The sequence below is a fragment of the Pinus tabuliformis genome, chromosome 7, assembly GCF_031772625.1.
Source record: "Pinus tabuliformis cultivar Carrire ecotype Pingquan chromosome 7, CPIR1, whole genome shotgun sequence".
Classification (NCBI taxonomy): Eukaryota; Viridiplantae; Streptophyta; class Pinopsida; order Pinales; family Pinaceae; genus Pinus; species Pinus tabuliformis.
Genome location: NC_142293.1, coordinates 1,444,770,317 through 1,444,842,405, shown reverse-complemented (window position 1 = coordinate 1,444,842,405; position 72,089 = coordinate 1,444,770,317). Strand labels below are relative to the sequence as shown.

The 72,089-nt window shown below is 37.6% G+C and overlaps 2 protein-coding genes and 1 pseudogene across 2 annotated transcripts; 1 reads left to right on the top strand and 2 right to left on the bottom strand.

The window, feature by feature from the left end:
• Window positions 1–32,779: 32,779 nt before the first annotated feature.
• Window positions 32,780–41,262, bottom strand: LOC149253126 (expansin-like A2; annotated as a pseudogene).
• An 8,436-nt stretch (window positions 41,263–49,698) lies between these two features.
• LOC149253125 (uncharacterized) lies at window positions 49,699–50,220 on the top strand. The gene has a single exon (XM_089454381.1). The coding sequence runs from the start codon at window positions 49,699–49,701 to the stop codon at window positions 50,218–50,220; it is 522 nt and encodes a 173-aa protein (XP_089310507.1).
• Window positions 50,221–68,100: 17,880 nt separating this feature from the next.
• LOC149253124 (expansin-like A1) lies at window positions 68,101–70,440 on the bottom strand. The gene is made up of 5 exons (XM_089454380.1): window positions 70,281–70,440; window positions 69,480–69,601; window positions 68,993–69,174; window positions 68,665–68,797; window positions 68,101–68,388 (listed from the first exon to the last, which is right to left on the bottom strand). Exons 1-5 carry the CDS (start codon window positions 70,438–70,440, stop codon window positions 68,101–68,103), a joined length of 885 nt encoding a protein of 294 aa, XP_089310506.1.
• Between the last annotated feature and the right edge of the window lie 1,649 nt (window positions 70,441–72,089).

The window sequence follows — 72,089 nt, the reverse complement described above, 5'->3', positions numbered from 1 at the left end:
TTTGTGTGTTTAACACATTTGTGTTCGTCAACTTTACGAAAATTGCATTTCCAACGACTTCTGGGATCTGGGTTTTTTAAAGAACGATGAAGTTTGACTGTTATTTGGTATCTGTATATTCTTTTATATATAACCCGTGGCCTGCTCTTGACTATAGTCTATATTTAACAGATTCTGGTTAATTAACTTTATAAGATTGTATCAAAGGAGATATCTAACTTATTAATCTAATTTATAATGTATGGATTACACTGAGATTCTCGATTCTTCAAATAAAATATATAATAGAATTTTGTATAGGTTAAAGAAATGAGCATTATGATGGTCAAATAAAATATATAATAGAATTTTGTATAAGTTAAAGAAATGAATATAAGGATTTTCAGTTTATGAAATTAATAATTAAATTAGTTTAAATTTTTATTAATTTCGTATTTATTGAGTTTCGAAAGGATTATATATGTAAACATATTTTTTTAGTGTAAAATTCGAAGAAAAATTTGAATCTTGAGAGATATAGATGTAGATTGATTTAATTATAAATTTTATTTTTTTGGTTTCATTTTTATTTTTATATAATTTTATTAAGTCAAATGTTGTAATTAATAATTTTTATTTTTATTTTCATTTTTATTAACAAGACATTACAACAGCTCTTCCATATTGGGCTAAAAAGTGTCTTTGGGTCAAAAAGTGTAACAAAATTAAATTAATATATATATATATATATATTGAAATGAGAGGTGGTTTTTGGGCATGTGGTATTGATAAGCCATAGTATTGGCCCAATGTATTGTATGGTTAATTTCAATCACTCCTCACAAAGACCGTTGTGAACATATTCTTCATCACAAAGAAGACATTAACACGTTGATCCTTCAACATAGCTAACATTTCTATATCCAACCTCCGAGCATCGAATTGGTTAACTCTTAATAATTCACTAGTATTAACCCTATGCCAAAATAAGGGGTAACACAAGCTCCAACTTAGAGATGTATATATGAGAATGGCCTCCACATCTAGTAAAAGCACCAAACGATTTTGTCTTTTACAAAGCAAAAGACAAGTCATCTATTTATGACAATATGAAATCAAATTTAGTGATTAAGGGAGCTTATTTATGCTACACTACTACTCAAAGGAGTTTATTCCTTTCCTACCCTATTGTAGCACGTGAAAAATGAGGGTGCTGCCCAAAATCAGTGAGCTAGTGCAGCTAGCTTAGAACTTCATCAATACAATGCTTTCTTCCCTTATGCCTAGTCATCATGCAAAATAAGGAAACATCAAAATTCCATTGTTCCTAGGCTCGGTTCTCTATCAATGTTGGGATGAACAAGAATTTAGATACCTGCGCGGTACCATCAATGTTCAAACACATGTAGGTGTTGACATAAGCTACTACATGATCTGTCCATCCAATCTTGCATAGGACTAGAATAATTATTGCCCATTAACTCTGAAAATTGTCCTTTACTACCACATGGGAGAACATAATGTTGTTATGTTCTGTCCCTCATGAAATATTCTCTCCACAGGATGATATCGCGATGTTGTTTTGGTAGGTTTGTACTAGGGAATGTGAGTGACAAACACATATCAACCAATGGGGGATTCGATCTTGCTTTCTTAGGCACATGATTTCTTTTGAAAATTTTCATCTGCACCTCTGTCAATCTAGGCTATGCCATTAGTTATTGCATTAATCATATAACATCCAGTGGAAAATTTCCAACCTAATGGTCGTTGACATTGTATTCGCTGTTTTTTCAAACTTAGAAGCTTCTTGAAATAATTTGTCATGAATAGCATCTTGCCCAAGTAACACCTACATACCAAGGCTATTGCTTCTCGTAGATAGTTTTGTCTTGTCTTCAAGAATTTAGAACCAATTTCCTTCATGTTGAAGACATTACTCCAATCTAAGTCTATCATAAGCACACATATTTCACTAGCCAATATCATGAGAAGGCATCTAATATATCAAAATTGGATATTTGAAACTTCCAAACTGTCATTTCACTAGGATACTGACATTGTTTCAGTTTGTATGAAAAATAAATTCCTTGAATGCCATAGAATTGGTAGCACCTACCTCTTGGAATCAAATATTATGATCTTTTCCATACATTCTCAAGATTAATGTTGAGAAAATACTTAAAAATTAGTGAATTTTCAATTGTTGATCCCACATATTAGGTTAAATGCTCAGAAGCACATGTTAGTATCACTTGTAGTGGTTTTATATTAAATGCAATTTCTTGGTCTATATTGTCACCATTTTTGTCCTTTATAGATGCAGAGACAAAACAACCATTTCAATGTTCTCTTCAAAGGTTGTTATGCCTCCAATAGATTGTTAGTTTCAATTGCGCAATGTCTCTTATGCATATGTGGAAGTCACATTGCTTGCAAAAGGAGGTGGACCAAAATGCATTAGTTACAAGCTTGGCATGAACCCTATATTGCTTCCTAGAGGCCAAGAGTAATATGGATAGAGTATATCTTAAAGGATGTATATAATCATTCTAAAACTTGGTTATGTCTAAATTGTTCTACTATACTGAATGTCATACAATTTCTTTATTTAACTATCAAGGCTAATTTTTTTTTATTTTTTATTTTAGAGTGGTTCATGGTCACCCTGGTCAGCAGGTGGTGATATGTCCATAGAAAAATATGGGCTGACTCCCCTTGCCCTATTGCAAGACCTGACCCCAGGGGCTTCAGGGAGAATTGACCCTATGACCTCCCGATGGCGAGGCACTAATTTTGACCAACTCAGCTCATCCTTGGGGCTGAAGGCTAATTATTATTGTTTACGTATGTGTGTCCTTTATTAATAAAATTTTGTTGAGAATGTGAGCTCCACTTTTTGTCATTGAATAATCGTTGAAAATGCGTACCATAATCCATGCATATTGTGGTAGAGGAATGCCATTGATGTGAAATATGAAAAATAGTTAACAAAATAACAAGAAATGAATGACTTCAATACAATGTTTTTTTTAGCTGTGAAGAGCAATCATTGACATATTTTTTTGAAATCATTTCTTTGGTATAATTTTACTGCAAATGGGAGTTTCTTATCGATATAATATGGTGGTTGGACAATCCCTACAAGCTCCCTTGTTAATGAGGATTATATTCTTTAGAAACTGGTAAAGAGGGTATGTGAGAAGAACTCTTCAACCACGACCATTGTCACACAACCCTGAGGTAAGCATGTTATCACTACACCCACTAGTCGTTTTCATTCTTCAAGTGGAATGCCTTTATAAAGAAAAAATTGCTTCCATATTATGAATGGAGAATACTATGATGGTTCCTTCCGTGAAGGGAAACTTATAGATCAAGGTGTTTTTAAATACAACTTGGCTCCATTCACCCTCCACTCTATTCCATGTGATGGTTTGGTGGTCCAATACACCAAGTTTTAATTAATGAGGGGCTCATCTGTTGTAACTCACTAATAACCTTGAATGAATGCTTCAAACAACACCCCAAGCTCTAGCACTTTACAATCCTATATTTTACTTTCCCAATCATACAAAATAGGAAAATATAGTCCCCTGGGTTAGATTTTATTAAGATTTTGTAAAGTCCCCGCATTTTGAGGAGCGAAGCCCGAGTAGTGTAGGTCAATAGGAGTCAAAGGGGCTTTAGGAAGGTCAAATCCCCTTAGTTTATTAAAGTCAAGTTGTTTTGAGACCTGCCCATGGTTCACATACCATGGTATTGTAATGAAGAAGAATATAAAAGGAAGTCAGAGAAGAGTCATAAGAAAAGGGGGCAAAAGAGAACTGCATGAGTGGAGTAGGATTTTATCTATTCTGTACTTGGGCGAAGAGGAAGGCTCATGTAGCTGTGTGCAAAAGGACCTTGGTAATTCCGCAGCTGAGTGCACGGGCCCCTACAGTTGTGTGCGGAGGGTTAGAAAGAGCTGTATTTGAAGATCTAAGTCATAATAAAGTCTTATTTTGAAGAAATATATGCGCATCCGCGTATGACTGTTTTATCTCCAAATTTACTATATTTATGATTTGTCGAATTCATTTAATCAAGAAAAGTACTTAAGAAATTCGTGAAGACGTAGATCTATTTATTTATATGATGTTATGCATGTTTAGCACAATCGGTGAAGGACATAAATATGTTAATTGTTGATTACTGTAAGTTTTGGGTTTCAAGGGTTAAAGTTCATGAAGGTCAAGATAAATCCCTAGATCTACATAAAACACATCACATAGACCTCTAGATGCAGAAACCTAGTTCTAGCATCCCCAAATACTACCTCGGTAGAGACTGTAGCCTGTCATACATGGATTATTGTCAAAAGTGTCGATAGTGTAGGCTTTGTTGGTTAGGACAGCTAACTCCGAACCTAGGTCCAAGCCCCTTTAAGCTAACAAATGGTTTCATTGTCAGGAACGAGATCTATTTGAGGGACGTGTGATGTGGCATAAGTGGATACTGACTAAGAAGGAAATCAAGAAGTGGATAGATCAGAAGCTGCATGAGTTTGCAGCTCAAGAAAACAGAAATTTGCGCCTATCAAAAGAAGAGTGGTGCAAAGATATCTGTATACAGGAGAACACAAAGTTTTCTTTTTCTCTTTTTCATGCGAATTATATGAATGGTTTGCTAAATTGGCAGACGTTCAACCTACCTAGAAGTTGGATAACCCTATTGTGTGGACTCCAGAGTTAGTGAAGGGCCTGGAAGGATCAAAGTACAAGGTTGCGAAGGCTCTCAATTATTGGATCGATAGTATTTTGGGTGGATTTATTACTGAGTTCGCGATTGATACGTCTGCCATTTATAGTAAAGCTCAACACCATTTTTTCAAAAGACCAAGAGGTAAGTAGTTGAAGTCTCTAAAAACCTGGATTAAAATGCTATTGTGCGAGAAATGGGTTATGCCACTAAATTGATGTTTAGAAGAGACTTGACAGGAGCCACGTGAAGTGGGAAACAGTTTAGAAAGGATCTAGATACACTTGCTGAGTACAATCCTCTATTGGGAGCGTCCAATAGCGAAGAATAAAGTAATAGTTCGAAGACACCGAGAGGAGCGTCTTATTCGATAGATCAAGGTACTACAGGAGTTCCACATCCATCCACTACGCGTCCACCTCCACCTCCACCTCCACCTCCGCTATTCAGTGTGGCGAACACTATGAAGATGCCTATATTCAGGGGTCAAGGGACATAAGACCCTGATCAATTTTCGTTTGTAGCAAATGTTGTGTGGAAGACACAGCATATAATGAATGAATATTTGAAGAAAGCGTAGTTGGTAACATCATTGCATGATAGGGCACTGAATTGGTATGTTAAGTACAATATGAATCATCCAACTGTGTCATTGAAAGACACAAAAGATGCACTGAATAATGAATTCAGAAAGGAAAAGTATCAAGCCCAAGATGTAACCAAGGTAAAAGAAACTAAGCATAAGGTGAATGAATTTGCATGGGATATTGATTAAAGGCTGAAATGTATACTACGACAGGCTAATCCACAGATCTCAGACGAGTAACATAAGGACTGGTGCATTGCTACGTTGTTTCCTCATTTGAGATTACAATTATCACAACAAAAGCTTGGATCACAGGCTGAAACACTAGAAATTGTTATGAAGTTGGAGGCTTCGCCTATTCAAGATACAAATCTGGGAGTGAAGCAAATTCATACGCAGTTAGCTACCCTACATGTGGAGTTACAAGATCTCAAAAAGGGAAAGGAGGTCAAAATTCAGACCCATTTTGAAGTATGGTGCCAAAAGTGAAAAGGAAATGGTCGTGACAAGGATCATTGCCCGATATATCATAACTATTTAATTAGGGGAGGTCCTAAACTCCCTGAAGCTAGAAACTTCCGCTGGACCAAGTAACAGTATCATGCCCTCGTGTGTTATGTGCCAAATAACAGGAAAACACTCAATTGACAATTTCCATTTGTTGCAGAAGTTTGTACAGACTCCCTAACAACTATTCTGTAATTTCTGTAAGTATGTAGGCCATGATGAGCACAATTTTCGAAGCTATGAGTTAATGATGGACAAAACTCCAACATATAGAGCACAAGACGAGACTCGTTCGCAGCAGGATCAAGCTGCACCTGCAGCACACGAAGGATTCTAGGGACGAGGAAGAGGATGAGGGGGAGGAGCTGGAAGAGGTCGAAGATATATTATTTGTTACAATTATGGGGAACTAGGCCACAATGCCCGAGATTGTCAAAACCTGACACACCCTCTTGTTAGTATTGTCGACAATTTGACCTTGTAATAGAATATTGTCCTATACTGATTGCAAAGATGCAAGAGAAGAAGAAACAACATCCCACTCAGAACATCCAGATGACGAGGTCAGAACCACACGAGGATGGCCCCAACGTTAATATAGTTACGTGAAGTGGTATAGAAACCAGGGAAGATAATGTAGTAGGGAAACAACCAGAAAAGAATCCGTGGTTGCATAGGGCTACTGACCAAGATATTGAATTTTATTTGCATTAGGCAAAAGAAACATTTATGGAGGCGAAGAAGAGAATTGTGGAGTCAAGGGCTTCCACATCAAAGAATCAAAATGCCTGAACATAGAAGCCTGAAGAGGTCAATACTGTGCATGAAACAGATCCCTCAATATTAAAATCCTTCTTGCAAACTATTGTGGCCACCAACAACCCCCCTCTTTGTTTAGTATCAGCAATGACGCTAAGCAAAGGGGGACCCTTAACAAAAAATTCAAAAAACGTTTTTATAAAGCTTTTTGTATTATACTCCTTAAAAATGCATCGCATCGCATACATTAAGAAGCGCTCTTGAAAAAAGATCTTAAGAAATCTTCGACGGCCGATATGCGACGTCGCATATCGCATATCGCAATATCACATAAGTAGCATACAACGATGCAATGACACATCTGCGATCTGCGATCCACGATAAATACAAAATATGCGATCTGCGATCTGCGATGACACATCTGCAATATCTGCGACGTTGCGATCTGCGACGTTGCGATCTGTAACACTGCGATATGCGATAAACTCGGTAATGCAATGATGCGACGCTGCGATCGCTCATCGCAAATTTTCCTCAGCTCAGCATTCAAGAAAAGCTGTATCTAAGCCAAAAATTGGGCGCGCACCTTAAATGAAATTAATGAACGTACGCCAAAGTAGTAATGAACAACAGATTTGTGTTTTCCGAAGAGTCAGTTCACAATGGGTGTCATGATTGTATGCATTCATAGAAGTTAGAGCTTTCATATCAAAATTTATTATCATTACTCCCCCCCTTTACGTGATCTGCAGGAATGAAGAACAGGAAACATCCAAGGAAAAAAGGAAAAGGCGCTAAAGACGGAAAACACACCAGAAATTTGCTTAATCATCTACGAGTCCGGAAACCGAAATAGCAAAAGCAGAAGCAATTTGAAGGAAATCTGGGTTATTAGCAAGTATACACTCAGTAAATCCACCCAGTCAGAGGAAGATTCTCAGAAATATCTTCCAGTTTGCTAAAAAATGGTGCCAGCGCTTGTCATTTCTGTTTACATGACTCAAACAAAAGCAGAAGGCGACCAGCCGACTCTTCCCAGACAAATGTTGAATGCTCGCAACATTAAGGAGCAAATGCAGAAATAGTTAGGAATTAGATTCAGTTTTTAGAAATAGTTTTACTTTAGAAAAAGGGCGGTCATTTAAACCGTATCCTAAATTTATGTAATTAAGTTAATTAGTTAGCAGTATTTAAACCCTTCTCATGCATTTAGAGAAGGGTCCAGAAATTTGTCAAAAACTTGTCCTCTGAACATGCACTTTTGTACCCTCGGAGGGGGTTTTGATGAATGGATGGATCGAGATTTATTAATGTTTGCATCTGATATCTGCTACTGATGTTGCACTTTTGTACTCTTGGTAGATGTTAGAGCAAGGATACATAGATCATTGTTGCTTGAAGTTTATGAGTAGAACCAGTCATAAATGGTACTTTTATCTCTTGGCCATTTCTGCTTATATTCCTAAAGTGATATACAGTTTTAGTTGTTTATATGTTATTGCATGAATGTTTGTGTTACCATTTGGCACTTTTGTACGGTGGAGCCATTGATTTATGTTTGATATATGAATAACTTATTATGCGATATACTGTTCACAACTGTTTTGCCTAGCTTTTTATGTAAAACGGTTCATCTCAATTGATTTCTGTTCTTATGATAGCTGAATGATCTTTATTACCAGTTATTGTTTGAAATATCTTTAGATCGCATAATAGAGAAAATATACCCGGGTTAGCATAGATTAGATGTGCTGTTTTCATTAGATTACAATAGCATAGAATTAGCTTAAAAGTTAGATTAAAGTAGCTTAGAACTCTCAGATCAGCACTATCCAATTCTACACCCACACACACCCTTAGATTGGGAAACTGGTCCCATTATCCCCAGTCGGACCCGCTATACCAAACGGATAAGGAGATGTCAACCAAGGTCCAGACCGGGTGGGTATCCCCCTTGTTGTCGACCCGATTTTCGGGGCCTCAACATATTTGGCGCTAGAAGGAGGGCCTGAACTATGAATGGCACCTAAATCAAAATCTAAATACCATTCTGAGAGTAAATCGCCCTCATCAACTCCCCCGACTTCCCTAGTACGTTTAAATCCAGAGTCAGAAGTCGCTCGAGTATCAATCGCTGCTACACATCCTAATATTTCAGACCAATTTGCCATTGAACCTCCTGAAGTTCAAAATCTGATTCACAAACTTCAAGGCTTTTCCATTTCTACTCAGTGGTCTGATAAATCCCAAAGCAGCGTGACTTCGTAGTACAATCCTGCTCATCCCCTGACCAGATTAAAGAGTGAAAAATTTGGCATACAACCAACTGAATTGCCTCTACCCACCAGGAAAAGAGCGAGGAAATCACTGCAAGAGTCTGACAATGAGACTCTTTCATCTACATCGTCCATTTCAACTCCCTCACCACGAAGTCAGCCACCCACACCTTCATTCCAAATCATCCATCCATCTACCACAACCCCTCTTCTTAAATCATCTAAGATCATAATACCTTCATCTTCCCAGCTACAAGGATCATCTTCTGCACTTTCATTCACTAGCAACTCAACGATGGCCCAGTCTCCATGGAACAACCCTGGAGCAGTTTTAATGCCTCCACCCTTAAGTCCAATACCGGCCCATCCTGAGAAATGGCTACCCAAATTCAATCCAGAAGCAGGCATGCTAGCAGAAGAACACATTAACAATTTCATGCTTTCTATCAATCTCAACGGAGTTACTAACGAAGATGCTGTTGTTCGGCTTTTTCCCTATATAATGCAAGGAACAACCGGGTCATGGTACTTTTCATTACCCTCCGGGTCTATCACAAGTTGGGATATCTTCCAGAATCAATTCCTTACCAAGTTTGGTGATGACAGATCAACGGAAATGTTAATCAATGACCTATCCAATCTTAAAGCCGAGGCTAGAGAACCCATCAAAGATTTCAATTTACGATTCAATAAAATTCTCAACAAAATTCCCACTGCTTCCCAACCTAGCGAAGAAGTACGATGTGAATGGTATATTACTGCCTTACCATCAAACTTAGCGATCTTCGTGGATAGGGCTAATAAAACGACCTTAGTTGAAAACTTGACAGAGGCGATAGCGGTGGAGAAACGCGTTATAGCCTTAGAAAAGAGATCTGCGATAGAGGAACGCAAGTCTAAAAAAGTCACTTTCAAAGAAGACTCCAAGAAGAAACAAACGAAGGACCCTTTCGATTTGGAAGGATTGCAGAAAGTGTTAAAAACCATGTCTAATGAGATGATTGACATAAAAAAACAAGTAGTAGAAACTTCAACAAAAAATCCTTTCAGAACTTTTAAAAGAAGCCCTTCAATGGATGTAAAACCACCCAATGCCATTTCAAATGTCGAATCTGAGGAAGAGGAAGAAGAAGAAAGTGCCATTGAAGGGCAGACTGATGACGAAGAAGTTGTGGAATTACAAGGAATGTGGGATTTCATCCTCCCACAAGAAGGAGATCAAGAAGCATTTCCGGTTAGCACACGAAGCAAAAATCAACTTGATCCCCCCCAAACTACCCCTAAGCAGAAGAGCGCAAGCTCTGCAACAAAAGATAAAGTCGCAACAAAGAAATGACCGCTAAAGTGACTCAATCTAGCCCAGTCCAAGCAGATCAAACAACTCCATCAAAAACACTGATAGTGTCAGATGAAATGGAATACAATATCATCGATGACATGAAAAAGACTAGGGCTAATATCACCCTTTACGAATTGAGCAAATTGAAACATCAACAGAAGATAATGATGAAAGAATTACATGCCGTGCCTATTGCATCTTTGCCTACAGTTGTAGCTTCCCACAACATGGGGAGACCTCCAACTAACGCGATCAATAAGATTGATCCAAATGACATCGCTTTGATTGGAGGAAGATCAAGGTCTCACACTCCCCCGTTTCTTCTCACTTATGAAATTTTCAATAAAAATGTGCACAATTGTTTGATAGATTCTGGTGCTTCAACGAATATTTTACCCAGATCAATATGTGCCAAGATAAATGTTCAACCACAAAAATCCGCAGTGCGCATAGTTCAACCAGATCGATCTCAAGTCGAAGTGATTGGTGAACTTAATCAAGTAACCATAAGATTGTCATCCAATCCTAAGGTATGTCAGGTAATTGACATTCTAGTGGCTGATATCCCAGAATTCTATGGCTTAATTCTTAGCAGGGATTGGTCTGAGAAACTCCATGGATACTTTTCAACCGACTGGTCGCACATGTGGTTACCATACAACGGTAAACCGAATCAAATAAAGGTTGAACGAGAATTACACCAAAAGTACATAGTAACGGAATTGGAGGGAGAAAATGAAGCAGTAGCGTATAACAGCAGCATCATAGGCAATTACTCGGTAGATTCTTTTCTCGGCAATTTCAATGCTCATACATCACCTTACTTAGAAAATTCAGTTTTGTCCCAAGTCGAAAATTTTTCCCAAACTGATAATTCAAAGTGTGTTAATTTTGTAGATAAACCTGTAAATACATCTTTGTTTTGGAAATTATATTTTGATGGCTCTAAATCTAACGAAGGAGTAGGAGCAGGATGCGTTCTGATTAGTCCAGAAGGATATAAAACCATGCTCACATGCAAACTCGAAGTCGATTGCACAAACAATACAGCAGAATACGAGGCCTTGGTGCAAGGCCTATACAAAGCAATCGGGTTGAATGTCAAGTATCTTCAAGTCTTTGGAGACTCTAAGATTGTCATCAGATAGGTACGTAACACTATACATTGCCTATCAAGTCATTTAAAACACTATCAATCTTTAGTACAAGATCTGACTGAGAATTTCATAGCATTCAATATTTCGTCAATCCCGAGACTCCAAAACGCAAGTGCAGACCTTTTGGCTAACGTAGCCTCTAAACTTATTCCTTCCGAAGATTTCAATCCAGATAGATTCTTAATAGAATTAATCTTTAGACCGTCCATCCCTGATAACATTACAAATTGGAGAGTGTTCAATGACGATCCTGATATTGTAAATTTTCTCACTTCTGAAGGATCCTACTCCAATCAAATAATTGACGAAGACCATCACGATCGACAAATGCAACAAAATAGCACTGATAATGCTATACCCAAATCGGTGGTTAAGTTAGAAGACTTATACGATTTAAAAAACCGGTTTAAAAGGTCTACCAATTCAAAGCTCTACAGTTCAACTCTGAACTACGAACTAGTAAACCTAGGAACCGATGATAAACCACAAAACATTAATCTAGGCATTGGCCTCGCCCCTGAAGAAAAACTAGCGTATATTCGTCTTTTGAGACAGTATAAAAATGTTTTTGCCTGGAATTATGATGAGTTGAAGACATACGACACTTCTATCATTCAGCATACTATTCCTATGATTGACAACGAGAAACCTGTCCAACAGAAACTGAGAAAGATCCACCCCAATTTAGAAAATCAGATAAAAACTGAGCTGAATAAGTTGTTGAAAGCCAGAATAATCTTCCCCGTCAGACATTCCAAATGGGTCTCCAATATGGTACCCGTTAGAAAGAAAAACGGAGATATTAGAATCTGTATCGATTTTCGGAATCTTAACAAAGCCTGTCAAAAAGACAATTTTCCTCTTCCACCTATGGAACAGATATTACAGGCAGTAGCAGGCTCAGAACTTATGTCTTTCTTGGATGGATTTTCAGGATATAATCAAGTACTGGTAAATCCCGATGACCAGTTGAAAACCACATTCAGAACAAAATGGGGCACATACGCATATCGAAAGATGCCATTTGGTCTGATTAATGCCGGTGCTACATTTCAGAGAGCCATGGACATTGCATTCAAGGGATTAGTCAATAAATCTGTAGTGATTTATTTGGATGATATAACAGTGTACTCCAAGAAGCGAAGCGACCATCTCAAAGACTTAAAACAAATCTTTCAACGATGTTTAAGGTATGGGATTTCACTCAACCCAAAGAAATCTTTTTTCGCATTAAGTGAAGGGAAACTTCTAGGATTCATAGTGTCAAAATCTGGTATTCACATTGATCCTAACAGAATCAAAGAAATTTTTGAAATATCCCTACCTCATAACAAAAAAGCCATGCAATCTTTCCTTGGTCAAATCAATTTCGTGAAAAGATTTGTCCCAGATTTTTCACGAATTGTTTCTCCTTTGCAAACCATGATTAAAAAGAATTCAAATTTTAAATGGGGTTTAGCTGAACATGAAGCATTCAACCTAATCAAACAAGCTATTACAAATGCTCCATCTTTAGCAACCCCGAATTTTTTAGAATCTTTTATCTTATACATATTTGCCTCAGAGAAATCATATGCTGCGATTCTAACTCAAGAAAATCAAGAGAAAGCGGAAGCTCCAATTGTGTTTTTTAGCTCAAATTTACAAGACGCTGAACTCAATTATTTAGACGTGGAGAAACATGCTTATGCTGTTTTCAAAGCGGTCAAATATTTCAGACCTTTCTTACTTAAAACCCATACTAAGATCATAGTACCGTTTCTGACGGTAAGAAATCTTCTAGTTCAGAAAGATGTGGGTGAGAAAAGAGCAAATTGGATCACTGCCTTACAGGAATACGACCTTGAAATCAAACCAGCAAACATTGTAAGGGGTCAAGGCTTCTACAAAATGTTGGCTGGAGCATCGCAAATTCCTGAAAATTCATCTGAGCAGGTACAAACGTATGAGGTAAGCCTAAACGATGCAGAATCATTATATGCTGACATCATTAATTATCTTAAGAATGGGTATGCTCCATCACACTTGGATCACACTAAGAAAAGAGCTCTGAGATTGAAAGCTAAACAATACCAGCTCATAAATGATGTTCTTTTTAGAAAGAATTATGATTCTGTTCTTCTTAGATGTCTCGAGAAAACTGAAGCTGAAAAAGTTTTGTAGGAACTCCACGATGGACCAGCAGGCGGACACTATGCTGGAGATGCTACTGCATATAAGATCTTACGTGCAAGATATTACTGGCCCACGTTGTTCAAAGACTCACACAGTTACGTGAGGAAATGCCAGATCTGCAACTGCTGGAAGACAAAAGAAACCGTCCCTGCCACTACAGCCGGTAAACATCGAGCAACCATTCAGTCTATGGGGCTTGGACATAATAGGTGAGATCGTTCCTCACTCTTCTAAGCAGCATAAATACATCCTTACGGCAACAGATTATTTTACTAAATGGGTAGAAGCAGTTCCTCTCAAGATAGCTAATTCTGAAAATATTATTGAATTCATAGATCAATTTATAATCACTAGGTTTGGATTGCCAACGGATTTAATGTTTGATAATGCATCATATTTTTCTGGGAATACAATGACTGAGTTTGCACTTAAAAGAGGATTCAAAATAAAATATTCGGCCAATTACTATCCGTAAGGTAATGGGTTAGCTGAGTCAACAAATAAAAACCTAATCAGGATTATTAAAAGAACAATTGACCAGAACCAAAAGAATTGGCACAAGGCTTTGGTAAATGCTTTATGGGCAGATAGAATAACGAAGAAAGCTTCAATCGGCACTTCTCCCTTTAATTTAGTTTACGGGAAAGAAGTAGTTCTTCCAACTCACTTAGTCATCCCCTCTTTGTCTTTAGTACAATACATCAATGAAGTATCCACTTCCTCCATACAACTAAGACAAATGGAAATAATCAAATTAGAAGAACAACGAGAACAAGCTAAGAAAACCCATGCTCATCATCAAGCACTAATAAAATCCTCTTTTGATTCAAGCATAATGACCAGAAAATTTTTTCAGATGGGAGATTTAGTTTTGAAATGAGATAAGGCTCATGAAGAAAAGGGAAAACATACAAAATTTCAAAAGATGTGGCTTGGTCCTTTTCAGATTGTTGAAGTCGTAGGACCATCAACGTTTGTGTTGCAGGATTTAGCAGGTAGAAGAGATTCCTTACCTGTTAATGGACAAATTCTCAAAATATACTTTCCATAGAAGATCACTCTTCTATTTTTTGTAAAATAGTTTCATTTTTTTTAATATTTTATAATAAAACCAGTTGTAAGTGGTTACTATAGGTATTCATAGAAAAGACACCAATTCTCTTTCAGATTTTGAGCTTTCGCTTGTATAAGTAGCAAAAATTTTCAGAAATCTGATTTTTATTATTGACAGATACAGTTAAAAACTTTAGCCTAGATATGATGCTAGTTTCAACTTCAAAAAATTTGATGAAAGCAACCTTTAGCAAAGAAAATGTGTTATATCAGCACAATGAAAGGTATCAATAGCGAAATAAGGATTCTCTGTAAACATCTGTTTTCAAACTCTATTATTGTCGTCCAGAGCTTTCTTAAGGAAAACAATGACTTCCTCCCTGTTAAAGAAAATCGCAGCATTCAGGGGAACAATCCTAGAAACACTATATCTTAAAAGAATAAGAGGTCTCATCACGAGCCGGCTTATCATGATCACAGATATTATAACTTGCTAACTTTGCCAATACTGTCCACCAAAACAGGGCAACGACTCAAGATTGTTGCAATCAAAAGACAAGGGGTCTCATCACGAGCCAGCTTGTTCAGCAAAAGTGTAAATCAAGTGAATGACTGTGTCATAATTTGGCTACCAAACCAAGACATTGTTCTTTAAAGAATAAAAAAGGAAAAAGTGTCAAAATGGGTTTTTCTTTGAATGTTGTAGATAACCTTAAGCAGGATAAAGGATCATTGCTGGGTAACAGGTAACCCTGTCGAGGCTATGGACGCCTGCTGGCAGCAGAGGCTCTACCTACGACAAATGAGCATATTGTAAAATCCAGCACCCAGAGAACACTTTATTTCACCTTTACAAGACCAAGTAGTGGCTGATGTAAATACAGGGACAAGCCTGAGGAAGCAAACAATTAAAATAGAAAGAGGTTGAAACGAAACATCATTGATAGGACAAGGCGTAATGTACTTTATCTGTCCATAACAAAATTTAGATTTATGAAAATTTTTCTGTTTTGGAAGTTTGAAAAATTCAATAGAAAAGCAGAGATAACTGGTTCTTCCCAGTGAATCGCCATTGTTGTGGCCACCAACAACCCCCCTCTTTGTTTAGTATCAGCAATGACGCTAAGCAAAGGGGGACCCTTAACAAAAAATTCAAAAAACATTTTTATAAAATTTTTTGTATTATGCTCCTTAAAATACATCGCATCGCATACATTAAGAAGCGCTCTTGAAAGAAGATCTTAAGAAATCTCCGACGGCCGATATGCGACGTCGCATATCGCATATCGCAATGTCGCATAAGTAGCATACAACGATGCAACGACTCATCGCGATCTGCGATAAATACAAAATATGCGATCTGCGATCTGCGATGACACATCTGCAATATCTGCGACGCTGCGATCTGCGACGTTGCGATCTGTAACACTACGATATGCGGTAAACTCGGTAATGCAATGACGCGACGCTGCGATCGCTCATCGCAAATTTTCCTCAGCTCAACATTCAAGAAAAGCTGTCTCTAAGCCAAAAATTGGGCGTGCGCCTTAAAGGAAATTAATGAACGTACGCCAAAGTAGTAATGAACAACAACTTTGTGTTTTTCGAAGAGTCAGTTCACAATGGGTGTCATGATTGTATGCATTCATAGAAGTTAGAGCTTTCATATCAAAATTTATTATCATTACTCCTCCCCTTTATGTGATCTGCAGGAATGAAGAACAGGAAACATCCAAGGAAAAAAGGAAAAGGCGCTAAAGATGGAAAACACACCAGAAACTTGCTTAATCGTCTACGAGTCCGGAAACCGAAATAGCAAAAGCAGAAGCAATTTGAAGGAAATCTGGGTTATTAGCAAGTACACACTTAGTAAATCCACCCAGTCAGAGGAAGATTCTCAGAAATATCTTCCAGTTTGCTAAAAAATGGTGCCAGCGCTTGTCATTTCTGTTTACATGACTCAAACAAAAGCAGAAGGCGACCAGCCGACTCTTCCCAGACAAATGTTGAATGCTCGCAACATTAAGGACCAAATGCAGAAATAGTTAGGAATTAGATTCAGTTTCTTTTTAGAAATAGTTTTGCTTTAGAAGAAGGGCAGTCATTTAAACCATATCCTAAATTTATGTAATTAAGTTAATTAGTTAGCAGTATTTAAACCCTTCTCATGCATTTAGAGAAGGGTCCAAAAATTTGTCAAAAACTTGTCCTCAGAACATGCACTTTTGTACCCTCGGAGGGGGTTTTGATGAATGGATGGATCAAGGTTTATTAATGTTTGCATTTGATATCTGCTACTGATGTTGCACTTTTGTACTCTTGGTAGATGTTAGAGCAAGGAGAGATAGATCAAATTGTTGCTTGAAGTTTATGAGTAGAACCAGTCATAAATGGTACTTTTATCTCTTGGCCATTTCTGCTTATATTCCTAAAGTGATATAGAGTTTTAGTTGTTTATATGTTATTGCATGAATGTTTGTGTTACCATTTGGCACTTTTATACGGTAGAGCCATTGATTTATGTTTGATATATGAATAACTTATTATGCGATATACTGTTCACAACTGTTTTGCCTAACTTTTTATGTAAAACGGTTCATCTCAATTGATTTCTGTTCTTATGATAGCTGAATGATCTTTATTACCATTTATTGTTTGAAATCTCTTTAGATCGCATAATAGAGAAAATACACCCGGGTTAGCATAGATTAGATGTGTTGTTTTCATTAGATTACAATAGCATAGAATTAGCTTAAAAGTTAGATTAAAATAGCTTAGAACTCTCAGATCAGCACTATCCAATTCTACACACACACACCCTTAGATTGGGAAACTGTTCCCATTATCCCCAGTTGGACCCGCTATACCAAACGGATAAGGAGCTGCCAACCAAGGTCCGGACCGGGTGGGTATCCCCCTTGTTGTCGACCCGATTTTCGGGGCCTCAACACAAACCTGCATGAATCTCTCAAGGGACCAGAAAGAAGCAAAGGGATTGCAATAGTTAATAGACAATTGCACTGGCAAGGGTAGTCCACTGCTTGAACAATGCACAATGCATAAAGTAGAAAAAAGTAGGAAAATGACTGGTCGGGAGATGAGATTGACTACAAAAATTGGAGAATTTGAAATGGACTAGGTGATCCTAGATTTGGGATCTGATGTGACTGTTTTGCCTAAGGAGACCTGGGAAAAAATGGGAAAACCAACATTAGATTGGTCTCCATTACAGTTGCGAATGGAAAACCAACAAAATATTATTCCTATGGGACGACTACATGGAGTAACTATCGACATTGAAGGGTCATGAACAATAGCTAATTTTGAGGTAATCTAAATAGTGGATAATAGTAATCCCTTCCCAGTGCTGCTTGGAATTGATTGGGCGTTTGATATGAATGCAGTCATCAACTTGAAGAAACGCAACATGACATTTGAGAAGAAGGAACTTTTGAGAAGAAGGAACTAAGAGTCATTGTTCCATTGGATCCAGCAAAGTGTGCGCGGTATACTAAGCCAATCCAAGATTATTATGAGGAGGAAAGAATGCCCCTGCGATCTTTTCTAGGGTGGTAGTCACAACCTTTATTGTAGGTCTACTTTGATGATAGGATTGTGTTTGGGTTAGTTAAAAAGCATGTTGCAAGTATTCACCTAATGCTAGATACTTGTAGGAAGTATCAGATCTCCCTAAATATGAAGAAGTGTATATTTTGAGTACCATATGGGATACTTTTGGGCTATGTTGTTTGTACGCAAGGGTTGATGGTGGACCCTGCTAAAATTTCAATGATTATCAATTTGGAGCCCCCAAGGAATGTAAAACAGTTGCTCGCAACATCGGGCCATACATGATATTATAGAAAGTTCATTAAGGCATAGGCGTAGATCACCGCACCCGTGGAGAAATTATTGAAGAAAGATGTGACATTCTGCTGGGATGATGATTGCTATTCTAGTGTTCCCCGATTGGAAGAAAGAATTCCATGTACATGTGGATGCAGCCTGCATAGCATTAGGAGTAGTTTTAACCCAACTAGGTGCAGGGGATATCGACCATCCAATTGCATTTGCGAGCAAAATAGTGTCTAAGGCAGAGAAGAATTATTCAACCATGGAGCATGAAGGGTTGGAAAAGGTATATGCACTCTCGAAGTTTAAGAATTATCTGTTGGGTGCACACTTCAAAATGTATATAGACCATTTATCTTTGAAGTACCTGGTCAAAAAGCCTGTGTTGGGGGGGGGGGAGGGGGAATTTGTAGGTGGTTACTACTATTTCAGGAGTATGACTTTGTAGTAATTGTGACACTAGGAAGATTAAATGCTAGATCTGATCACCTTTCATGGATTGAGAATGGCGAGGAACCTACAAGTCTTGATGAAGGATTTCCTAATGCGCAACCCTTTGATGTGCGCATTGCAGACGAAAATTTTGTGGATATAATATGATTCTTGTTTACGGGTGTATCTCCTGAAGGATATATGATGCAACAGAAGAAGGAATTGGTGTTCAAGGCCGCAGATTTTTCTATAATTGTAGGGAACTTGTATAAAATGGGGTTGGATGAAGTTTTGCAAAGGTATGTACCAGATTATGAAAGACAAAGTATCATCGATGAAGCACATGGAGTAGTTATTAGAGTACATTATATTGGAAGAGCAATTATGCAGAAGATCCTACGAGTTGGGTTGTGGTGGCCAACTATGCACAAAGGTTCCAAGGAATATTGTAGGGCAAGTGATGTTTGTCAGAGGATAGGGAAGTCATCTCGAAGGGATGAAATGCCTCTGAAATCATAGGACTCGTTCTAGACATTCCACAAATGGCCAATAGATTTTTTGGGACCTATTCAGCCACCAGGAAAAAGATAGGAGCATGCTACATCATAACATCAACAAAATACTTGTTCAAGTGGGATGAGGTGCAACCCTTGAAGGATTGTAGCGCAGCTACAACTGTGAAGTTTATATTTGAGTACATTCTGTCTAGGTGTGGCTATCCTAATATTTTAATGAGCGACAGGGGTTCAAATTTCTTAAATGAAACGATTACTTTTTTGCTAGAAGAATTCTAAATATATCATCATAAAAGCACACCATAACATCCTCAAGCAAATGTCACAATTGAAGCTTTCAGTAACATCTTGGAGAATGCTTTGACGAATATCTATTTTGCAAATAGGAATGATTGGGATGTGCACATACCAACTGTTCTTTGGGCATATAGAAATACCTATAAAACGTTGACTAGACAAACACCATTTTGACTAGTATATGGCCAAGAAGTGGTGATGCTGATGGAGTACATAGTGCCCAGTTTGAGGATTGCTATAGTCACAGAGAAGGCAGATTGGGATATAATGGAAGAACGCGTCACATAGATACTTGAGTTAGAAGAGGATCGATTCTTGGCAGGTTTTCATCAGGAAGTGTAGAAGGCTAGAGAAAAGGCATGGTATGATCACCACATTAAGCAGTGCACCTTTAAAAATGGCGATTTAATGTTGATGTATAATAGAAAGTTTACTAAGTTCCAAAGAAATTTTCAAATGCATTGGTTGGGACTATATATCGTTAAGGATATTATGGATGGAGGTGTAGTTCAGCTCGCGACGATGAATGGGGAGTTATTTCAAGGAAGAATCAATGGGAGCCAGTTGAAGTTGTATAGGGGTGATCCCGCCCCTCCACAATGACTACATGGATGTAGGACAGTCTTAATATTTTAGGTAGTTGCAAGGAAGTGTGGGACTATAAGTTACGTTGCCCAAAGAAAATTTTGGCGAAGAGAATGGGCTACATGATGGTTCAGAGGAATGCACAGATGGGAAATGTGATGAAGGAGCCATGCTAGCAAGGTCGGTCCCATGAAACTTGGCCAGAAAGTGATCGTTGGAAGCACTTTAGAGGATTGGATGGCTATTTTTTCGTTAAAGGGAGCAGGGGGAAAGAATTTAAGAAGCATATATTTGGAAATCTACCACTAAAAGAGCATTAATGAGGAAGATATTAAGGGAATTGATGGATTTGAATTCAAAAAGGGTTATAAATATAGCATCCTACTCCACATTCGAACACTTTGCTTCCAATGAGATTGCCTTGAGATTTTGCACCTTAGTTTGAGGATAAATGATTGTTGTATGCCTGGATGAGATTGGCAAGAGATAAAGAGGGAGTTTTCATAGAAATGGCTTGGGTTTGAGGCCGACTTGCTTGAGTGGTAGAATAAACTATTCCAGGAGAGCCTTGACAAGATGATTGCAACACCACCAGTCCCTACCATAGCGCCTAGGTCACCGAGGCCAAAACGTAATACCTCTGCGACAAGAGAGAAGAAGCAAAAGAAGCCACAACATGCGCCATTTTGGCAATCACTATGAAAAAACCCCACTGAGATTAGACAGAAGGGTCATATGGATAAGAATAAGTAGCCGATGGAGCCGCGTGATCTGGATGAAGAAGAATTGACTATGGGGATCGAAAACATTAGCGCAGAAAATGAGTAGCCAATTACTCAGCTACCGCCATATATACCCCCTAAGAAATCAAATTCCAAAGTGACTAAGGACCCTGACTCGTTGAAATACAAGGTATTCACGCCATTGCTATTGGAGGAAGTACCTGCTGAGGGCGACTTGTTGACCCGGGTACCATTTCTGAAGATGGAGGACTAGGAACATGGTGACCATTTGAAGTTTCCATAGTTAGAACCCAGCAAATTCTTGAAATCAGTCTACTATGAGAAGGTGAGAATCACATGGCTTGAACCAATGAAGTGGGCCGCCGACATTGAGCACACATGATTGCTCAACATGTTGTATGTCCCACACAACATCATTAACACCATCTGTGTGCACCAATTTTTGGCACTAGTTCATGATGGGTGTCTCTAGTTGGGAGGGCCCATTCCAATTGACGATATGTTGGTCCACAGAATCACCACGCTACCTTATCAAGGTGTGAACCCCGAAAATGCTTTTGTGGGGAAGTTGCAAAGAAAAATCTTGCGAATCAAATGAAGAGCGACTTCAGGTTGGTGAAGAAGTCACGAGGTTATGCCATTAGCTCTATCTTGAGGGGAGTTGTGTAGTTTTCTGCACAAATTTTGGTAGGCAAAATAATGTGGAAGTGTCGTGTCGATGAATTGTCGACACCAGTGGTATCCTTAGCTGCGGAGTGTAGCCAGAGGGTCTAATTTAATTGGGAAAAGTACCTCTACCAGGAATTCTTGGATGATTTCTGTGAAGCCCAGGAGGATGGAAACGCATTCCACTATGGCTGATTACTATTATTGATCACGTTGGTGGTGTGGAGGATGCCTGAGGATAGTTGGTTCCCAACACTTGATCTAGACTTGTGCGAGGCTACGAAATTCATCTCGTTATGGGCAACGAAGGATCCTGACTGTATCATTTAAACCAAGATGTTATGGGTATTATTTGAGTTAGAGTTGTGTATGGTGATCACCCAACGGCCACGGTTGTCACCAAGTCTACATGCACAATACAAAAATATAACAAACTTCATAGCAGATTTTCACAATCTTTCCATACGTGCGAAGAAGGATGTCACAGGAACATGGAAAAATTTGCCTTATTTAGTCACGGAGGATGATATTATGGGGGTCATCGGCCGATGATCGAGCAATTGGCTCACCCCATCTGACGAAGCTGCAGGAATAAGTAAGGTCGCAGAAGTAGAAATGAGGAAAACAACAGCTGCAACAGAGGTCAAGAAAGACAAAGAAAAAGAAGCACATAAGACTTTTGAGAAAGAGAAAGAAGAAGAAAAGGCTTCTATGAAAGAGAATGAAGTGTAGAAGGAAAAATTTGCGCAAGAAGCAACATCGTAGGTCACCATTGACCTTGAAGAAATTGAGACGTAGCGCACCGATGTTGAGGTTGAAACCGTAGATGTAGAGGAAGGGGCGCAAACCCCTACATCAGATCGAAGGAATTAGAGCCCCCCTTCAGGATCAGGAAGAGACATAAGCAAATTTTGACAGGACTTCACAAGGAGTAGAAGTCGAATAAGTCTGCGAGTACTACCCCATTGGTCCTCATGAAGGGGGACCTTGATGAGATAGGCGATGTTGTCCGTTCTGCCATTGAAAACATATGGGGACACATCGAAGACCAATACCACCAGGGATTTGACAAAGTGCAATACGTCCTAAAGGAATTGCAGGTCCAGATAAGAGTGATCCAAGCGAGTGTGGGACAAGCAAGCACGGGTCAAGTGAGTGTGAGTCAGGCGAGCGGGACCTAAAAGGAAGAACTAAATTCATACCTCTGTGCATTGATGCTACGAGAGGGTTCCTAAGCTCCAAATTCAGCACAAGCGACCTCAACAGAGAAAACACACAAATTATTTGTTGCAGTGAATTAACCCAAGGAGGAAATTGGAAATGTACGAATTGAATTGCAGTTGCAGATTTCAAAGCTTCAATTGAAGTTGTAGCCAGCCACACCTCCAGAGGTTAGAGAGCATCGTGAGTTTGCTATTAAGAAAAATATGAAAACTCTAACTATTGTAGTAAAGGACTACAACCAATTATTTGAGAAGACAATGGAAATGTGGACCTCGCAGCAGGAAGACCCACTTGCAGACAACCGAAGTTGACATCCATGAAAAGAAACTACAGTTTGATGAGATCAGGGCAACAATGCGGACCTTAACACTTGTGCAGAGGTTCACCTGACTCCAAGAAGGGAAATTCATATAGACCCAAATTGATGAGTTGCATTGGAAGACCTCTATCATTTCCTCAAGGACGCAACCATGGGCCGACGAAGTAAGCCAACTATCACAAACCATCCAAAGCAAGTTAAAATCTCTTCAGCAGACACAGAGAACCATGCTCCTTGCAGTCGAAGGTCCAACGATGGAGATGATCGCCAGGCCGTCTCTCAAGGAAAAACAAATCTTCAAGCATTGAAGATTGAATTCAACAGCTTGCAAGCAAAGGTTGAAGCAACACCAACAGAGTGACTCGAGATGAGTCACAACTTTGTGTTGGGGGCCTGTTGGGACGGGGTCCCCTGGGTCAACTTTTGTTAAAATTTTGTTAAGATATTGTAATGTCTCTGCATTTTAAGGAGCGAAGCATGAGTAGCATAGGTCAATATGAGTCAAAGGGGCTTTAGGAAGGTCAAAGCCCCTTAATTTGTTAAAGTCGAGTTGTTTGAGGCCCACCCATGGTTCACGAACCATGGTATTGTAATGAACAAGAATATAAAAGGAAGTCATAGAAGAGTCATAAGAAAAGGGGGGAGAAGAAAAGTGCATGAGTGGAGTTTGATTTTATCTATTTTGTACTTGGGTGAAGGGTAACGCTCCTAGAGCTATGTGCGTGGAGACCTTCATAAGTCTGCATGCCCTTACAGTTATGTGTGTATGGTTGGAGAGAGATGTATTTGAAGATCTGAAGCATAATAAACACTTATTTTGAAGAACTATTGTGCATCTGTGTATGATTTGAAAACGGGGCTCTTAGGCTTCTTGTCTAGCTTACAAGAACCTCTCCCACTTCCAAAGCTTGAATTCTCCCAAGTCTTTAGTGATTAACCAATGCAGAAATAAGAGATGCCTGAAAATATAAATCTGAATCCTCCTTTTGGCACAAGAGGTCTGGCCGCTTAAATTACAGGTATATGCAACAACGAAGCAAGCATGAGATGGTGGAAGGCTTGCCAAATATCAGTTTCTCCAAAGGAGTTTGTGAAGGGTGTGTCATCAGCATGTGTAAGCAATAAGGAGGATTCAGATTCAATAAATTCAGAAAATGTATACAGTCTGGCTCTATTGTTTACCTCACCGGTCGCAATTTTGGAGCTACTATGTAGGTCATATATGTTCATTGAATCTGAAGTGAATTCCACTCTCTTTCTGGTGTCGGAATGAGTGATCTGATAAACTAAACGTAGGTTTACTGAAAGTTTTGGAACATGAAGCACATCTTCAAAGCTTCTGTGTAAACGTTCCACTCTACTTTTTTTGGTGACCTCAATAGGTGAGTCATCTCCAATGAGGATGGGAGGTCCTTTGCATGCATATAAAGAGGAATAGACTTCCTCTGAAGTAGCCATATGATGTGATGCACTCGAATCTATAATCCATGCATCAGGGGAAGAATTAATTGCAACTAAAGCATGAAAATTGTTACCTTTCCCATGTGGCGGATCCTAAGTTTTCTTCTTGGCGCCCTGAGGGATGTGGTCCTAAGTTTTCTTCTTGGCACCCTGAGGGATGTGGTCCCCAAGGTTGTGCGTCTAAAGGATTTATGCCATTTGGTCAATTTGTTTCTTCATGCAAGAGGATTCTGGATGGAATCCTCTTTGACAGTAGGTGCATACAAAGCAAAAGGAGGATTCAGATTATATAAATTCAGAAAATGTATACAGTCTGGGTCTATTGTTTACCTCACCGGTTGCAATTTTGGAGCTGCTATGTAGGTCATATATGTTCATTGAATCTGAAGTGAATTCACTCTCTTTATGGTGTCAAAATGAGTGATCTGATAAACTGAAAGTAGGTTTACAGAAAGTTTTGGAACATGAAGCACATCTTCAAAGCTTCCATGTAAAAGTTCCACTCTACCTTTTCTCGTGATCTCAATAGGTGAGTCATCTCCCATGAGGATGGGAGGTCCTTTGCATGCATCCAAAGAGGAATAGACTTCCTTTGCAACAGCCATATGATGTGATGCACCAGAATCTATAATCCATGCATCAGGGAAGAATTAATTGCAACTAAAGCATGAAAATTGTTACCTTTCCCGTGTGGCAGATCCTTAGTTTTCTTCTTGGTGCCCTGAGGGATGTGGTCCCCAAGGTTGTGATTCTGAAGGATTTATGCCATTTGGTCAATTTGTTTCTTCATGCAAGAGGATTCTAGATGGAATCCTCTTTGACAGTAGGTGCATCTGTTTCCTTTCTTCCCTTTCTCATTTCTCAAGCTAGAGGAGTCATTGAAGGGCTTAGTGTACCCTTCCTTCTTTGGACGGGAATGTTCTTTTCCCTTGTCTTTATGCTGCTGATTTTTCTGATTTGAATCAGATCTATGGTTTTTATTGTGGTTGCCATCAAGCACAGCAAGTGCATGCACTTTTGGAGGTTTGATTTTCCCCATGCCAATGAGTTTATCTTGTTCAAAAGTAAGGGACTCCATGAACTCTTTGAGAGAAGGCATAGTGTAGGATTTACATGTTGCAAGCCTTGCTGAATGAAATGTAGACACAAAGATGGAGTATTTCGGTCTGAGCTTCGACATAATAGAGAGAATTTTATGACTCTCCTCTTTGGATTTGTCAATTCCACAACCCTTGAGTTGCAGCAATAGATCATTATATTTGGTGAAGAAGTCTTGAATTCTATCATAGTTCCGTGGTTCTAATGACAGCAGCTCCACTTCAAGTAGATGTCCTTTCATCTCATCCTTTTTCCGGTAGAGTTCTTCAACCCTTTTCCAAATCTCATTAGGAGTACTGCAGGCAGATAGATGAAACTGCAACTCTGGAGAGATGCACATGCATATGGATCAGTAGGCCTCATCCATAAGGTTGAGGTACTTGGATTTCTCTATGGCTGAAGTGGGTTCCACTTCTGCAACCATGGTAATCCTGTACAACCCTTTTTGACGAATGTATTGAGCTATTTGGTCCTTCCATTCATGATAGTTGTACATTGTTAGGATCGATGCTTTGGGAAACTCCATTTTTATGTCGATCTTCGATCTCCAAGCTGTAATACCTGCAAAATAAATTACTGGTGCGCCCTTTATCTAGCAACCTGTGGGCTCTGATACCATGTCAATGTGTTAGAAAACCTGCATAGATGAATCTAGCTAGTAAAGGTTGAACACACAGCTTTGCAGAGCAAAAATACTAAAAGAAAATCAAAAGAACAAAATAATGATTCATTAGAAAATAGGTTACAATGCTCATGATATAGCATTACTGGGTGAAGATCCCAAGGTAATGTACCATAGTGGTGATCAATGAGAAGGTTCAACACCTACAAAAAGTTCCGGAGAGAACTAGTTGCAGAGTGAAAGAAGGAGCAAATCAAGGAGTAAATCATGCAAAAGAACTAACCAGTTGCAGAGTTAAAGAAGGAGCAAATCATGCAAAAAAATCTTGCATGTAGTCCCATGCTCTAACTAAGAGTCCGCATGTAGGTGTGTAGTACTGCCAACAAAAATCATTACACAGAGAAGAAGTGTGGGATGAGCTCACTACGCAGCGTGGCTTTCATAGATAAGGGACACTGATTACTTTGCTTTGAGAATGTAAAACTGGGAAACAGTGGAGACCTGGAACGTGCCTCCTTGATTATGAGTAATATACTCAAAATATTTAATAGTGTACTATTTGAAATCGGACTTTTCAATATTGAAGAACATTAACTGTTGCAAGTGAGATAATTACGTGAAACAACTGGCTTTCTTTAATTGACATTTACAATTTATTTGTGTGTTTAACAAATTTTTGTTCTTCAACTTTACAAAAATTGCATTTCCAACGACTTCTGGGATCTGGGTTTTTTAAAGAACAATGAATTTTGACTGTTACTTGGTATCTGTGTATTCTTTTATATTTAACCGGTGGCCTACTTTTGACTATAGTCTATATTTAACAAATTCTGGTTAATTAACTTTATAAGATTGTATCAAAGGAGATATCTAACTTATTAATCTAATTTATGTATGGATTACACTGAGATTCTCGATTCTTCAAATAGAATATATAATAGAATTTTGTATAGGTTAAATAAATATGCATTATGATGGTCAAATAAAATATATAATAGAATTTTGTATAAGTTAAAGAAATGAGCATTAGGATTTTCCATTAATGAAATTAATAATTAAATTAGTTTAAATTTTTATTAACTTTGTATCTATTGAGTCTCGAAAGGATTATATGTGTAAACATACTTTTTTAGTGTAAAATTTGAAGAAAAGTTTGAATCTCGAGAGATATAGATCTAGATTGGTTTAATTATAAATTTTATTTTTTTGGTTTAATTCCTATTTTTATGTAATTTCACTAAGTCAAAATGTTGTAATTAATAATTTTTATTTTTATTTTCATTTTTATTAACAAGACACTACAACAGCTGTCCACATGGGGTAGCTCAAGCGGCAAGGGCCGTGGAAATGAAGTCTCACCGAACCGGAAGTCTTGGGTTCAAATCTTGGGCTACCCTTCCCCCGTAGAGGGGTACATAATGGACATGTAAATCGGAGAGTCCCACCCCAGCTTACAAAAAAAAAACAAGACACTACAACAGCTCTTCCATATTGGAATGAAGAGTGCCTTTGGTTCAAAAAGTGTAATAAAATTAGATTAACATATATATACATATATATATTGAAATGAGAGGTGGTTTTTGGGCATGTGGTATTGATAAGCCATGGTATTAGCGCACCGTATTGTATGGTTAATTTCAATCATTCCTCACAAAAACCATTGTGAACATATTCTTCATCACGAAGAAGACATTAACACGTTGATCCTTCAACATAGCTAACATTTCTATATCTAACCTCCGAGCATCAATATTGGTTAAATCTTGATAGTTCACTAGTATTAACCCTATGCCAAAATAAGGGGTAACACAGGATCCAACTTAGAGATGTTCTTTTCTTGGGAGTGCATGAGAGTTTCTGAATTTTGTCATGTATATATGAGAATGGCCAGCACATCTAGTAAAAGCACCAAATAATTTTTTCTTTTACAAAGCAAAAGACAAATCATCTATTTATGACAATATGAAATCTAATTTAGTGATTAAGGGAGCTTATTCATACTATACTACTACTCAAAGGATTTTATTCCTTTCCTACCCTATTGTAGCACATGAAAAATGAGGCTGCTACGTGAAATCAATGAGTTACTGCAACCACCTTAGAACTTCATCAATACAATGCTTTCTTCCCTTATGCTTAGTCATCATGCAAAATAGTGAAACATCAAAATTCCATTGTTCGTAGGCTCGGTTCTCTATCAATGTTGGGCTGAACAGGAATTTGGAAACCTACAAATCAGTGGTACCATCAATGTTCAAACACATGTAGGTGTTGACATAAGCTACTACATGATCTGTCCATCCAATTTTGCATAGGACTAGAATAATTATTGCCCATTAACTCTGAAAATTGTCCTTTACTACCACGTGGGAGAACATAATGTTGTTATGTTCTATCCCTCATGAAATATTCTCTCCACTGGATGATATAGTGATGTTGTTTTGGTAGGTTTGTATTAGGGAATGTGAGTGACAAACACATATCAACCAATGGGGGATTCGATCTTGCTTTCTTAGGCACATGATTTCTTTTGAAAATTTACATCCACACCTCTATCAATCCAAGCTATGCCATTAGCTATTGCATTAATCATATAACTTCCAGTGGAAAATTTCCAACCTAATGCTTGTTGAGGCTGTATTCGCTGCTTTTTCAAAGTTAGAAGCTTCTTGAAATAATTTGTCATGAATAGCATCTTGCCTAACTAACACCTACATACCAAGGCTATTTCTTCTCGTAGATAGTATTGTCTTGTCTTCAAGAATTTAGAACCAATTTCCTTCATGTTGAACACATTACTCCAATCTAAGTCTATCATAAGCACACATATTTCACTAGTCAATGTCATGAGAAGGCATCTAATATATCAATATTGGATATTTGAAACTTCGAAATTGTCATTTCACTAGGATACTGACATTGTTTCAATTTGTACGAAAAATAAATTCCTTGAATGCCATAGAATTGGTAGCACCTACCTCTTGGAATCAAATATTATGATCTTTTCCATACATTCTCAAGATTAAGGTTGAGAAAATACTTAAAGATTAGTGAACTTTCAATTGTTGGTTCCACATATTAGGAGAAATGCTCAGAAGCACATGTAGGATCACTTGTAGTGGTTTTATATTAAATGCAACTTCTTGGTCTATATTGTCACCATTTTTATCCTTTATAGACACAGAGACAAACAACCATTTCAATGTTCTCTTCAAAGGTTGTTCGGCCTCCAATAGATTGTTAGTTTCATTTGAGCAATGCCTCTTATGCATATGTGGAAGTCACATTGAAATATTTTTTTGGAAATCATTTCTTTGGTATAATTATATTAATAATGGAAGTCTCTTATCGATATAATATAGCGGTTGGACAATCCCTGCAAGCTCCCTTGTTACTGAGGATTATATTCTTTAGAAATTGGTAAAAAGGGTATGTGAGATGAACTCTTCAACGGCTACCATTGTCATGCAACCCTGAGGTAAGCATGTTGTTACTGCACCCACTAGTTGTTTTCATTCTTTAGGTGGCATGCCTTTATAAAGAAAAATCTGCTTCCATATTATGAATGGAGAATACTATGATGGTGCCTTCCCTGAAGGCAAACTTATAGATCAAGGTGTTTTTAAAGACAACTTGGCTTCATTCACCCTCCACTCTATTCCATGTGATGGTTTGGTGGTCCAATCCACCAAGTTCTAATTAATGAGGGCTCATCTGTTGTAACTCACTAATAAACTTGCATGAATGCTTCAAACAACACCCTAAGCTCTAGCGCTTTACAATCCTATATTTTACTTTCCCAAACATACAAAATAGGAAAATACAGTCCCCAGGGTTAGATTTTATTAAGATTTTGTAAAGTCTCCGCATTTTGAGGAGCGAAGCGTGAGTAGCGCGGGTCAATAGGAGTTAAAGGGGCTTTAGGAAGGTCAAATCCCCTTAGTTTGTTAAAGTCAAGTCGTTTTGAGACCTGCCCATGGTTCACAAGCCATGGTATTGTAATGAAGAAGAATATAAAAGGAAGTCATATAAGAGTCATAAGAAAAGGGGGCAAAAGAGAAGTGCATAAGTGGAGTATGATTTTATCTATTTTGTATTTGGGCAAAGGGGAAGGCTCTTGCAGCTGTGTGCGCAAAGACCTTGGTAAGTCTGCAGCTAAGTGGACGGGCCCTTGCAGCTATGTGCGGAGGGATAGAAAGAGCTGTATTTGAAGATCTAAATCGTAATAAAGAATTATTTTGAAGAACTATATGTGCATCTGCATATCACTGTTTTATCTCCGAATTTACTGTATTTATGATTTGTTGAATTCATTTAATCAAGAAAAATACTTAATAAATTCGCGAAGACATAGATCTATTTATTTATATGATGTTATACCTGTTTAGCACAATCGGTGAAAGACATAAATATGTTAATTGTTGATTACTGTAAGTTCTAGGTTTCAAGCGTTGATTCCATACATTCCACAAATGGCCGATAGATTCCTTGGGACCTATTCAACCACGAGGAAAAAATAGGAGCACGCTACATCATCACATCGACAAAATACTTGACCAGGTGGGCTGAGGTGCAACCCGTGAAGGATTGTAGCGCATCTACAACTATGAAGCTAATATTTGAGTACATTTTGTATAGGTGTGGTTGTCCTAATATTTTAATAAGCAACAGGGGTTCACATTTCTTGAATGAAATGATTACTTCTTTGCTAGAAGAATTCTAGATGTATCATCAGAAAAGCACACCATACCATCCTCAAGAAAATGTCACAGTTGAAGCTTTCAATAAGATCTTGGAGAATGCTTTGACGAATATCTGCAATGCGAATAGGAACGATTGGGATGTGCACATACCAATTGTTCTTTGGGCATATAGAAAATAACTGTAAAAAGTTGACTAGACAAACACCATTTCGACTAGAATATGGCCAAGCAGCGATGATGCTGATGGAGTACATAGTGCCCAGTTTGAGGATTGCTACAGTGACAAAGAAGGCAGATTGAGATATAATGGAAGAATGCCTCACGTAAATACTTGAGTTAGAAGAAGATTGATTCTTGGCAGGTTTTGATCAGCAAATACAAGAGGCTAGAGAAAAAGCGTGATATGATCGCCACATTAAGCAATGCACATTATAAAAGTTAGTTTGGTGTTTGGCTTGAGCACCAATACTAAAGCAAACCTACTAACTGCTGGTCCTTCATGTTTAGCAAAATCTTTGTACATCTACAAGATCGCTTTTGGTGGGATTCCAATATTAGCATAAACGGGGATTCTAGGATTATTATATATTGGCTGTTCGGTAGGATGATGATCATTGTAGACAGGGATTCCATGATTATTATATATTAGCTATTCGAAAAATTTGAATTGTAAGTTCTGAATATCTCCTATTAAAAGCTCAAAGTTTCCTTTATCCTTGTCCTTTCTGCATATCTACATAGAATTTAACGTTCGAGCAGACTCCCTGTTAAAAAATGGGCTTCAATTCATCGAAGGACTATTTATTTGGAAAAATGTCTTAATGGGAAAATACTCTTTGCATTTCCGTACCAGCGATTTTTAAGTTCTTATAGCTTTTGTTCTTGGAGTCTATTGGTTTTTTTGGTTTTGTCTAGAAGTATAAAGGTAGTAAAGGTAGTTCTGTAGGTTGTTTCTGGATATATAGGTTGTTCAATATCTAGAGGGTACAGACTTATTTTTACTCATTTAGATAAGTTCATGATAAAATTTTGTTTCTTTTTGAATTTCTTGTAAAAAAACTAGATATATAATTGTACAGATCTATCTTTTGGTTTACTATCGGTCCTTCATAGTTGATCTGCAAATGTTGTTGTGCTCCGCTCCATGCTGACCATGCTCTTTATGTGTATCTTTGATTCAATAATAAATGGCAAGAAATTGTTGGCCCCAAAAAAAAAGAGTTTGTTATTTTTTCGTTGCCATGAACAACACCCAAATAACACAGGTTCCACAGTTTTGAAGTCCGCAACTGTGTTATTTTTTCGTTGTCATGAACAACACCCAAATAACACAGGTTCCACAGTTTTGAAGTTGGAGACTGTGTTATTTGTTCGTCGTCTTGAACAACACCCAAATAACACAGGTTCCACAGTTTTGAAGTTGGCGACTGATAACATGGACACAGTACAAGAAGATAAAACGCATAATAAACACACACACACACACACACACACATATATATATATATATATATATATGAAAGATCTTTTATTCATTACTACGAAGGTTTTTGAAGTAGGTGATACCATCGCCTAGCTACAATAATAATAAAACTGATATTTGTTTCTTCTCAGAAACAAATTAATGGCAAACACACGAATCACAGGAATCTCATATTCTGACGCTAACTGCAACGAGAAGCACAACAAAGCTATAAATTATCATTCCAGTCGCCAGTTGTGCACGAACTGCAGTCAAATTCTTGCGCCCTCTCTGAGATCTGAAGTCCTGAGTCGTAAATAGACCCAACCTTCCAGTTTGCAAGTAGCAAATTGTATCCAGGGCGCCCTACCCAACTTCCGTCGAAGCCTCCCGTAACCAGTAACCAGAACAACAAGGGATTGGATTCGACATGACCTATTAATGAATAAGGGTTTGCAATACCCCACACTGCACTGTAATTGCGCAGACTCATTTCATGCCAACTCTAGTGTCCTACCTGCATTGCATGCAAAATCCCTCAATTCAGATCGCATGACTGAATAGAGTCATTTAAGCAAATTTTTTAAATTGTTTGTGATTTGCTCTATAGGATATTAATACTATTTTTACGGGTTGAATTCTTTTGACATTTTTTGGTTAGGATTAGTTCTAAGGTTAATCCAACCGCAAGTGATCCCTTTAAAACAACTTATCTGATACAATATTATTTATGAACCATATTAGAAAAATAAATTTTAATACTTATATGAGCCATGGTCCATGGTTACTCCACCTGGGTAACTTGAACCAAGGAAATGTCTGTTTGGCCTCCTTTATACAGAAACTGGACAGCAAGATAGTCCGGATAGTGACTGCTTTTGTCTACTTTGATGGACATATTTTTCCCTGGATAATCGCATGGGATGCTGTAATCATATTTAAGTCATAAACAATTAAACACATATCCATCATGTCCGGAATTCAACAAAGATTCAAACTATAGAAAAACAAATAAAGATTCAAGCTGTAGACATGTTGGAATTTAATTCCAACTGCAACAGTGAACAGCTGGTCATGAATCTGATTCGCAGTAAATACTCCAGGCTGTTCGATGCCGAAAAGTCGCTCCAGATATTTTGCACATTAATGTGCATTAAACTCACAAAATTTAATTCCCCTGCAACCGCCTTGCTGCGTTGAATACGGAGATAGGCATTAGAAGATATTTTGTAATATTTTATTGTTTAAATCAAATATGTTTTAACATATAAATGTATCACACAGCAGTTCTGTTTTGAGGTTAGCAGCAGAAGAATGATAGAGAGCAGAGGAGAGCACGCAGCAGCGTGAAGAAAAGACTTCCAAGGCAGTGAAATGCACAGCAGTGCACAGCAGGAGTAGACGCAACAGCGCAACAGAGAGCAGAAAGGGAAAAATGCACAGCAGTGCAGATATTTGAATGTAATTTGTTTTATAGATGTTATCTGTGTGGAACAGAAGCGTTCCTTAATGAATTCCTGAGGAAGATGTTCAGCAATAGAAGATGTGAAATTCCCTTTATATGAGGAAGACGAATCTGTAACAGTTAGTTTATTTTAATAAATACAAGTTTTTTTTCTCTATTGCTGTTACACCGTCATCGTTGCTGTTACACCAGTTACAGCATTGCTGCAACACCAAACTGCGTTGCTGCAACACCGTTTCTAGAGAACGATTTTTTCTGTTTTATGAGTTAAAAACAGAGTATTTTTCTGTGTCAAAAACATAGTGTTATTCACCATTGCTGCAACACCAATCTATGTTGCTACAACACCAATCTACGTTGCTGCAACACCAAACTGTGTTGCTGCAACACTATTTCCAGAAAACAATTTTCAGTTCTCTGTGCAAAAACAAAGTGCAAAAACAGAGCAATTTTTGTCTGTCTGTTATTGAATTTTTCATACATTCTCCAACATGGTATCAGAGCTGGTCTAGGCACTCAATGAGTAAAAAACAGAGCTTGTTTTTCACTGTAGGAGCTGTAAGAAGCTAATTGAGCAGATTTTCTCCAGCAAAGAAAGTTTTTGCTTGTTTTTAATTATACAGTCAGTATCTCGTCTTTACCAATACAGGTTAAGATGGCAGATGCTGGAACAGGTTTGTCAAATTCCCAACTGCCACAGTTTAATGGGAAAAATCGCAGTTATTGGTCCATAACAATGAAAGCATTGTTTGCATCTCAAGGACTATGGGAGTTGGTTGAAACTGGTTATGCTAAACCTGTAGATGCAACAGCACTGGCAGCTTTGACAGTAGCAGAAAAGGATCCGTTGAAGAGCAACCGGAAGAAGGATGCCAAAGCCCTCTTTTTCCTCTTCCAATCAGTACATAAAAGTGTTTTTCCGCGGATTGCAGAAGCAACAAAATCCAAGGAGGCATGGGATATTCTCAAGACTGCCTATCAAGGCATGGAGAAGGTGAAAACTACAAAGTCGCAGATGTTGAGGAAAGACTTTGAAAATCTCAGCATGAAGGAATCTGATACGATAGATTCATTCTTCACTCAAGTTATTGGCTTGATAACCCAGATAAGATCTCATGGTGAAATTCTTGAAGAAAGAAGGATTGTAGAGAAGATCTTGAGAATTTTACCCTCAAGGTTTGAATCTATTGTGGTGGCAATAGAAGAAACAAAAGATCTCTCACAGTTCACGGTAGATGAAGTGAGTGCTTCTCTTATATCTCATGAACACAGACTGAATAGAGGAACAGATTCCTCTTTTGAGCAAGCATTCAAGACTCAGATGTCTTTTGGCCAAAGAAGAGGCCGAGGCAGAGCAAATAACAGAGGCATAAATTATCCTGCAAGCACAAGCGGAAGGCGTTGTAATTAGAACCAACATGAAGGTTCAAGCAAACAAAAAGCTCATGGACAAAGGTATGACAAATCCCAAGTCCAATGTCATTATTGTAAGAAATATGGGCACTACGCCAATGAATGTAGGAAAAAACAAAATGACATGAATAACAGGTAGAATGCTAATTTTGCAAATGAAGAAGATAAGAATCCAAAGAATGTGCTGTTAACATGTAACATTGCACAAGACAAACAAGAAGATTTTTGGTTCTTAGACTCCAGTTGTAGTAATCACATGACTGGAAATATTGCAATGTTTGCCTATCTGGATGAAAATGTGAAATCTAAGGTAACAACAGGGACTGATAATAATATATCTGTCAAGGGTAAGCGCAAAGTCAGTATCCGAGCAAAAAATGGAGAACAGATGATTGTGCTAGAGGTATATTATCTACCTGGTCTGAAATGTAATCTTTTGAGCATTTGACAGCTCATTGACAAAGGTTACAACGTGTTCTTCAAAGATGATACGTGTACAATCAGAGACATACCTCCAAGTAAGAAGATCATTGCACAGGTGCAGATGACTAGCAATAGAATGTTTCCTCTCAAACTCAGGGCAGATTTGAAGGAAGGAAGAACTATTGCGGCTGTAACACAAGAAGTCTTTCAGGAACAGGTGAAAGATGTGAATTGGTTGTGGCATTTGAGATTTGGACATCTCAATTTTGGAGGCCTGCATCTGTTGCACAGAAAGGGAATGGTAAAGGGATTGTCGTTGATTGAGAAACCGGACAGCCTTTGTGAAGGCTGCATCTTGGGCAAGCAACACAAAGAAAGCTTTCCAGCAGGAAAGAGTATAAGGGCAAAAGCACCCTTGGAAATTGTTCACTCTGATGTGTGCGGACCGATGCAAATACCATCATTTGCCAGAAATAAATATGTTTTAACTTTCATTGATGATTACACCAGAAAGACATGGGTGTATATTCTGAAACAGAAGAGTGAAGTGTTTGAGAAATTCCGCCACTTCAAAACTCTTGTTGAAAAGTAGTGTGGGCATTATATCATAGTGCTCAGAACAGATAGAGGAGGAGAGTACATCTCCCAAGACTTTCTGCGTTTTTGCAGAGAGAATGGCATACAAAAGCAGTTCACTGCAAGGTATATACCTCAGCAAAACGGTGTTGCTGAAAGAAAGAATAGGACCATTCTTGACATGGTCAGAAGTATGCTGAAGGAAAAACACTTGCCGCATGAGTATTGGGCAGAAGCTGTTACTTGCGCAGTTTACATCTTGAATAGATGCCCAACTAAAGCTGTCATGAACAGAATACCAGAAGAGGCATGGAGTGGTCAAAAACAAACTGTCACTCACATGAGAGTATTCGGTTGTGTGACATATGCACATGTACCGGATCAGCTAAGGAAGAAGCTTGATAGTAAGGGGGAGAAGTGTGTCTTTATTGGCTATTGTGATGAGTCAAAAGCATACAAACTCTATAATCCATCCACCAAGAAATTAATAATAAGCAGGGATGTGCAGTTCATTGAAGATGAAGCTTGGGAGGGAAGCTTAGAAAAAACAGTGAATGTCAAGACAATTGTGTCTCATGAAGAAGAAGAGGAAGGGACAACAGCAAATAATCCTTCCTTGGTGGCTCCTCCTCCACCACAGCAAGTACAACAAACCACACCACAAGCTGGAATTCGAACAACCTTAAGAAGTCAAGGAAGTGCTTCTCCAAGCACACCACAAGGATCAGAAATACCCTCAAGTTCGGATGGAACTCCAAGCACACCAAGAAGACCAAGATTCAGAAATCTGAATGAGATTTATGAATAAGGAGAGGTAAGTAACAATACCGGTCTGAATTCATTATTCGCTTTGTATTGTCATGTTGATGACCCAATTCATTTTGAAGATGCTGTAAATGAAGATAAATGGATTGAAGCAATGAATGAAAAAATTGGTGCAATTGATAAGAGTAAAACATGGGAGTTAGTGGATCTCCCTGAAGGCAAAGATGCCATTGGAGTTAAGTGGGTCTATAAGACCAAAAGCAATGCTGAAGGTAAGATTGATAGTCACAAAGTAAGACTTGTTGTGAAAGGCTACAAGCAACAACAAGGCAAAGACTATGATGAAACCTTTGCACCAATAGCAAGGATGGAAACAGTCAGAACAGTGTTGTCTATTGCAGCACAACACAAATGGAAGATTTATCAGATGGATGTTAAATCTACGTTCTTAAATGGAGTGTTAAAAGAAGAGGTTTATGTTGAACAACCTCCAGGCTATGAAGTTGAAGACCAAGAGCATAAAGTTTGTAAACTGAAGAAGGCTCTTTATGGGCTGAAGCAAGCTCCAAGAGCATGGTACAGCAGAATAGATGCTTATTTTATTGAGAATGGGTTTGATAAGTGTGATGGTGAACCCACACTCTACATAAAACAGAATGACGATAAGATTATTATTGTTGTTTTATATGTAGATGATTTGATTTTTACTAGCAATGATGCTTCTCTCATTGCTAATTTTAAAGCAGTCATGAAAAGTGAATTTGAAATGACTGACTTGGGCTTCTTAAGATATTTTCTTGGAATTGAAGTAGACCAAAGTGAAAATGGTGTTTTCATTTCTCAAGATAAATATGTAGAAGCAGTGTTGAAGAGATTTAACATGCAGAACAACAAGGCAGCTGTGACTCCAACTGTAGTAGGGTTGAAATTGACCAAAGAAGACAACAACAAATATTTTGATCCAAAATTGTACAAGAGCATAGTTGGCAGCCTTATGTACTTGACTGCAACTAGGCTGGACATTATGCACGCTGTGAGTTTAATTTCCAGATTTATGGAAAGACCGAAAGAGATTCATTGGCAGGCAGCCAAGAGGATTCTAAGGTATGTGAATGGAATGAAGGGGTTTGGTATTTTATACTCCTCTTCTGAAAGTTTCATGTTGACAGGTTACACTAACAATGATTAGGCTGGAAGTATTGATGATAGGAAAAGAACATCGGGATATGTGTTTCATATGGGATCGGGAGCCATATCATGGACTTCCAAGAAGCAACCAGTTGTGTTTTTGTCAACAGTAGAGGCAGAGTATGTGGCAGCAACAACAGAAGCATGCCAAGCAGTGTGGCTGAGAAGAGTTCTCAAATATTTGTGTCATGAACAAGAAAAGGGCACAACCATTTACTCTGACAATAGCTCAGCAATAGCATTGTCTAAAAACTCTGTTTTTCATAAAATAACAAAGCACATGGACACCAAATTTCACTTCATACGTGAATTGGTTAACAATGGTGAGATTGTTTTGCAGCACTGCAGAACAGAGGATCAGCTCGCTGACATCTTGACAAAACCATTAGCAAAGAAATGTTTTGATCATTTCAGGAAATGTCTGGGTATGCAGCAGTTGAAATTAAGGGGGAGTGTTGGAATTTAATTCCAACTGCAACAGTGAATAGCTGGTCACGAATCTGATTCGCAGTAAATACTCCAGGTTGTTCGATGCCGAAAAGTCGCTCCAGATATTTTGCACATTAATGTGCATTAAACTCACAAAATTGAATTCCCCTGCAACCGCCTTGCTGCATTGAATACGGAGATAGGCATTAGAAGATATTTTGTAATATTTTATTATTTAAATCAGATATGTTTTAACATATAAATGTATCACACAACAGTTTTGTTTTGAGGTTAGCAGCAGAAGAATGATAGAGAGAAGAGGAGAGCACGCAGCAGCGTGAAGAAAAGACTTCCAAGGCAGTGAAATGCACAGCAGTGCACAGCAGGAGTAGACACAATAGCGCAACAGAGAGCAGAAAGGGAAAAATGCACAGCAGTGCAGATATTTGAATGTAATTTGTTTTATAGATGTTATCTGTGTGGAACAGAAGCGTTCCTTAATGAATTCCTGAGAAAGATGTTCAGCAATAGAAGTTGTGAAATTCCCTCTATATGAGGAAGACGAATCTGTAACAATCAGTTTATTTTAATAAATACAAGTTTTTTTTTGTTTTGTTTTTTTTTTTTTTTTTTGCTGTTACACCGTCACACAACACCAAACTGCGTCGCTGCAACACCGTTTCCAGACAACGATTTTTTTTGTTTTCTGAGTTAAAAATAGAGTATTTTTCTGTGTCAAAAACAGAGTGTTATTTGCTGCAACACCAAACTGTGTTGCTGCAACACCATTTCCAGAAAACAATTTTCAGTTTTCTGTGCAAAAACAGAGTGCAAAAACAGAGCAATTTTTGTCTTTGTGTTATTGAATTTTTCATACATTCTCCAACAAGACAAACTTATGGTTGTTTCAGTAATAATGTTCTTCGTACTAGCATCACTTGGAATTTTTTTTTGGGATTCTTGATTTCGTGCTCACCCTTTATACTCCACGTCCAGGCCAGGCCCCATGTTGAGCAGTTGGTGGATTTTACCAGGGCGTGCCAAGCTTTCGAAAGTGTGAAAGTATAGAAGAAAATCTGTCCTATTGTCGTCTGTAAAGTTCGTAACCACAACTTTCACCCCTGATTTGGTGCAAACGGCTGAATCTGTGCATCTTATCTGATTTTATTCAAACAATAATTCAAACAAAAAATTAAAATACAATTAGAAAAAAATTATACTACAATGAAACAAAGAGTTACACCACAGAGGAGAGAACAAAAAGATTATACTACAATTAAAAAAAAAGATTGTACTGTAATCAACTAAGGATTACACTAGAAATGTCCTGAGGACGATGTGAGAGGAATTCAATGTATTGCAATGATTAAATTTAATTTAATGAGTAAATTCAATATATTGCAACCGATTAAGTTTAATTTAAGGAGTAAATTTTCCATTAAAAAACAGGTTAAAATGAAATCGTTAGAATCCTAGTAATCACACCTAATAACATGCCCCACATCCTTTGCCTGCCCTATATACTTTGGCACTTGCAGTTGCCACTGACAGCTTTCCACCACTCATGATATTTATAGCAAACGACCCATCGTATCGGCATTTTCCAGCTACAATAATGGAGTACAAACACATTTATGAAAATCAGATTTTTATTTATCTTGATGTAATTTTATTATTATTATTATCTAATTTTAAGGTCATAGTCAAGTTAGACACTAAATTGGTGTATGAGATTTTTTTATTTGTGAGAGAAGGAACCTACCACCTGCAACGATTTCACTGCTAAATCTATTGAAACATGCATATTTTATTTCTCTGATTTTGAACCTGTAACCTTTTAAAACGAAACACATGCTCTTAACTATTTGGGTGACTCAAACTATATACTAATACTAAATCAATTCTCAAAACCAAACCACACCAAATCTATTTACAAAATGTTTATACAATATCAACTTATATTGCCTTTTCTATAAAAACAAACCAAAATCTATACTAAATCTTTATGTAATATAAACTTTTTTTATATAAACTTTCAGAAACCAAATCACACTAACTACTTTTATCTCTAACCAAATCACACTAATTATTCCTATCTCTATTGTCGATTCCAATAATATTTAAAATTTCAGACTAACAGGAATGAGGTTACTATCTTGAACTCTAAAATATTCCCAAATCAACCGGAATGAAATTGATATCTGATTCTATATAATATTGATAAGTATATTGCATCAATTCTTAAACGGAAGCCCAAGTGTGAAAGTGGCGAGATTGTCTATTTCATACTTACCAATGATAACTTCTGGAAATGCAGGCTGACTGTTGTACACGAGCTTGGTTTTGTGAAGACAACTATCACAACATAATGCTACAGGAAACAACATAAAACTCATAAATAAAAGTGCAGTTGCACACCTAATAATTGCACTGTTTGAATCTAAAAACTCCATTGATTTGTTGTACACCCCAAAAAAGGAAAAGTGGGTTGAGCTCACTACGCAGGGTGGCTTTTATAGATAAGGGACACTGATTATATTGCTTTGAGAATGTAAATCTGGGAAACAGTGGAGACCTGCAACGTGCCTCCTATTTGAAATCGGACTGTTGAATATTGAAGAACATTGACTGTTGCAGGTGAGATAATTACTTGAAACAACTGGCTTTCTTTAATTGACAATTACAATTTATTTGTGTGTTTAACAAATTTGTGTTCGTCAACTTTACGAAAATTGCATTTCCAACGACTTCTGGGATCTGGGTTTTTTAAAGAACGATGAAGTTTGACTGTTATTTGGTATCTGTATATTCTTTTATATATAACCTGTGGCCTGCTCTTGACTATAGTCTATATTTTAACAGATTCTGGTTAATTAACTTTATAAGATTGTATCAAAGAGATATCTAACTTATTAATCTAATTTATTAATGTATGGATTACACTGAGATTCTCGATTCTTCAAATAAAATATATAATAAAATTTTGTATGGGTTAAAGAAATGAGCATTATGATAGTCAAATAAAATATATAATAGAATTTTGTATAAGTTAAAGAAATGAGCATAAAATATATAATAGAATTTTGTATAAGTTAAAGAAATGAGCATAAGGATTTTCAGTTTATGAAATTAATAATTAAATTAGTTTAAATTTTTATTAATTTCGTATTTATTGAGTTTCGAAAAGATTATATGTGTAAACATATTTTTTCAGTGTAAAATTCGAAGAAAAGTTTGAATCTCGAGAGATATAGATCTAGATTGATTTAATTATAAATTTTATTTTTTTGGTTTAATTTTTATTTTTATGTAATTTCATTAAGTCAAAATGTTGTAATTAATAATTTTTATTTTTATTTTCTTTTTTATTAACAAGACATTACAACAGCTCTTCCATATTGGGATGAAGAGTGTCTTTGGGTCAAAAAGTGTAACAAAATTATATGGGACATACGGAGCAGTATCAATAGATGGATATATATATATATATATCTATATATATATATATATATTGAAATGAGAGGTGGTTTTTGGGCATGTGGTATTAATAAGCCATGGTATTGGCCCAATGTATTGTATGGTTAATTTCAATCACTCCTCACAAACACCATTGTGAACATATTCTTCATCACGGAGAAGACATGAACACGTTGATCCTTCAACATAGCTAACATTTCTATATCCAACCTCCGAGCATCGAATTGGTTAACTCTTAATAATTCACTAGTATTAACCCTATGCCAATATAAGGGGTAACATAGGCTCCAACTTAGAGATGTATATATGAGAATGGCCTCCATATCTAGTAAAAGCACCAAACTATTTTGTCTTTTACAAAGCAAAAGACAAGTCATCTATTTATGACAATATGAAATCAAATTTAGTGATTAAGGGAGCTTATTCATGCTACACTATTACTCAAAGGAGTTTATTCCTTTCCTACCCTATTGTAGCACGTGAAAAATGAGGGTGCTGCCTAAAATCAGTGAGCTAGTGCAGCCAGCTTAGAACTTCATCAATACAATGCTTTCTTCCCTTATGCCTAGTCATCATGCAAAATAAGGAAACATCAAAATTCCATTGTTCCTAGGCTCGGTTCTCTATCAATGTTGGGATGAACAAGAATTTGGATACCTGCGCGGTAACATCACTGTTCAAACACATGTAGTTGTTGACATAAGCTACTACATGATCTGTCCATCTAATCTTGCATAGGACTAGAATAATTATTGCCCATTAACTCTGAAAATTGTCCTTTACTACCACATGGGAGAACATAATGTTGTTATGTTCTATCCCTCATGAAATATTCTCTCCACAGGATGATATCGCGATGTTGTTTTGGTAGGTTTGTACTAGGGAATGTGAGTGACAAACACATATCAACCAATGGGGGATTCAATCTTGCTTTCTTAGGCACATGATTTCTTTTGAAAAATTTCATCTGCACCTCTGTCAATCCAGGCAATGCCATTAGCTATTGCATTAATCATATAACATCCAGTCGAAAGTTTCCAACCTAATGGTTCTTGACATTGTATTTGTTGTTTTTTCAAACTTAGAAGCTTCTTGAAATAATTTGTCATGAATAGCATCTTGCCCAAGTAACACCTACATACCAAGGCTATTGCTTCTAGTAGATAGTTTTGTCTTGTCTTCAAGAATTTAGAACCAATTTCCTTCATGTTGAAGACATTACTCCAATCTAAGTCTATCATAAGCACACATATTTCACTAGCCAATATCATGAGAAGGCATCTAATATATCAAAATTGGATATTTGAAACTTCCAAACTGTCATTTCACTAGGATACTGACATTGTTTCAGTTTGTATGAAAAATAAATTCCTTGAATGCCATAGAATTGGTAGCACCTACCTCTTGGAATCAAATATTATGATCTTTTCCATACATTCTCAAGATTAATGTTGAGAAAATACTTAAAAATTAGTGAACTTTCAATTGTTGATCCCACATATTAGGAGAAATGCTCAGAAGCACATGTTAGTATCACTTGTAGTGGTTTTATATTAAATGAAACTTCTTGGTCTATATTGTCACCATTTTTATCCTTTATAGATGCAGAGACAAACAACCATTTCAATGTTCTCTTCAATGGTTGTTATGCCTCCAATAAATTGTTAGTTTCAATTGAGAAATGCCTCTTATGCATATGTGGAAGTCACATTGCTTGCAAAAGGAGGTGGACCAGAATGCATTAGTTACAAGCTTGGCATGAACCCTATATTGCTTCCTAGAGGCCAAGAGTAATATGGATAGAGTATATCTTAAAGGATGTATATAATCATTCTAAAACTTGGTTATACTAGTCTAAATTGTTCTACTATACCGAATGTTATACAATTTCTTTATTTAACCATCAAGGCTAATTATTTTATTTATTTATTTATTTATTTTATTTTATTTTTAGAGTGGTTCATGGTCACCCTAGTCAATAGGTGGTGCTACGTCCATAGAAAAATATGGGTTGACGCCCCTCGCCCTACTGCAAGACCTGACCCCAGGGGCTTCAGGGAGAATTGACCCTATGACCTCTCGACGACGAGGCACTGATTTTGACCAACTGAGCTAATCCTTGGGGCTGAAGGCTAATTATTATTGTTTACATATGTGTGTCCTTTATTAATAAATTTTTTTTGAGAATGTGAACTCCACTTTTTGTGGTTGAATAATCATTGAAAATGGGTACCATAATCCATGCATATTGTGGTAGAGGAATGCCATTGATGTGAAATATGAACAATAGATAACAAAATAACAAGAAATGAATGACTTCAATACAATGTGTTTTTTAGCTCTGAAGAGCAATCATTGACATATTTTTTTGAAAATCATTTCTTTGGTATAATTGTACTGCAAACCGAAGTTTCTTATCGATATAATATAGTCGTTGGACAATCCCTACAGGCTCCCTTGTTAATGAGGATTATATTCTTTAGAAACTGGTAAAAAGGATATGTGAGATGAACTCTTCAACCACAACCATTGTCACACAACCCTGAGGTAAGCATGTTGTCACTGCACCCACTAGTCGTTTTCATTCTTCAGGTGGAATGCCTTTGTAAAGAAAAAATTGCTTCCATATTATGAATGGAGAATACTATGATGGTTCCTTCCATGAAGGGAAACTTATAGATCAATGTGTTTTTAAATACAACTTGGCTCCATTCACCCTCCACTCTATTCCATGTGATGGTTTGGTGGTCCAATACACCAAGTTTTAATTAATGAGGGGCTCATCTATTGTAACTCACTAATAACCTTGCATGAATGCCTCAAACAATACCCCAAGCTCTAGCACTTTAAAATCCTATATGTTACTTACCCAAACATACAAAATAGGAAAATACAGTCCCTTGGGTTAGATTTTATTAAGATTTTGTAAATTCCCCGCATTTTGAGGAGCGAAGCCCGAGTAGCGTAGGTCAATAGGAGTCAAAGGGGCTTTAGGAAGGTCAAATACCCTTAGTTTGTTAAAGTCAAGTCGTTTTGAGACCCGCCCATGGTTCACAGACCATGGTATTGTAATGAAGAAGAATATTAAAGGAAGTCAGAGAAGAGTCATAAGAAAAGGGGGCAAAAGAGAAGTGCATGAGTGGAGTAGGATTTTATCTATTTTGTACTTGGGCGAAGAGGAAGGCTCCTGTCGCTGTGTGCAAAAATACCTTGGTAAGTCCGTAGGTAAGTGCACGGGCCCCTATAGTTGTGTGCGGAGGGTTAGAAAGAGCTGTATTTGAAGATCTAAAGCATGATAAAGTCTTATTTTGAAGAAATATATGGGCATCCGTGTATCACTGTTTTATCTCTAAATTTACTGTATTTATGATTTGTTGAATTCATTTAATCAAGAAAAGTACTTAGGAAATTTGTGAAGACGTAGATCTATTTATTTATATGATGTTATGCATGTTTAGCACAATCGATGAAGGACATAAATATGTTAACTGTTGATTACTGTAAGTTCTGGGTTTCAAGGGTTAAAGTTCACGAAGGTCAAGATAAATCCCTAGATATGCATAAAACACATCACATAGACCTCTAGATGCAGAAACCTAGTTCTAGCATCCCCCAATACTGCCTCGGGAGAGACTGTAGCCTATCGTACGTGGATTATTGTTGAAAGTGTCGATAGTGTAGGGTTTTGTTGGTTAGCACAGCTAACTCCGAACCTAGGTCCAAGCCCCCTTAAGCTAACAAATGGTTTCATTGTCGGGAATGAGATCTATTTGAGGGACGTGTGATGTGGCATAAGTGGATACCGACTAAGAAGGAAATCGAGAAGTGGATAGATCAGAAGCTGCATGAGTTTGCAGCTCAAGGAAACAGAAATTTGCGCCTATCAAAAGAAGAGTGGTTGCAAAGATATCTGTATACAGGAGAACACACAGTTTTCTTTTTCTATTTTTCGTGCAAATTATATGAATGGTTTGCTAAATTGGCGGACATTCAACCTACCTAGAAGTTGGATAACCCTATTGTGTGGACTCCAGAGTTAGTGAAGGGCCTGGAAGGATCAAAGTACAAGGTTGCGAAGGCTCTCAATTATTGGATCGATAGTATTTTGGGTGGATTTATTACTGAGTTCGCGATTGATACGTCTGCCATTTATAGCAAAGCTCAACACCATTTTGTCAAAAGACCAAGAGGTAAGCATTTGAAGTCTCTAAAAACCTGGATTAAAATGCTATTGTGTGAGAAATGGGTTATGCCACTAAATTGATGTTTAGAAGAGACTCGACGGGAGCTAAGTGAAGTGGGAAACAGTTTAGAAAGGATCTAGATACACTTGCTGAGTATAATCCTCTATTGGGATCATCCAATAGCGAAGAATAAAGCAATAGTCTGAAGACACCGAGAGGAGTGTCTCATTCGATAGATCAAGGTACTATAGGAATTCCACATCCATCCACTACACCTCCACCTCCACCTCCACCTCCACCTCCGCTATTCAGTGTGGCAAACGCTATGAAGATGCCTATATTCAGGGGTCAGGGGACATAAGACCCTAATCAATTTTGGTTTGTAGCAAATGTTGTGTGGAAGACACAACATATAATGAATGAATATCTGAAGAAAGCGTAGTTAGTAACATCATTGCATGATAGGGCACTGAATTGGTATATTAAGTACAATACGACTCATCCAACTGTGTCATTGAAAGACACAAAAGATGCACTGAATAATGAATTCAGAAAGCCAAAGTATCAAGCCCAGGATGTAACCAAGGTAAAAGAAAGTAAGCATAAGGTGAATGAATTTGCATGGGATATTGATTAAAGGCTGAAATGTATACTACAATAGGCTAATGTACAGATCTCAGACGAGTAACATAAGGACTGGTCCATTGCTATGCTGTTTCCTCATTTGAGATTACAATTATCACAACAAAAGCTTGGATCGTAGTCTGAAACACTAGAAATTGTTATGAAGTTGGAGGCTTCACCTATTCAAGATACAAATCTGGGAGTGAAGCAAATTCATACGCAGTTGGCTAGCCTACATATGGAGTTACAAGATCTCAAAAAGGGAAAGGAGGTCAAAATTCAGACCCATTTCGAAGTATGGTGCTGAAAGTGAAAAGGAAATGGTCGTGACAAGGATCATTGCCCGATATATCATAACTATTTAATTAGGGGAGGTCCTAACCCCCTGAAGCTAGAAACTTCTGCTGGACCAAGTAACGGTGTCATGCCCTCATGTGTTATGTGCCAAATAACAGGAAAACACTCAATTGACAATTTCCATTTGTTGCAGAAGTTCGTACAAACTCCCCAACAACTATTCTATAATTTCTGTAAGTATGTAGGCCATGATGAGCACAATTTCTGAAGCTATGAGTTAATGATGGACAGAACTCCAACATATAGAGCACAAGACGAGACTCGTTCGCAGCAGGATCAAGCTGCACCTGCAGCACACGAAGGATTCCAGGGACAAGGAGGAGGACAAGAGGGAGGAGTTGGAAGAGGTCGCAGATAGATTACTTGTTACAATTATGGGGGACTAGGCCACAATGCCTGAGATTGTCAAAACCCGACACACCCTCTTGTTAGTATTGTCGACAATTTGACCTTGTAATAGAATATTGTCCTATACTAATTGCAAAGATGTAAGAGAAGAAGAACCAACATCCCACTCAGAATATCCAGATGACAAGGTCAGAACCACACAAGGATGGCTCCAACATTAATATAGTTACGTGAAGTGGTATAGATATCAGGGAAGATAATGCAGTAGGGAAACAACCAAAAGAGAATCCATGGGTGCATAGGGCTACTGACCAAGATATTGAATTTTATTTTCATTAGGCAAAAGAAACATTTATGGAGGCGAAGAAGAGCATTGTGGATTCAGGGGATTCCACATCAAAGAATCAGAATGCCTGAACATAGAAGCCTGAAGAGGTCAATACTGTGCATGAAACAGATCCCTCAATATTAAAATCCTTCTTGCAAACCTGCATGAAGCTCTTAAGGGACCAAAAAGAAGCAGAGGGATTGCAATAGTTAATAGACAATTGCACTGGCCAAGGTAATCCACTGCTTGAACAACACACAATGCATAAAGTAGAAAAACGTAAGAAAATTATTGGTCGGGAGATGAGATTGACTGCAAAAATTGGAGAATTTGAAATGGACCAGGTGATCCTAGATTTGGGATCTGATGTGAATGTTTTGCCTAAGGAGACCTGGGAAAAAAATGGGAAAACCAACGTTAGATTGGTCTCCATTACAGCTGTGAATGGAAAACCAACAAAATATTATTCCTATGGGACGACTACATGGAGTAACTATCGACATTGAAGGGGCACGCATAATAGCTAATTTTGAGGTAATCTAAATAGTGGATAATAGTAATCCCTTCCTAGTGCGGCTTGGAATCGATTGGGCATTTGATATGAATGCAGTCATCAACTTGAAGAAACACAACACGACATTTGAGAAGAAGGAACTAAGAGTCATTGTTCCATTGGATCCAGCAAAGTGTTCGTCGTATACTGAGCCAATCCAAGATTACTATGAGGAGGAAAGAATGCCCCTGCAATCTTTTCTAGGGTGGTAGTCACAACCTTTATTGGAGGTCTACTTTGATGATAGGATTGTGTTTAGGTTAGTTAAAAAACATGTTGCAAGTATTCGCCTAATGCTAGATACTTGTAGGAAGTATCAGATCTCCCTAAATATGAAGAAGTGTATATTTTGTGTACCATATGGGATACTTTTGGGCTATGTTGTTTGTAAGAAAGGGTTGATGGTGGACCCTACTAAAATTTCAATGATTATCAATTTGGAGCCCCCAAAGAATGTAAAACAATTGCTCGCAACATCGGGTCATACATGATATTATAGAAATTTCATTAAGGCATACACGTAGATCACCACACTCATGGAGAAATTATTGAAGAAAGATGTGACATTCTGCTGGGATGATGATTGCTATTCTAAGGCAATGGTATATGCACTCCAGAAGTTTAGGAATTATCTGTTGGGTGCACACTTCAAAATGTATATAGACCATTCAGCTTTGAAGTACCTGGTTAACAAGCCTGTGTTGGGGGGGCGGGGGGGAATTTGTAGGTGGTTACTACTATTTCAGGAGTATGACTTTGTAGTAATTGTGACACTAGGAAGATTAAATGCTAGACCTAATCACCTTTCACGGATTGAGAATGGCGAGGAACCTACAAGTCTTGATGAAGGATTGCCTAATGCGCAACCCTTTGATGTGCACATTACAGACAAAAATTTTGTGGATATAATCTGATTCTTGTTTATGGGTGTAGCTCCTAAAGGATATATGATGCAACAGAAGAAGGAATTGGTGCTCAAGGCACAGATTTTTCTGTAATTGCAGGGAACTTGTATAAAATGGGGTTGGATGAAGTTTTGCACAGGTATGTACCGGATTATGAAAGACAAAGTATCATCGATGAAGCACATGGAGTAGTTATTAGAGTACATTATACTGGAAGAGCCATTATGCAGAAGATCCTACGAGTTGGGTTGTGGTGGCTAACTATGCACAAAGGTTCCAAGGAATATTATAGGGCAAGCGATGTTTGTCAGAGGATAGGGAAGTCATCTCGAAGGGATGAAATGCCTCTGAAATCACAGGACTCGTTCCAGACATTCAACAAATGGCCAATAGATTTTTTGGGACCTATTCAGTCACTAGGAAAAAAGATAGGAGCACGCTACATCATCACATCGACAAAATACTTGACCAGGTGGGATGAGGTGCAACCCTTGAAGGATTGTAGCACAGCTGCAACTGTGAAGTTTATATTTGAGTACATTCTGTCTAGGTGTGGCTATCCTAATATTTTAATGAGCGACAGGGGTTCACATTTCTTAAATGAAACGATTACTTCTTTGCTAAAAGAATTCTAGATATATCATCATAAAAGCGCACCATACCATCCTCAAGCAAATGCCACAGTTGAATCTTTCAGTAAGATCTTGGAGAATGCTTTGACGAATATCTATAATGCGAATAGGAATGATTAGGATGTGCACATACCAGCTGTTCTTTGGGCATATAGAAATACCTATAAAAAGTTGACTGGACAAACACCATTTCGACTAGTATATGGCCAAGAAGTGGTGATGCTGATGGAGTACACAGTGCCCAGTTTGAGGATTGCTATAGTCACAGAGAAGGCAGATTGGGATATAATGGAAGAACGCGTCACGTAGATACTTGAGTTAGAAGAGGATCGATTCTTGGTAGGTTTTCATCAGGAAGTGTAGAAGGCTAGAGAAAAGGCCTGGTATGATCACCACATTAAGCAGTGCTCCTTTAAAAATGGTGATTTAATGTTGATGTATAATAGAAAGTTTACTAATTTCCAAAGAAATTTTAAAATGCATTGGTTGGGACTATATATCGTTAAGGATATTATGGATGGAGGTGCAGTTCAGCTTGGGAAGATGAATGGGGAGTTATTTCAAGGAAGAATCAATGGGAGCCAGTTGAAGTTGTACGGGGGTGACCCGCCCCTCCGCAATGACTACATGGATGTAGGACAATCTTAGTATTTTAGGTAGTTGCAAGGAAGTGTGGGACTATAAATTACGTTGCCCAAAGAAAATTTTGGCGAAGAGAATGGGCTACATGATAGTTTGGAGGAATGCGCAGATGGGAACTGCAACGAAGGAGCCGTGCTAGCAAGGTCAGTCCCATGCAACTTGGCCAAAAAGTGACCGTTGTAAGCACTGTAGAGGATTGGATGGCTATTTTTTCGTTAAAGGGAGCAGGGGGAAAGAATTTAAGAAGCATATATTTGGAAATCTGCCACCAAAAGAGCATTAATGAGGGAGATATTAAGGGAATTGATGGATTTGAATTCAAAAAGGGTTATAAATATAGCATCCTGCTCCACATTCAAACACTTTACTTCCAGAGAGATTGCCTTGAGATTTTGCACCTTAGTTTGAAGATAGATGATTGTTGTATGCCTGGATAAGATTGGCAAGAGATAAAGAGGGAGTTTTCATAGAAAGGGCTTAGGTTTGAGGCCAACTTGCTTGAGTGGTAGAATAAACTATTCCAGGAGATCCTTGACAAGATGATTGCAACACCACTAGTCCCTACCATAGCACCTAGGTCGCCGAGGCCAAAACCTAATACCTCTGTGACAAGAGAGAAGAAGCAAAAAAAGCCACAACAAGCCCCATTTTGGAAATCACTATGAAAAAACCCAACTCAGATTAGACAGAAGGGTCATATGGATAAGAATAAGTAGCCGATGGAACCGCGTGATCTGGATGAAGAAGAATTGACTATGGGGATCGAAAACATTAGCATAGAAAATGCATAGCCAATTACTCAGCTACCACCATATATACCCCCTAAGAAATCAAATTCCAAAGTGACTAAGGACCCTGACTCATTGAAATACAAGGTCTTCACGCCATTGCTACTGGAGGAAGTACATGCTGACGGTGACTTGTTGGCCCGAGTACCATTTCTAAAGATGGAGGATTGGGAACTTGGTGACCATTTGAAGTTTCCATAGTTAGAACCCAGCAAATTCTTGAAATCGGTCTACTATGAGAAGGTGGGAATCACAAGGCTTGAACCAATGAAGTGGGCCACCGACATTGAGCACACATGATTGCTCAACATGTTGCATGTCCCACACAACATCATTAACACAATCTGCGTGCGCCAATTGTTGGCACTAGTTCATGATGGGTGTCTCTAGTTGGGAGGGCCCATTCCAATTGACGATATGTTGGTCCACAGAATCACCACGCTACCTTATCAAGGTGTGAAACCTGCAAATTCTTTTGTGGGGAATTTGTAAAGAAAAATCTCGCAAATCAAATGAAGAGCGACTTCAGGTTGGTGAAGAAGTCACGAGGTTATGCCATTAGCTCTATCTTGAATGGAGTTGTGTAGTTTGCTGCACAAATTTTGGCAAGAAAAATAATGTGGAAGTGTCGTGTCGATGAATTGTTGACACCAGTGGTATCCTTAGCTACGGAGTGCAGCCAGAGGGCCTAATTTAATTGGGAAAAGTACCTCTACCATGAATTCTTGGATGATTTCTGTGAAGCCCAGGAGGATGGAAACACATTCCACTATGCCTGGTTAGTATTATTGATCACATTGGTGGTGTGGAGGACTCCTGAGGATAGCCGGTTCCCAACATTGGATCCAGACTTGTGCAAGGCTACAAAATTTATCTCGTTATGGGCAACGAAGGACCCTGATTCTATCATTTAAACCAAGATGTTATGGGTATTGTTTGAGTTAGAGTTGTGTATGGTGATCACCCAACGACCACGGTTGTTACCCAGTCTACATGTGCAATACAAAAATATAACAAACTTCATAGCAAATTTTCACAATCTGTCCATACGTGCAAAGAAGGATGTCACAGGAACATGGAAAATGTTGCCTTATTTAGTCACGGAGGATGATATTATGGGGGTCATCAGCCGATGATCGAGCGATTGGCTCACCCCATCTGATGAAGCTGCAGGAATAAGTAAGGTCGCAGAAGTAGAAATGAGGAAAACAACAGCTGCAACAGAGGCCAAGAAAGACAAAGCAAAAGAAGCATATAAGACTTTTGAGAAAGAGAAAGAAGTAGAAAAGGCTTCTATGAAAGAGAATGAAGTGCAGAAGGAAAAAGTTGCGCAAGAAGCAACATCGTAGGTCACCATTGAGCTTGAAGAAATTGAGACATAGCACACCGATGTTGAGGTTGAAACCGTAGATGTAGAGGAAGGGGTGCAAACCCCTACTTCGGATCGAAGGAATTAGAGCCCCCTTTCAGGATCAGGAAGATACATAAGTAAATTTTGACAGAACTTCGCAAGGAGTAGAAGTCGAATAAGTCTGCGAGTACTACCCCATTGGTCCTCATGAAGGGGGACCTTGATGAGATAGATGATGTTGTCCGCTCTGCCACTGAAAACATATGGGGACACATCGAAGACCAATACCACCAGGGATTGGACAAAGTGCAATAGGGCCTAAAGAAATTGCAGGTCCAGATAAGTGTGATCCAAGCGAGTATGGGACAAGCAAGCGCGGGTCAAGCGAGCATGAGTCAAGTGAGCGGGACCTCAAAGGAAGAACTAACTTCGTACCTCTGTGCATTGATGCTACTAGAGGGTTCCTTGCATGTTGAAACAACTGAGGATCATGCCAGGATGCTGCATATGACCAACATGAGTATCGAACTTGCAGCACTTCCTATCTAGACCTTGCACGGGCTGCACCGAGGATTTCAGATGAGTTCCGCATCCAAGAGAAAGAGCTTTGTTGATTATCGACAAAGTGAAGACTAATAATCAACAAATGTTTGCAGAAAAAGTGCAGGCCTTATAGGCCCATGACAAGGTGGTGCAACACAATCAATAGCTAGAGGTAGCCACTACCCAAGTAAGCAATGAGCTCCCTAAGCTCCAAATTCTAGCACAAGCGACCTCAACAGAGAAAACTCACAATTTATTTGCTGCAGTGAAGGAACCCAAGGAGGAAATTGGAAATGTACGAATTGAGTTGCAGTTGCAGATTTCAAAGCTTCAATTGAAGTTGTATCCAACCACACCTCTAGAGGTTAGAGAGCATCGTGAGGTTGCTATTAAAGAAAATATGAAAACTCTAGCTGTTGTAGTTAAGGACTACAACCAATAATTTTAAAAGACAATGGAAATGTGGACCTCGTAGCAGGAAGACCCACTTGCAGACAATCGAAGTTGACATCCATGAAAAGAAACTGCAGTTTGATGAGATCAGGGAAACAATGCGGACCTTAAATCCTATGCAGAGGTTCACATGACTCCAAGAAGGGAAATTCATATAGACCCAGATTGATCAGTTGCATCGGAAGACCTCTATCATTTCCTCAAGGACGCAACCATGGGCTGACGAAGCAAGCCAACTGTCACAAACCATCCAAAGCAAGTTAAAATCTCTTCAACGGACACAAAGAACCATGCTCCTTGCAGTCAAAGGTCCAACGATGGAGAAGTTCGCCAGGCCGTCGCTCAGGGAAAAACAAATCTTCAAGTATTGAAGATTGAATTCAACAACTTGTAAGCAAAGGTTGAAGCAACACCAACAGAGTCACTCGTGATGAGTCACAACTTTGTGTTGGGGGCCTGTTGGGACGGGGTCCCCTGGGTCAACTTTTGTTAAAATTTTGTTAAGATATTGTAATGTCTCTGCATTTTAAGGAGCAAAGCATGAGTAGCATAGGTCAATATGAGTCAAAGGGGCTTTAGGAAGGTCCAAGCCCCTTAATTTGTTAAAGTCAAGTTGTTTGAGGCCCACCCATGGTTCACGAACCATGGTATTGTAATGAACAAGAATATAAAAGGAAGTCATAGAAGAGTCATAAGAAAAGGGGGAAGAAGAGAAGTGCATGAGTGGAGTTTGATTTTATGTATTCTGTACTTGGGTGAAGGGTAAGGCTCCTAGAGCTATGTGCGTGGAGACCTTTGTAAGTCTGCATGCCCTTACAGTTATGTCTGTATGGTTGGAGAGAGATGTATTTGAAGATCTGAAGCCTAATAAACACTTATTTTGAAGAACTATTGTGCATCTGTGTATGATCTGAAAATGGGGCTCTTAGGCTTCTTGTCTAGCTTATAAGAACCTCTCCAACTTCCAAAGCTTGAATTCTCCCAAGTCTTTAGTGATTAACCAATGCAGAAATAAGAGATGCCTGAAAATAGAAATCTGAATCCTCCTTTTGGCACGAGAGGTTTGGTCGCTTAAATTACAGGTATATGCAACAACGAAGCAAGCATGAGATGGTGGAAGGCTTGCCAAATATCAGTTTCTCCAAAGGAGTTTGTGAAGGGTGTGCCATCAGCATGTGTAAGCAATAAGGAGGATTCATATTCAATAAATTCAGAAAACGCATACAGTCTGGCTCTATTGTTTACCTCACCGGTTGCAATTTTGGAGCTAATTTGAAGTGAATTCCACTCTCTTTCTGGTGTCGGAATGAGTGATCTAATAAACTGAAAGTAGGTTTACTGAAAGTTTTGGAACATGAAGCGCATATTCAAAGCTTCTATGTAAAAGTTCCACTCTACCTTTTCTGGTGACCTCAATAGGTGAGTCATCTCCCATGAGGATGGGAGGTCCTTTGCATGCATCCAAATAGGAATAGACTTCCTCTGCAGCAGCCATATGATGTGATGTAACAGAATCTATAATCCACGCATTAGGGGAAGAATTAATTGCAACTAAAGCATGAAAATTGTTACCTTTCCCATGTGGCGGATCCTAAGTTTTCTGCTTGGCGCCCTGAGGGATGTGGTCGCCAAGGTTGTGCTTCTAAAGGATTTATGCCATTTAGTCAATTTGTTTCTTCATGTAAGAGGATTTTGGATGGAATCCTCTTTGATAGTAGGTGCATCCAAAGCAAAAGGAGGATTCATATTATATAAATTCAGAAAATGTATACAGTCTGGCTCTATTGTTTACCTCACTGGTTGCAATTTTGGAGCTGTTATGTAGGTCATATATGTTGATTGAATCTGAAGTGAATTCCACTCTCTTTATGGTGTCGGAATGAGTGATCTGATAAACTGAAAGTAGGTTTACCGAAAGTTTTGGAACATGAAGCACATCTTCAAAGCTTCCATGTAAAAGTTCCACTCTACCTTTTCTGGTGACCTCAATAAGTGAGTCATCTCCCATGAGGATGGGAGTTCCTTTGCATGCATCCAAAGAGGAATAGACTTCCTTTGTAGCAGCCATATGATGTGATGCACTAGAATCTATAATCAATGCATCAGGGAAGAATTAATTGCAACTAAAGCATGAAAATTGTTACCTTTCCCGTGTGGCAGATCCTCAGTTTTCTTCTTGGTGCCCTGAGGGATGTGGTCCCCAAGGTTGTGCTTCTGAAGGATTTATGCCATTTAGTCAATTTGTTTCTTCATGCAAGAGGATTCTGGATGGAATCCTCTTTGACAGTAGGTGCATCTGTTTCCTTTCTTCCCTTTCTCATTTCTCGAGCCAGAGGAGTCATTGAAGGGCTTAGTGTACCCTTCCTTCTTTGGATGGGAATGTGCTTTTCCATTGTCTTTTTGCTACTGATTTTTCTGATTTGAATCAGATCTGTGATTTTTATTGTGGTTTCCATCATGCACAACAAGTGCATGCACTTTTGGAGGTTTGATTTTCCCCATGCCAATGAGCTTATCTTGTTCAAAAGTAAGGGACTCCATGAACTCTTTGAGAGAAGGCATAGTGTAGGATTTACATGTTGTGAGCCTTACTGAATGAAACGTAGACACAAAGATGGAGTATTCTAGTCCGAGCTTTGACATAATAGAGAGAATTTGATGACTCTCCTCCTTGGATTTGTCAATTCCACAACCCTTGAGTTGCAGCAATAGATCATTATATTTGGTGAAGAAGTCTTGAATTCTGTCATAGTTCCGTGGATTCAATGGCAGCAGCTCCACTTCAAACAGATGTCCTTTCATCTCATCCTTTTTCCCATAGAGTTCTTCAACCTTTTTCCAAATCTCATTGGGAGTATTGCAGGAAGATAGATGAAACTGCAACTCTGGAGAGATGCACATGCATATGGATCCGTGGGCCTCATCCATACGGTTGAGGTACTTGGATTTCTCTATGGCTGAAGTGGGTTCCACTTCTGCAACCATAGTAATCCTGTACAACCCTTTCTGACGAATGTATCGAGCTATTTGGTGCTTCCATTCGTGATAGTTGTACAGTGTTAGGATCGATGCTTTGGGAAACTCCATTTTTATGTCGATCTTCGATCTCCAAGCTGTAATACCTGCAAAATAAAGTACTGGTGCGCCTTTTATCTAGCAACCTGTGGGCTCTGATACCATGTAAATGTGTTAGAAAACCTGCATAGATGAATCTAGCTAGTAAAGGTTGAACACACAGCTTTGCAGAGAAAAAATACTAAAAGAAAATCAAAAGAACAAAATAATGATTCATTAGAAAATAGGTTACAATGCTCATGATATAGCATTACTGGGTGAAGATCCCAAGGTAATGTACCATAGTGGTGATCAATGAGAAGGCTCAACACCTACAACAAGTTCCGGAGAGAACTAGCCAGTTGCAGAGTGAAAGAAGGAGCAAATCAAGGAGTAAATCATGCAGAAGAACTAACTAGTTGTAGAGTTAAAGAAGGAGCAAATCAGGGAGTAAATCATGCAAAAAAATCTTGCATGTAGTCCCATGCTCTAACTAAGAGTCCGCATGTAGGTGTGTAGTACTTCCAACAAATCTCATTACACAAAGAAGAAGTGTGGGATGAGCTCACTACGCAGGGTGGCTTTTATAGATAAGGGACACTGATTACTTTGCTTTGAGAATGTAAAACTAGGAAACAGTCGAGACCTGCAACATGCCTCCTTGATTATGAGTAATATACTCAAAATATTTAACAGTGTCCTATTTGAAATCGAACATTTCAATATTGAAGAACATTGACTGTTGCTGGTGAAATAATTACGTGAAACAACTGGCTTTCTTTAATTGACGTTTACAATTTATTTGTGTGTTTAACAAATTTGTGTTCGTCAACTTTACGAAAATTGCATTTCCAACGACTTCTGGGATCTGGGCTTTTTAAAGAACGATGAAGTTTGATTGTTACTTGGTATTTGTGTATTCTTGTATATTTAACCGGTGGCCTGCTTTTGACTATAGTCTATATTTAACAGATTCTGGTTAATTAACTTTATAAGATTGTATCAAAGGAGATATCTAACTTATTAATCTAATTTATAATGTACGGATTACACTGAGATTCTCGATTCTTCAAATAAAAAATATAATAGAATTTTGTATAGGTTAAATAAATAAGCATTATGATGGTCAAATAAAATATATAATAGAATTTTGTATAAGTTAAAGAAATGAGCATTAGGATTTTCCATTTATGAAATTAATAATTAAATTAGTTTAAATTTTTGTTAACTTTGTATCTATTGAGTCTCGAAAGGATTATATATGTAAACATACTTTTTTAGTGTAAAATTTGAAGAAAAGTTTGAATCTCGAGAGATATAGATCTAGATTGGTTTAATTATAAATTTTATTTTTTTGGTTTAATTCTTATTTTTATGTAATTTCACTAAGTGAAAATGTAGTAATTAATTATTTTTATTTTCATTTTCATTTTTATTAACAAGACATTACAACAGCTCTTCCATATTGGAATGAAGAGTGTCTTTGGGTCAAAAAGTGTAATAAAATTAAATTAACATATATATACATATACATATATATTGAAATGAGAGGTGGTTTTTGGGCATGTGGTATTGATAAACCATGGTATTAGCCCACCGTATTGTATGGTTAATTTCAATCACTCCTCACAAAAACCATTGTGAACATATTCTTCATCACGAAGAATACATTAACACGTTGATCCTTCAACATAGCTAACATATCTATATCTAACCTTCGAGCATCAATATTGGTTAAATCTTGATAATTCACTAGTATCAACCCTATGCCAAAATAAGGGGTAACACAAGCTCCAACTTAGAGATGTTCTCTTCTTGGGAGTGCATGAGAGTTTCTAAATTTTGTCATGTATATATGAGAATGGCCAGCACATCTAGTAAAAGCTCCAAATAATTTTGTCTTTTACAAAGCAAAAGACAAATCATCTATTTATGACAATATGAAATCTAATTTAGTGATTAAGGGAGCTTATTCATACTATACTACTTCTCAAAGGAGTTTATTCCTTTCCTAACCTATTGTAGCACGTGAAAAATGAGGGTGTTGCCTGAAATCAGTGAGCTAGTGCAGCCACCTTAGAACTTCATCAATACAATGCTTTCTTCCCTTATGCTTAGTCAGCATGCGAAAATAATGAAACATCAAAATTCCATTGTTCGTAGGCTCGGTTCTCTATCAATGTTGGGCTGAACAGGAATTTGGAAACCTACAAATCAGCGGTACCAACAATGTTCAAACACATGTAGGTGTTGACATAAGCTACTACATGATCTGTCCATCCAATTTTGCATAGGACTAGAATAATTATTTCCCATTAACTCTGAAAATTGTCCTTTACTACCACGTGGGATAGCATAATGTTGTTATGTTCTATCCCTCATGAAATATTCTCTCCACTGGATGATATAGCAATGTTGTTTTGGTAGGTTTGTATTAGGGAATGTGAGTGACAAGCACATATCAACCAATAGGGGATTTGATCTTGCTTTCTTAGGTACATGATTTCTTTTGAAAATTTACATCCACACCTCTATCAATCCAAGCTATGCCATTAGCTATTGCATTAATCATATAACATCCAGTGGAAAATTTCCAACCTAATGGTTGTTGAGGCTGTATTCACTGCTTTTTGAAAGTTAGAAGCTTCTTGAAATAATTTGTCATGAATAGCATCTTGCCTAAGTAACACCTACATACCAAGGCTATTTCTTCTGGTAGATAGTTTTGTCTTATCTTCAAGAATTTAGAACCAATTTCCTTCATGTTGAACACATTACTCCAATCTAAGTCTATCATAAGCACACATATTTCACTAACCAATATCATGAGAAGGCATCTAATATATCAATATTGGATATTTGAAACTTCCAAACTGTCATTTCACTAGGATACTGACATTGTTTCAATTTGTATGAAAAATAAATTCCTTGAATGCCATAGAATTGGTAGCACCTACCTCTTGGAATCAAATATTATGATCTTTTCCATACATTCTCAAGATTAAGGTTGAGAAAATACTTAAAGATTAGTGAACTTTCAATTGTTGGTTCCACATATTAGGAGAAATGCTCAGAAGCAGATGTAGGATCACTTGTAGTGGTTTTATATTAAATGCAACTTCTTGGTCTATATTGTCACCATTTTTATCCTTTATAGACACAAAGATAAACAACCATTTTAATGTTCCCTTCAAAGGTTGTTCGGCCTCCAATAGATTGTTAGTTTCAATTAAGCAATGCCTCTTATGCATATGTGGAAGTCACATTGCTTGCAAAAGGAGGTGGACCAGAATGCATTAGTTACAAGCTTGGCATGAACCCTATATTGCTTCCTAGAGGCCAAGAGTAATATGGATAGAGTATATCTTAAAGGATGTATATAATCATTCTAAAACTTGGCTATACTAGTCTACCTTGTTCTACTATATTGAATGTCGTACAATTTCTTTATTTAACTGTCAAGGCTAATTATTATTGTTTACATATGTGTGTCCTTTATTAATAAAATTTTGTTGAGAATTTGAACTCCAATTTTTGAGGTTGAATAATCATTGAAAATGGGTACCATAATCCATGCATATTGTGGTAGAGGAATACCATTGATGTGAAATATGAATAATAGATAGCAAAATAAAAAGAAATGAATGACTTCAATACAATGTGTTTTCTAGCTGTGAAGAGCAATCATTGACATATTTTTTTGGAAATCATTTCTTTGGTATAATTATACTAATAATGGGAGTCTCTTATCAATATAATATAGTGGTTGGACAATCCCTGCAAGCTCCCTTGTTACTGAAGATTATATTCTTTAGAAACTGGTAAAAAGGGTATGTGAGATGAACTCTTCAACCGCTACCATTGTCACGCAACCCTGAGGTAAGCATGTTGTTACTGCAACCACTAGTTGTTTTCATTCTTTAGGTGGCATGCCTTTATAAAGAAAAATCTGCTTCCATATTATGAATGGAGAATACTATGATGGTGCCTTCCCTGAAGGAAAACTTATAGATCAAGGTTTTAAAGACAACTTGGCTTCATTCACCCTCCACTCTATTCCATGTGATGGTTTGGTGGTCCAATCCACCAAGTTCTAATTAATGAGGGCTCATCTGTTGTAACTCACTAATAAACTTGCATGAATGCTTCAAACAACACCCTGAGCTCTAGCGCTTTACAATCCTATATTTTACTTTCCCAAACATACAAAATAGGAAAATAAAGTCCCCGGGGTTATATTTTATTAAGATTTTGTAAAGTCTCCACATTTTGAGGAGCGAAGCGTGAGTAGCGCGGGTCAATAGGAGTTAAAGGGGATTTAGGAAGGTCAAGTCCCCTTATTTTGTTAAAGTCAAGTCGTTTTGAGACCTGCCCATGGTTCACAGACCATGGTATTGTAATGAAGAAGAATATAGAAGGAAGTCATAGAAGAGTCATAATAAAAGGGGGCAAAGGAGAAGTGCATGAGTGGAGTATGATTTTATCTATTCTGTATTTGGGCGAAGGGGAAGGCCCTTGCAGCTGTGTGCGCAAAGACCTTGGTAAGTCCACAACTAAGTGGACGTGCCCTTGCAGCTGTGTGCGGAGGGTTAGAAAGAGTTTTATTTGAAGATCTAAATCGTAATAAAGAATTATTTTGAAGAAATATATGTGCATCTGCGTATTACTATTTTATCTTCGAATTTACTGTATTTATGATTTGTTGAATTCATTTAATCAAGAAAAGTACTTAATAAATTCGCGAAGACATAGATCTATCTATTTATATGATGTTATACATGTTTAGCACAATCGGTGAAGGACATAAATATGTTAACTATTGATTACTGTAAGTTCTAGGTTTCAAGGGTTAATGTTCGCGAAGCTCAAGATAAATCCCTAGATCTGCATAAAACACATCACATAGCCCTCTAGATGTAGAAACCTAATTCTAGCATCGTACAATACTGCCTTGGGAGAGACTATAGCCTGCGATACGTGGGTTGTTGTCAAAAGGGGCGATAGTGTAGGGTTTTGTTGGTTAGTACAGCTAACTCTAAACCTAGGTCCAAGCCCCCTTAAGCTAACAAATGGTTTCGTTATCGAGAATGGGATCTATCTGAGGGACGTGTGATGTGGCATAAGTGGATACCAACTAAGAAGGAAATTGAGAAGTGGATAGATCAGAAACTGCATGGGTTTGCAGCTCAAGAAAACAAAAATTTGCGCCTGTCAAAAGAAGAGTGGTTGCAAAGATATCTGTATATATGTGAACACAAAGTTTTCTTTTTCTCTTTTTCGTGCAATTTATACAAATGGTTTGCTAAATTAGTGGATGTTCAACCTACCTAGAAGCTAGATAACCTTATTGTGTGGACTCCATAATTAGTGAACGGCCTGGAAGGATCAAAATACAAGGTTGTGAAGGCTCTCAATTATTGGATCGATAGTATTTTGGGTGGATTTGTTACTGAGTTCACGATTGATACGTTTGCCAGTTATAGCAAAGCTGAACGCTATTTTTTCAAAGGACCAAGAAGTAAGTATTTGAAGTCTCTAAAAACCTGGATTAAAATGCTATTGTGCGAGAAATGGGTTATGCCATTAAATTGATGTTTAGAAGAGACTTGATGAGAGCTATGCGAAGTGAGAAACAATTCAGAAAATATCTAGATACACTTGTTGAGTACAATCCTCTATCAAGAGCATCCAATAGCAAACAATAAAGCAATAGTCCAAAGATGCCCAGAGGTGCATTGCATTCAATAGATCAGGGTACTACAGGAATTCCACATCCATCCACTCCACCTCCACCTCACACACCTACGCCTCCACCTCCACCTCTGCTATTTAGTATAGCGAACACTGTGAAGATGCCTATATTCAGGGGTCAGGGGGCATAAGACCCTGATCAATTTTGGTTTGTAGCAAATGTTGTGTGGAAGTCACAACCTATAGTGAATGACAATTTGAAGAAACCGCAGTTGGACACAACATTGCAAGATAGGGCACTGAATTGGTATATTAAGTACAATATTACGCATCCAACTGCGTCATTGAAAGACACAAAAGATACATTGAATAATGAATTCAGAAAGACAAAGTATCAAGCCCAGGATGTAACCAAGGTAAAAGAAATTAAGCATAAGGTGAATGAATTTGCATGGGATATTGATTAAAGGCTAAACTGTATACTACAATAGGATAATCTACAAATCTCGTATGAGTAACATAAGGATTGGTAAATTGCTACGTTGTTTCCTCATTTGAGATTACAATTGTCACAACAAAAGATTGGATCGCAAGCTGAAGCACTAGAAATTGCTATGAAGTTGGCGGCTTTGCCTATTCAAGATACAAATCTGGGAGTGAAGCAGATTCATATACAGTTGGCTAGCCTGCATATGGAGTTACAGGATCTCAAAAAGGGAAAGGAGGTCAAAATTGAGACCCATTCTAAAGTATGGTGTCGAAAGTGCAAGGGAAATGGTCGTGACAAGGATCATTGCCCGATATATCAGAACTATCAAATTAGGGGAGGTCCTAACCCCCTGAAGCCAGAAACTTCCGCTGGACCAAGTAACGGTGTCATGCCCTCGTGCGTTATGTGCCAAATAATAGGAAAACACTTAATTGACAATTGCCATTTGTTGCAAAAGTTCATACAGAGTCTCCAACAACTATTCTGCAATTTTTGTAAGTATGTACGCCATGATGAGCACAATTTCCGAAGCTATGAGTTAATGATGGACAGAACTCCAACATATAGAGTACAAACTGAGACTCGTTCACAGCAAGATCAAGTTGCACCTGCAGTGTGCGAAGGATTCCAGGGATGAGGAAGAGGACGAGGGGGAGGAGATCGAAGAGGTTGCAAACATATTATTTGTTACAATTGTGGGGAACTAGGCCACAATGCCCGAGATTGTCAAAACCCGACACACCCTCTTGTTAGTATTGTCGACAATTTGACCTTATAATAGAATATTGTTCTATACTGATTACAAAGATGCAAGAGAAGAAGAACCAACATCCCACTTAGAACATCGAGATGACGAGGTCAGAGCCACGCAAGGATGGCCCCAACGTTAATATAGTTATGTGAAGTGGTATAGATACCGAGGAAGATAAAGCCATAGGGAAACAACCATAAGAGAATCCGTGGGTGCATAGGGCTACTGACCAAGATATTGAATTTTATTTTCATTAGGAAAAAGAAACATTTATGGAGGTGAAGAAGAGCTTGGTGGATTCAAGGGCTCCCACATCAAAAAATCAGAATGCACAAACAGAGAAGCCTGAAGAGGTCATTACTGTGCATGAAACAGATCCCTCAATATTAAAATCCTTCTTGCAAACCTGCATGAAGCTCTCAAGGGACCAAAAAGTAGTAGAGGGATTGCAATAGTTAATAGACAATTGCGCTAGCAAGGATAATCTGCTGACTGAACAATGCAAAATGCATAAAGTAGAAAAAAGTAAGAAAATGACTGGTCAGGAGATGAGATTAACTGCAAAAGTTGGAGAATTTGAAATGGACTAGGTGATCCTAGATTTTGGATCTGATATGAATGTTTTGCCTAAACAGACTTGGGAAAGAATGGGAAAACCAACGTTAGATTGGTCCCCATTCTAGCTGCGAATGGAAAACCAACAAAATATTATTCCTATGGGACGACTACATGGAGTAACTATCAACATTGAAGGGGCACACATTATAATTGATTTTGAGGTAATCTAAATAGTGGATAATAGTAATCCCTACCTGGCGCTGCTTGGAATCGATTAGGCATTTGATATGAATTTAGTCATCAACTTGAAGAAGCGCAACATGACATTTGAGAAGAAGGAACTAAGAGTCATTTTTCCATTGGATCCAGTAAAGGGTGCATGGTATATTAAACCAATCCAAGATTACTATGAGGAGGAAAGAATGCCCCTGCGATCTTTTCTAGGGTGGTAGTCATAGCCTTTATTGGAGGTCTACTTTGATGATAGGATGGTGTTTGGGTTAGTTAAAAAACATGTTGCAAGTATTCGCCTAATGCTAGATACTTGTAGGAAGTATTAGATCTCCCTAAATATGAAGAAGTGTATATTTTGTGTACCATATGGGATACTTTTGGGCCACGTTGTTTGTAAGCAAGGGTTGATGGTAGAGCCTGCTAAAATTGCAATGATTATCAATTTGGAGCCCCCACGTAATGTAAAACAGTTGCTCACAACATTGGGCCATACATGATACTATAGAAAGTTCATTAAGGCATATGTGTAGATCACCGCACACATGGAGAATTATTGAAGAAAGATGCGACATTCTACTGCGATGATGATTAATATTCTAATGTTCCCCAATTGGAAGAAAGAATTCCATGTACATGAGGATGCGTCCTTCATAGTGTTAGGTGCAATTTTAACCCAACTAGGTGCAGGGGATATTGACCATCTGATTCAATTTGCAAGCAAAAAACTCTCTAAGTCAGAGAAGAATTATTCAACCACAGAGCGCGAAGGGTTGATGAGGGTATATGCACTCCAGAAGTTCAGGAATTATCTGTTGGGTGCACACTTCAAATTGTATATAGACCATTCAACTTTGAAGTACTTGGTCAACAAGCCTGTGTTGGTTGGGGGGGTAATTTATAGCTGGTTACTGTGATTTCAGGAGTATGACTTTGTAGTAATTGTAAAGCCAGGAAGATTAAATGCTAGACCTGATCACCTTTCACGAATTGAGAATGGCGAAGAACCTACAAGTCTTGATGAAGGATTGCCTAATGCGCAACCCTTTAATGTGCGCATTGCATTGCAGATAAAAATTTTGCGGATATGTGTAGCTCCTGAAGGATATATGACACAAGAGAAGAAGGAATTGGTATTCAAGGCTACAAATTTTTCCGTAATTGTAGGGAACTTGTATAAAATGGGGTTGGATGAAGTTTTGCGCAAGTATGTACCAGATTATGAAAGAAAAAGTATCATCAATGAAGCACATGGAGGAGTTGCTAGAGTACATTATACTGGAAGAGCGACTATGCAGAAGATCCTATGAGTTGGCTTTTGGTGGCCAATTGTGCACAAAGATTCCAAGGAATATTGTAGGGCATGCGATGTTTGTCACATGACCAGGAAGTCGTCACGAAGGGATGAACGACCTCTGAACTCGCAAGTCTCATTCCAGACATTCCACAAATGGCCAATAGATTCTTTGGGACCTATTCAACCACCAGGAAAAAAACAGGAGCACGCTACATCATCACATCGACAAAATACTTGACCAGGTGGGCTGAGGTGCAACCCGTGAAGGATTGTAGCGCAGCTACAACTGTGAAGCTAATATTTGAGTACATTCTGTCTAGGTGTGGTTGTCCTAATATTTTAATGAGCAACAGGGGTTCACATTTTTTGAATGAAATGATTACTTCTTTGCTAGAAGAATTCTAGATGTATCATCAGAAAAGCACACCATACCATTCTCAAGCAAATGTCAAAGTTGAAGCTTTCAATAAGATCTTGGAGAATGCTTTGACGAATATCTGTAATGCGAATAGGAACAATTGGGATGTGCACATACCAACTGTTCTTTGGGCATATAGAAATAACTGTAAAAAGTTGACTAGACAAACACCATTTCGACTAGAATATGGCCAAGCAGCGATGATGCGGATGGAGTACATAGTGCCCAGTTTGAGGATTGCTACAGCGACAAAGAAGGCAGATTGAGATATAATGGAAGAACGCCTCACGTAAATACTTGAGTTAGAAGAAGATCGATTCTTGGCAGGTTTTCATCAGCAAATGCAAAAGGCTAGAAAAAAGCGTGGTATGATCGCCACATTAAGCAATGCACATTATAGTTAGTTTGGTGTTTGGGTTGAGCACTAATACTAAAGCAAAACTACTAGCTGCTGGTCCTTCATGTTTATAGCAAAATCTTTGTACATCTACAAGATCGCTTTTGGTGGGATTCCAATATTAACATAAACGGGGATTCTAGGATTATTATATATTGGCTGTTCGGTAGGATGATGATCATCGTAGACGGGGATTCCATGATTATTATATATTAGCTATTCGAAAAATCTGAATTGTAAGTTCTGAATATGTCCTATTAAAAGCTCAAAGTATCCTTTATCCTTGTCCTTTCTCCATATCTACATAGAATTTATCGTTCGAGCAGACTCCCTGTTAAAAAATGGGCTTCAATTCATCGAAGGACTATTTATTTGGAAAAATGTCTTAATGGGAAAACACCCTTTGCATGTCCATACCAACGATTTTTAAGTTCTTATAGCTTTTGTTCTTGGAGTCTATTGGTCTTTTTGGTTTTGTCTAGAAGTATAAAGGTAGTTCTGTAGTTTGTTTCTGGATATATAAGTTGTTTAATATCTAGAGGGTACAGACTTATTTTTACTCATTTAGATAAGTTCATGATAAAATTTTGTTTCTTTTTGGATTTCTGGTTGAAAAACTAGATATATAATTGTACAGATCTATCTTTTTGGTTTACTATCAGTCCTTCCGAGTTGATCTGCAAATGTTGTTGTGCTCCGCTCCATGCTGACCATGCTCTTTATGTGTATCTTTGATTCAATAATAAATGGCAAGAAACTGCTGGCCCAAAAAAAAGAAAGAGTTTGTTATTTCTTCGTTGTCATGAACAACACCCAAATAACACAGGTTCCACAGTTTTGAAGTCCGCAACTGTGTTATTTTTTCGTTGTCATGAACAACAGCCAAATAACACAGGTTCCACAGTTTTGAAGTCGGAGACTGTGTTATTTGTTCGTCGTCTTGAACAACACCCAAATAACACAGGTTCCACAGTTTTGAAGTTGGAGACTGATAACATGGACACAGTACAAGAAGATAAAACGCATAATAAACACACATATATATATAAAAGATCTTTTATTCATTACTGCGAAGGTTTTTGAAGTAGGTGATACCATCGCCAAGCTACAATATAATAAAACCTATATTTGTTTCTTTTCAGAAACAAATTAATGGCAAACACAAGAATCACAGGAATCTCATGTTCTGACGCTAACTGCAACGAGAAGCACAACGAAGCTATAAATTATCGTTCCAGTCGCCAGTTGCGCACGCACTGCAGTCAAATTCTTGTGCCCTCTCTGAGATCTGAAGTCCTGAGTCGTAAATAGACCCAACTTTCCAGTTTGCAGGTAGCAAATTGTATCCAGGGCGCCCTACCCAACTTCCGTCGAACCCTCCCGTAACCAGTAACCGGAACAACAAGGGACTGGGTTCGACATGACCTGTTAATGAATAAGGGTTTGCAATACCCCACACTGCACTGTAATTGCGCAGACTCATTTCACGCCAACTCCAGTGTCCTACCTGCATTGCATGCAAAATCCCTCAATTCAGATCGCATGACTGAATAGAGTCATTTAAGCAAATTTTTTAAATTGTTTGTGATTTGCTCTATAGGATATTAATACTATTTTTACGGGTTGAATTCTTTTGACATTTTTGGGTTAGGATTAGTTCTATGGTTAATCCCACCGCAAGTGATCCCTTTAAAACAATTTATCTGATACAATATTATTTATGAACCATATTAGAAAAATAAATTTTAATACTTATATGAGCCATGGTCCATGGTTACTCCACCTGGGTAACTTGAACCAAGGAAATGTCTGTTTGGCCTCCTTGATACAGAAACTGGACAGCAAGATAGTCGGGGTAGTGACTGCTTTTGTCTACTTTGATGGACATATTTTTCCCTGGATAATCGCATGGGATGCTGTAATCATATTTAAGTGATAAACAATTAAACACATATCCATCATGTCACTGTCCGGAATTGAACAAAGATTCAAACTATAGAGAAACAAATAAAGATTCAAGCTGTAGACAAACTTATGGTTGTTTCAGTAATAATGTTCCTGGTACTAGCATCACTGGGAATTTTTTTTGGTATTCTTGAATTGGTGCTCACCGTTTATATTCCACGTCCAGGCCAGGCACCATGTTGAGGAGTTGGTGGATTTTACCTGGGCGTGCCAAGCTTTCGAAGGTGTGAAAGTATAGAAGAAAATCTGTCCTATTGTCGTCTGTAAAGTCCGTAACCACAACTTTCACCCCTGATTTGGTGCAAACGGCTAAATCTGTGCATCTTATCTGATTTTATTCAAACAAAAAATTAAATACAATAAGGAAAAAATTATACTACAATCAAACAAAGAGTTACACCACAAGAGGAGAGAACAAAAAGATTATACTACAATTAAAAAAGAAGATTGTACTGTAATCAACTAATCCCGAGGACGATGTTAGAGGAATTCAATATATTGCAATGATTAAATTTAATTTAATGAGTAAATTTTCCTTTCAATATATTGCCTTGGATTAAGTTTAATTTATTGAGTAAATTTTCCATTAAAAAACAGGTTAAAATGAAATCGTTAGAATCCTGGTAAGCACACCTGATAACATGCCCCACATCCTTTGCCTGCCCTATATACTTTGGCACTTGCAATTGCAACTGAGAGCTTTCCACCATTCATGATATCTATAGCAAACGACCCATCGTATCCGCATTTTCCAGCTACAATAATGGAGAACAAACACATCTATGAAAATCAATTTTTATTTATCTTGATGTAATATTATTATCTAATTTTAAGGTCATAGTCAAGTTAGACACCAAATTGGTGTATGAGATTTTTTTATTTGTGAGACAAAGGAACCTACCACCTGCAACTATTTCACTGCTAAATCTATTGAGACATGCATATTGTATTTCTCTGATTTTGAACCTGTAACCTTTTAAAAAAAAACACATGCTCTTAACTATTTGAGTGACTCAAACTATATACTAATACTAAATCAATTCTCAAAACCAAACCACACTAAATCTATTTACAAAATATTTATACAATATCAACTTATATTGCCTTTTCTATCACAAACAAACCAAAATCTATACTCAATCTTTATGTAATTTTAACTTTTATTATATAAACTTTCAGAAACCAAATCACACTAACTACTTTTATCTCTAACCAAATCACACTAATTATTCCTATCTCTATTGCCGATTCCAATAATATTTAAAATTTCAGACTAACAAGAATGAGGTTACTATCTTGAACTCTAAAATATTCCCAAATCAACCGGAATGAAATTGATATCTGACTCTATATAATATTGATAAGTATATTGCATCAATTCTTCAAACAGAAGCCTAAGTGTGAAATTGGCGAGATTGTCTATTGCATACTTACCACTGATAACTTCCGGAAATGCAGGCTGACTGTTGTACACGAGCTTGGTTTTTTGAAGGCAACTATCACAACATAATGCTACAGGAAACAACATAAAACTCATAAATAGAAGTGCAGTTGCACACCGAATAATTGCACTGTTTGAATCTAAAAACTCCATTGATTTGTTGTACACCCCAAAAAAGGAAAACGGGTAAACTCACTACGCAGAGAAGAAGTGTGTGATGAGCTCACTACGCAGGGTGGCTTTTATAGATAAGGGACACTGCTTTGAGAATGTAAATCTGGGAAACAGTCGAGACCTGCAACGTGCCTCCTTGATTATGAGTAATCTACTCAAAATATTTAACAGTGTCCTATTTGAAATTGGACTGTTGAATATTGAAGAACATTGACTGTTGAAGGTGAGATAATTACGTGAAACAACTGGCTTTCTTTAATTGACAATTACAATTTATTTGTGTGTTTAACAAATTTGTGTTCGTCAACTTTACGAAAATTGCATTTCCAACGACTTCTGGGATCTGGGTTTTTTAAAGAACGATGAAGTTTGACTGTTATTTGGTATCTGTATATTTTTTTATATATAACCCGTGGCCTGCTCTTGACTATAGTCTATATTTAACAGATTCTGTTATTTGGTATCTGTATATTTTTTTATATATAACCCGTGGCCTGCTCTTGACTATAGTCTATATTTAACAGATTCTGGTTAATTAACTTTATAAGATTGTATCAAAGGAGATATCTAACTTATTAATCTAATTTATAATGTATGGATTACACTGAGATTTTCGATTCTTCAAATAAAATATATAATAGAATTTTGTATAGGCTAAAGAAATGAGCATTATGATGTCAAATAAAATATATAATAGAATTTTGTATAAGTTAAAGAAATGAGCATAAGCATTTTCAGTTTATGAAATTAATAATTAAATTAGTTTAAATTTTTATTAATTTTGTATTTATTGAGTTTCGAAAGGATTATATATGTAAACATATTTTTTTAAGTGTAAAATTCAAAGAAAAGTTTGAAAGGATTATATATGTAAACATATTTTTTTAGTGTAAAATTCAAAGAAAAGTTTGAATCTCGAGAGATATAGATCTAGATTGATTTAATTATAATTTTTTTTTGGTTTAATTTTTATTTTTATGTAATTTTATTAAGTCAAAATGTTGTAATTAATAATTTTTATTTTTATTTTAATTTTTATTAACAAGACATTACAACAGCTTTTCCATATTGGGATGAAGAGTGTCTTTGGGTCAAAAAGTGTAACAAAATTAAATTAATATATATATATATATTGAAATGAGAGGTGGTTTTTGGGCATGTGGTATTGATAAGCCATGGTATTGGCCCAATGTATTGTATGGTTAATTTCAATCACTCCTCGCAAAGGTCATTGTGAACATATTCTTCATCACGAAGAAGACATTAACACGTTGATCCTTCAACATAGCTAACATTTCTATATCCAACCTCAGCATAGAATTGGTTAACTCTTAATAATTCACTCGTATTAACCCTATGCCAAAATTACAGGTAACACAGGCTCCAACTTAGAGATGTATATATGAGAATGGCCTCCACATCTAGTAAAAGCACCAAACGATTTTGTCTTTTACAAAGCAAAAGACAAGTCATCTATTTATGACAATATGAAATCAAATTTAGTGATTAAGGGAGCTTATTCATGCTACACTACTACTCAAAGGAGTTTATTCCTTTCCTACCCTATTGTAGCACGTGAAAAATGACGGTGCTACCTAAAATCAGTGAGCTAGTGCAGCGAGCTTAGA

Excerpts from the sequence above, each read along its gene's own strand:
- LOC149253125 (XM_089454381.1), top strand. The coding sequence starts at position 49,699 with ATGGGGTTGGATGAAGTTTTGCACAGGTATGTACCGGATTATGAAAGA.
- LOC149253124 (XM_089454380.1), bottom strand. The coding sequence starts at position 70,440 with ATGGAGTTTTTAGATTCAAACAGTGCAATTATTCGGTGTGCAACTGCA. Across the intron at positions 69,602-70,280 it reads ATTTCCGGAAGTTATCAGTG|CTGGAAAATGCGGATACGAT; the intron begins GTAAGTATGCAA and ends CCATTATTGTAG. Across the intron at positions 68,798-68,992 it reads CTGGACGTGGAATATAAACG|CATCCCATGCGATTATCCAG; the intron begins GTGAGCACCAAT and ends ATATGATTACAG.